Raw genomic sequence first — 67,033 nt, forward strand, 5'->3', positions numbered from 1 at the left:
TGGCAGAGCGGGGGGGGGCTGTGGGGCTCCTGCAGAGCTGGGGGGATGCAGGTCGAGAGTGAGGGGCACTGGCGGGGCTGGGGGAGCAGGGGAGCTGCGGGGCACTGGCAGAGCTGGGGGGGGCTGTGGGGCTCCTGCAGAGCTGGGGGGATGCAGGTAGGGAGTGAGGGGCACTGGCGGGGCTGGGGGAGCTGCGGGGCACTGGCAGAGCTGGGGGGGGGGCTGGGGGGCTCCTGCAGAGCTGGGGGGATGCAGGTAGGGAGTGAGGGGCACTGGCGGGGCTGGGGGAGCAGGGGAGCTGCGGGGCACTGGCAGAGCTGGGGGGGGCTGTGGGGCTCCTGCAGAGCTGGGGAGATGCAGGTCGAGAGTGAGGGGCACTGGCGGGGCTGGGGGAGCAGGGCAGCTGCGGGGCACTGGCAGAGCTGGGGGGGGCTGTGGGGCTCCTGCAGAGCTGGGGGGATGCAGGTAGGGAGTGAGGGGCACTGGCGGGGCTGGGGGAGCAGGGGAGCTGCGGGGCACTGGCAGAGCTGGGGGGGGCTGTGGGGCTCCTGCAGAGCTGGGGGGATGCAGGTAGGGAGTGAGGGGCACTGGCGGGGCTGGGGGAGTCCTGTCCATCTGCCACTTTCGCTTCTCCCTGTGAAGTCCCCTCCCCCCAGCCGCCGCCCCCCGGGCTGCCCCACAGCCCCAGCCCAGCCCCCCGCCTGCTCCGGCCCCTCCCGCTCTCAAGGAGCCATTTGGGGTCTCACTTCAAAGTTCCTCGGGAGGCCCATAAATAGGGGGCTGCGCCCAGGGGAGCAGCCAGAGCAGAGAAGCGCTGCGTCCCCTGGGCCAGGAGAACCCAGGCGTCCGGGCTCCCAGCCCCCCGCCAACCATCAGCCCCTTTCCCTTCCCGGAGCCCGGAGAGAACCCAGGCGTCCGGGCTCCCAGCCCCCCGCCAACCATCAGCCCCTTTCCCTTCCCGGAGCCCGGAGAGAACCCAGGCGTCCGGGCTCCCAGCCCGTCGGCATGTACCACCCGTCCGAGCTGTTCCCGCAGTTCGGGGGGTCCTACCCGCTGCGCCCCGCTCCCCAGGGGGGGCTGGCGGCCGGCTTCCCCCAGGGGCAGGGGGCCCAGTACGAAGGTTTCCGCTACGCAGGTGAGAGGGACGGGGGGGGGCGCTCGGGGGAGGAGAGCAGAGGGAGCTGGGGGAGGGGACACAAGCGTCCGGGGGGCAGAGGGCGGGGGGGGCCCAGGGGCGGCTGGGGAGCAGGTGGAAATGGGGGGACATGGGATCCGGGGGCTGAGAAGGGATGCGGGGCAGAGGGGCACCAAGGGGCAGCCCTGTGGGGATCCTTGGGGCAGGGGGTGTCTGGAGAGTCCCCTGCCCCCCCCCGGCGGACGGCTGGGCTCTTAGCACCACATAGTGACCAAATGGCCGGGGGGGGGGGGATTGGCAACAAGATGTGACATTCCTGCAGCCTCAGAGAGTCTGACCCCCCCGTGCCCCCTCCGACCCGCAGCCCTGCCCCGCAGTCCGCCGGTGCCCCCCACTCCCGACCCGCAGCCCCTGGCACCCTAGCTCTGGACCCCCCAAGTCCGCCGGTGCCCCCCACTCCCGACCCGCAGCCCCTGGCAACCTAGCTCTGGGCCCCCCCAAGTCCGCCGGTGCCCCCCACTCCCAACCCGCAGCCCCTGGCAACCAGCCCTGCCCCCACCAGCCCTACCGGTGCCCCCCACTCCCAACCCGCAGCCCCTGGCACCCTAGCTCTGGACCCCCCAAGTCCGCCGATGCCCCCCACTCCCGACCCGCAGCCCCTGCCAGCCCAGCCCTGCCCCCCCAGCTCTGCCGGTGCCCCTCACTCCCGACCCGCAGCCCCTGCCAGCCCAGCCCTGCCCCCCCAGCCCTGCCAGTGCCCCTCACTCCCGACCCGCAGCCCCTGCCAGCCCAGCCCTGCCCCCCAGCTCTGCCGGTGCCCCTCACTCCCGACCCGCAGCCCCTGCCAGCCCAGCCCTGCCCCCCCAGCTCTGCCGGTGCCCCTCACTCCCGACCCGCAGCCCCTGCCAGCCCAGCCCTGCCCCCCCAGCTCTGCCGGTGCCCCCCACTCCCGACCCACAGCTCCTGCCAGCCAGCCCTGCCCCCACCAGCCCTACCGGTGCCCCCCACTCCCGACCCACAGCCCCTGCCAGCCAGCCCTGCCCCCACCAGCCCTACCGGTGCCCCCCACTCCCGACCCACAGCCCCTGGCACCCCAGCCATACCCCCACCAGCCCTACCGATGCTCCCCACTCCCGACCCACAGCCCCCCTGCTAGCCAAGCCCTCTCCCCCCCCCCCGCTCTGCTGCTGCTCCTCACTCTCTGCCAGCCCAGCCCAGCCCTACCGGTGCCCCTCATTCCCGACCCGCAGCCCCCGGCACCCTAGCTCTGCCCCCCCCCCAAGTCCGCCGGTGCCCCCCTTCTGACCCGCAGCCCCTGTCAGCCCACCCCCCCCCGGAGCTCTGCCGGTGCGCCTCACTCCCGACCGCAGCCCCTCTCTGACGGTCTCTGCCCCCCCAGATCTGGACGGCGTCTCAGCCCCCAAGTTCGAGCCCTTCTGCCCCGCATTGGACCGGGCTGGGCGGCTCCTAGGCCCCTCCCCCTCGGGGCCCCCGCTGCCCCTGCCTGCCCCACCCCTGCCCTATGGGGGCGGGCAGCAGCTGGCCGCGGCCGAACCCCCGCGGCTGCCCCCCAGCGTGCGGATGAGCCTGGAGAACCGGGAGCTGTGGAAGCGGTTCTGCGCCCTGGGCACCGAGATGATCATCACCAAGTCGGGGCGGTAAGGGGGGGTCGGGGGAGCCTGGGGGAGGGAAGAGTCCGTGAGGGGCCTCTGGGGCAGGGGGTACGGGGGGAGAAGGGTACGTGGGGCGGTCGCTGGGGGGGGTCTCTGGGGTGGGGGGGTCCGTGGAGGGGGGTCTCTTGTGAGGGGGTCCACGGGGGGGGGAGAAGGGTCCGGGGGGGTGTCTCCAGGGTGAGGAGGTCCGGGGGGGGCTGTGGGAGTGGGAAGGGGCCATGGGGGTAGAAGGGTCCGTGGGGGGGTCTCCAGGGTGAGGGGGTCCGGGGGGGGCTGTGGGAGTGGGAAGGGGCCATGGGGGTAGAAGGGTCCGTGGGGGGGTCTCCAGGGTGGAGGGGGTCCGTGGGAGGAACGGTCTGGGGGGGGCTGTGGGAGAGGGAAGGGGCCATGGGGCTAGAAGGGTCCGTGGGGGGGTCTCCAGGGTGGAGGGGGTCCGTGGGAGGAACGGTCCGGGGGGGGGCTGTGGGAGTGGGAAGGGGCCATGGGGGTAGAAAGGTCCGTGGGGGGGTCTCCAGGGTGAGGAGGTCCGTGGGAGGAACGGCCGTGGGGGGGCTGTGGGAGTGGGAAGGGGCCATGGGGGTAGAAAGGTCCGTGGGGGGGTCTCCAAGGTGGAGGGGGTCCGTGGGAGGAACGGCCGTGGGGGGGCTGCGGGGGAGGGAAGGGGCCATGGGGGTAGAAGGGTCCGTGGGGGGGTCTCCAGGGTGGAGGGGGTCCGTGGGGGGGCTGTGGGGGAGCAGAAGTGGGGGGAGCCAGGCTGTATTTTAGGGGTCACAGGAGTCCCTGACCCACCGGACCCCTCCATCCCCTGCGCGGCTCTGGGGCCTCCCCCAACATCTTGCCCCATCACAGTCCTCTGCCCCATGGGGCCTCTCGCTGCCCTAGATCCCTACGCCCAGATAGTCCCACATGGCGCTCGCACCCCTGTATCCCTCCACCCATATATAGTTCTTTCAGCCCATCTCCTGCTCTCTATACCGCCCCATGCCCTCTGCCCCATAGAGTCCCAGCCCCCCTGTATCCCTCCGCCACCTGCAGGCTGCTGCCTAGACAATATCCCTCCACCTAGAGTCCATCTCCCTCCGCGCCCCCATGTTCGTCACCCACCTGTAGGCCTCAGACCTCTGCCCTTATCCCTGCACCCCATAGAGCCCCCACACCCCATATCCCTCTGCCCCATAGAGCCCCCACACCCCGTATCCCTCTGCCCCATAGAGCCCCCACACCCTCCTATCCCTCCACCCCTTAGAGCCCCCACACCCCCATATCCCTCTGCCCCTTAGAGCCCCCACACCCTCATATCTCTGCACCCCATAGAGCCCTCACACCCCGTATCCCTCTGCCCATAGAGCCCCCACACCCCCATATCCCTCTGCCTCATAGAGCCCCCACACCCCCGTATCCCTCTGCCCATAGAGCCCCCACACCCTCCTATCCCTCCACCCCTTAGAGCCCCCACACCCCCATATCCCTCTGCCCCTTAGAGCCCCCACACCCTCATATCTCTGCACCCCATAGAGCCCTCACACCCCGTATCCCTCTGCCCATAGAGCCCCCACACCCCCATATCCCTCTGCCCCATAGAGCCCCCACACCCCCGTATCCCTCTGCCCCATAGAGCCCCCACACCCCCATATCCCTCTGCCCCTTAGAGCCCCCACACCCTCATATCTCTGCACCCCATAGAGCTCCCACATCCCCGTATCCCTCTGCTCCATAGAGCCCCCACACCCTCCTATCCCTCCACCCCTTAGAGCCCCCACACCCTCATATCTCTGCACCCCATAGAGCCCTCACACCCCGTATCCCTCTGCCCATAGAGCCCCCACACCCCCATATCCCTCTGCTCCATAGAGCCCCCACACCCTCATATCCCTCCACCCCATAGAGCCCTCACACCCCGTATCCCTCTGCCCATAGAGCCCCCACACCCCCATATCCCTCTGCTCCATAGAGCCCCCACACCCTCCTATCCCTCCACCCCTTAGAGCCCCCACACCCTCATATCCCTCCACCCCATAGAGCCCTCACACCCCGTATCCCTCTGCCCATAGAGCCCCCACACCCCCATATCCCTCTGCTCCATAGAGCCCCCACACCCTCCTATCCCTCTGCCCCTTAGAGCCCCCACACCCTCATATCTCTGCACCCCATAGAGCCCTCACACCCCGTATCCCTCCACCCCATATAGCCCCCACACCCCCATATCCCTCTGCCTCATAGAGCTCCCACACCCCCCAGTATCCCTCTGCCCCTAGAGCCCCCACACCCTCATATCCCTCCACCCCTTAGAGCCCCCACACCCCCATATCCCTCTGCCCCATCATATCTCTGCACCCCATAGAGCCCTCACACCCCGTATCCCTCTGCCCATAGAGCCCCCACACCCCATATCCCTCTGCCTCATAGAGCCCCCACACCCCCGTATCCCTCTGCCCCATAGAGCCCCCACAACCCCCATATCCCTCTGCCCCTTAGAGCCCCCACACCCTCATATCTCTGCACCCCATAGAGCTCCCACACCCCACATCCCTCTGCCCCCTTAGAGCCCCCCACACCCTCCTATCCCTCCACCCCTTAGAGCCCCCACACCCTCCTTTCCCTGCACGCCATAGAGCTCCCACACCCCGTATCCTTCCGCCCCATAGAGCCCCCACACCCTCCTATCCCTCCACCCCATAGAGCCCCCACACCCCCATATCCCTCCACCCCATAGAGCCCCCACACCCCCGTATCCCTCTGCCCCATAGAGCCCCCACACCCTCCTATCCCTCCACCCCATAGAGCTCCCACACCCCCATATCCCTCTGCCCCATAGAGCCCCCACACCCTCCTATCCCTCCACCCCATAGAGCCCCCACACCCCCATATCCCTCCACCCCATAGAGCCCCCACACCCTCTTATCCCTCCGCCCATAGAGCCCCCACACCCCCACATCCCTCCGCCCCATAGAGCCCCCACACCCCCATATCCCTCTGCCCCATAGAGCCCCCACACCCCCATATCCCTCCACCCCATAGAGCCCCCACACCTTCTTATCCCTCCACCCCTTAGAGCCCCCACACCCTCGCATCCCTCCGCCCCATAGAGCCCCCACACCCCTGCATCCCTCCGCCCCATAGAGCCCCCACACCCTCCTATCCCTCCACCCCTTAGAGCCCTCACACCCTCATATCCCTGCACCCCATAGAGCTCCCACTCCCCATATCCTCCGCCCCATAGAGCCCCCACACCCTCATATCCCTGCACCCCATAGAGCCCCCACACCCTCATATCCCTGCACCCCATAGAGCTCCCTACAGCCCCGTATCCCTCCGCCCCATAGAGTCCCTCACACCACTGTATCCCTCCATCCCATAGAGCCCCCACAGCCCCGTATCCCTCTGCCCCATAGAGCTCCCACACCCCCGTATCTCTCCGCTCCATAGAGCCCCTCACACCACTGTATCCCTCTGCCCCATAGAGCCTCCACACCCTCGTATCCCTCCGCCCCATAGAGCCCCCACACCCTCATATCTCTGCACCCCATAGAGCTCCCACACCCCCCGCATCCCTCTGCCCCATAGAGCCTCCACACCCTCCTATCCCTCCACCCCTTAGAGCCCCCACACCCTCATATCTCTGCACCCCATAGAGCTCCCACACCCCCGCATCCCTCTGCCCCATAGAGCCCCCACACCCTCATATCTCTGCACCCCATAGAGCCCTCACACCCCGTATCCCTCTGCCCATAGAGCCCCCACACCCCCATATCCCTCTGCCCCATAGAGCCCCCACACCCTCCTATCCCTCCACCCCTTATAGCCCCCACACCCTCATATCTCTGCACCCCATAGAGCTCCCACACCCCCATATCCCTCTGCCCCTTAGAGCCCCCACACCCTCATATCTCTGCACCCCATAGAGCCCTCACACCCCGTATCCCTCTGCCCATAGAGCCCCCACACCCCCATATCCCTCTGCCCCATAGAGCCCACACACCCCCATATCCCTCTGCCCCTTAGAGCCCCCACACCCTCATATCTCTGCACCCCATAGAGCTCCCACACCCCCATATCCCTCTGCCCCTTAGAGCCCCCACACCCTCATATCTCTGCACCCCATAGAGCTCCCACACCCCCATATCCCTCTGCCCCTTAGAGCCCCCACACCCTCATATCTCTGCACCCCATAGAGCCCCCACACCCCCGTATCCCTCTGCCCCATAGAGCCCCCACACCCTCCTATCCCTCCACCCCTTAGAGCCCCCACACCCTCATATCTCTGCACCCCATAGAGCTCCCACACCCCCACATCCCTCTGCCCCATAGAGCCCCCACACCCTCCTATCCCTCCACCCCTTAGAGCCCCCACACCCTCCTTTCCCTGCACGCCATAGAGCTCCCACACCCCGTATCCTTCCGCCCCATAGAGCCCCCACACCCTCCTATCCCTCCACCCCATAGAGCCCCCACACCCCTGCATCCCTCCACCCCATAGAGCCCCCACACCCCCGTATCCCTCTGCCCCATAGAGCCCCCACACCCTCCTATCCCTCCACCCCATAGAGCCCCCACACCCCCATATCCCTCTGCCCCATAGAGCCCCCACACCCTCCTATCCCTCCACCCCATAGAGCCCCCACACCCCCATATCCCTCCACCCCATAGAGCCCCCACACCCTCTTATCCCTCCACCCCTTAGAGCCCCCACACCCCCACATCCCTCCGCCCCATAGAGCCCCCACACCCCCATATCCCTCTGCCCCATAGAGCCCCCACACCCTCCTATCCCTCCACCCCATAGAGCCCCCACACCCCCATATCCCTCCACCCCATAGAGCCCCCACACCCTCTTATCCCTCCACCCCTTAGAGCCCCCACACCCTCTTATCCCTCCACCCCTTAGAGCCCCCACACCCTCGCATCCCTCCGCCCCATAGAGCCCCCACATCCTCGCATCCCTCCGCCCCATAGAGCCCCCACACCCCCACATCCCTCCACCCCATAGAGCCCCCACACCCTCCTATCCCTCCACCCCATAGAGCCCCCACACCCCTGCATCCCTCCGCCCCATAGAGCCCCCACACCCCCGCATCCCTCCACCCCATAGAGCCCCCACACCCTCCTATCCCTCCACCCCATAGAGCCCCCACACCCCTGCATCCCTCCGCCCCATAGAGCCCCCCACACCCCTGCATCCCTCCGCCCCATAGAGCCCCCACACCCTCCTATCCCTCCACCCCTTAGAGCCCTCACACCCTCATATCCCTGCACCCCATAGAGCTCCCACCCCCCATATCCCTCCGCCCCATAGAGCCCCCACACCCTCATATCTCTGCACCCCATAGAGCCCCCACACCCCCGTATCCCTCTGCCCCATAGAGCCCCCACACCCTCCTATCCCTCCACCCCTTAGAGCCCCCACACCCTCATATCTCTGCACCCCATAGAGCTCCCACACCCCCACATCCCTCTGCCCCATAGAGCCCCCACACCCTCCTATCCCTCCACCCCTTAGAGCCCCCACACCCTCCTTTCCCTGCACGCCATAGAGCTCCCACACCCCGTATCCTTCCGCCCCATAGAGCCCCCACACCCTCCTATCCCTCCACCCCATAGAGCCCCCACACCCCTGCATCCCTCCGCCCCATAGAGCCCCCACACCCCTGCATCCCTCCGCCCCATAGAGCCCCCACACCCTCCTATCCCTCCACCCCTTAGAGCCCTCACACCCTCATATCCCTGCACCCCATAGAGCTCCCACCCCCCTATCCCTCCGCCCCATAGAGCCCCCACACCCTCATATCCCTGCACCTCATAGAGCCCCCACACCCTCATATCCCTGCACCCCATAGAGCTCCCACACCCCCGTATCCCTCCGTCCCATAGAGTCCCTCACACCACTGTATCCCTCTGCCCCATAGAGCCCCCACACCCTCGTATCCCTCCGCCCATAGAGCCCCCACACCCTCATATCTCTGCATCCCAGAGCCCCCACACCCTCGTATCCCTCTGTCCCACATTGCCCCACACCACTGTATCCCTCCGTCCCATAGAGCCCCCACAGCCCCGTATCCCTCCGCCCCATAGAGCCCCCACACCCTCATATCTCTGCATCCCAGAGCCCCCACACTCCCGTATCCCTCCGCTCCATAGAGCCCCCACACCCTCCTATCCCTCCGTGCCATAGAGCCCCTCTCACACCCATATCCCTCCGCCCCATAGAGCCCCTCACACCCCCATATCCCTCCGTGCCATAGAGCCCCTCACACCCCCGTATCCCTCTGCCCCATAGAGCCGCCATACCCCTGTATCCCTCGGCCCCATAGAGCCCCCCACACCCCCGTATCCCTCTGCTCCCTCACTCCTGCCCCCGTATCCTTCCGTCCCATAGAGCCCCCACGCCCCCATATCCCTCCGCCCCCTCACTCCTGCCCCCCGTATCCCTGCAGGCGGATGTTCCCCCAGCTGAAGGTCGCGGTGACGGGGCTGGACCCTGAGGCCAAGTACCTGCTGCTGGTGGACATGGTGCCGGCAGGGGCCTCGCGCTACAAGTGGCAGGGCCAGCGCTGGGAGGCCAGTGGCAAGGCCGAGCTGCCCCCCCCCGACCGGGTCTACATCCACCCCGACTCCCCGGCCTCCGGCGCCCACTGGATGCGCCAGCCCGTGTCCTTCCACCGCCTCAAGCTGACCAACAACACGCTGGACCCCCACGGCCACGTAAGTGGGCAGGGGCAGGGCAAAGAGAGTGGGGGAGGGGCTTTGGAGTGCAAAGGGGAGGGGCTTAGGATGGTGGGGTGGAGCCTAGGGAGCAGGGGAGGGGCTTATGACAAAAGGGGTGGGGCATGGGGAGCAGAGGGTTGGGGCTTAGAGTGGCCAGGGGTGGGGCAGAATGTGGGGAAGCAGGGGGGTCGTGCGGGGAGGGGGCGAAGGGCGGGGGTGCCCATGTCTAACCCCTGTCTCTTCCCCAGCTGATCCTGCACTCCATGCACCGCTACCAGCCCCGCGTGCACGTGGTGGGAGCAGGAGGGCTGGGGGGACGTGGCGGGGGCTGCGCCTCCTTCACCTTCCCTGAGACGGCCTTCCTCACCGTCACCGCCTACCAGAGCCCCAAGGTGAGCCCACCCCCACTCCTGCCCCCCCCACTGCCCCCCCAGGGCTCTCACTCACCCTCCTCTTCCCTCGTCCCCCCTCCAGATCACCCAGATGAAGATTGAGAGTAACCCCTTCGCCAAAGGCTTCCGGGAGAATGGCATGAACAGCAAGAGGTGCCAGGGTGCACAAGGAAGTGGGGTTGTGGGGTACTAGGATGGGAAACGCGAGCGGGGGGGGGCACCAACTGAGGGAGCCGTAGGGGAATGTGAAGAGGAAGGTGGGCACTGGATGGAGGCCGGATCAGGGGGAGTGGAGCCAGCAGCTCAGTAACCCCCCATCTCTCCCCACCCCAGGGAGCGAGATGCCCGGATCAAGAGGAAGATGAGGGGCAATGTGGCTGAACCTACCAGGAATGAGGCTGGTATGGGACCCCCCAACCCTCCCACTGCACCCCCACCCGTTGTGCCCTCTCCCCCTCCATCCTGCCCCATGCACCACCCCTTCCCTCATCACAGCAGCCTCCCCTCACTGCCCCCTCCCCACTCTTCCAGCCTCCCATCTACCAACATTAACCCTTTGCTTCTTTCTTCCCCCCAGATTGCAAGCGAGGTCCCTGCGACTCCACCCAGGGCCCGCCCCCCGAGCCACCAGCCCCCCCTGACTGCTCCTTCCACCCCATCTCTTCCTCCTACCCTCCCCGTGGAAGCGAGGAGCTGGGGTGCCCCCTAGGGGGGGTGAACCCCAGTGCTGAGGCATACATCCAGCATCCAGCTGCCTTCCACGGCCTGCAGCCTCCCCAGGGGCCCAGCGGCTATGCCAGGTGAGTGCACGGATCATATTGGGCACCAGAGGTTATGGGGGCACGGGAGGGCCTCTTACCTACACCCACAGGGTGGGGGGTCCAGGGGTCAGAGGTCACAGGCAGGTCAGGAATTGTCTGTCAAAAAATGCAATTTTCACAAAAATCAAAATTTCCAGCTGGGAATTTCCAGTTGTTGCCCAAAAATTTTGACTCTCACTCAGGGACAATTGGAAAGGGATCAGGTTTGGTTCAGTATCGCGTCATGAATCAGCCGATTGTGACATCACACTGCATTTCCCTAGCGTGGCACCGTGCCTTCTGGGAGCTGTAGTTGCAAGTGCTTTGGAGGCTAGGATCAAAATTCAAAATGATCTGACTGGAGAAATGCCCTGAAGTAAACAGGATGAAATTCAATCAGGACAAATGCTAAGTGCTGCCCTTAGGAAGGAACAGTCAGTTGCCCACACACAATGGGCAATGACCCCCTAGGAAGGAGAACTGCGGAAAGGGGTCTAGGGGTCAGAGTGGATCACAAGCTAATTATGAATCACCAGTGTGACGCTGCCACAACAAAAGCGAACATCATTCTGGGCTGTATCAGCAGGAGTGCTGTGAGCAGGACACAAGAAGTAATTCTTCCGCTCTGCTCCGGCCTCAGCTGGAGGGTTGTGTCCAGTTCTGGGTGCCACATTGCAGGAAGGATGTGGACAAACTGGAGAGAGTCCAGGGAAGAGCAACACAAATGCTGAAAGGGCTAGAAAAGGTGAGGTGTGAGGGGAGATTGACAGCACTGGGTTTGTGCAGTGTGGAGAAGAGGAGAGCCAGGGGGACATGAGAACAGTTTTCATGTATGTCCAAGCTTGTTACAAGGAGGAGGGAGAAGAATTGTTCTTAGCCCCCGAGGACAGGACAAGGAGCAATGGGCTGAAATTGCAGCCAGGGCGGCTTAGGCTGGACGTTAGGACAAACGTCCGACTGGTCAGGGTGGTTAAGCGCTGGGGTAACTCGCCCAGGGAGGTGCTGGGATCTGGGTCACTGGGGATGTTTAAGAGCCGGTTGGGTGGACAAACCCCTGCTGGGGATGGGCTAGAAAACCCTGTGTCCTGCCCCGGGCGCAGGGGACGGGACTAGACGCCTGGCGAGGCCCCTTCCAGCCCTGTGATCCCCTCCCCTCCCAGGCTGTTCCATTGTCCTACTGCCCTCCCCCGCCTCTGCCGGGCTGTTCCATCACCCTCCCAGAATGGCACCTGACAGGCTGTTCTGGTCCCCTCCCCCTGCCGGGCTGTTCCATCACCCTCCCAGAATGGCACCTGACAGGCTGTTCCCTTCCCCTTCCCCCGTATAGTACCAGACAGGCTGTTCCCTCCCCCTGCTGGGCTGTTCCATCACCCTCCCAGAATGGCACCAGACAGGCTGTTCCCTCCCCCTCCCCCTGCTGGGCTGTTCCATTCCCCTGCCTGCTATGGTACCCAACAGGCTTTTCCATTATCCTCCCTCTGCTGGGCTGTTCCATTAACCTCCCTCTTCTCTCTCTGCAGCTCATCCTGTGCCGCTCCAGAAGCAGCTGCTGCCCCGAAGCCCATGGGGGACCCCAGCTGCCCTTCTGCCAAGCCACCCCCTGACCAATCAAACTGCAGAACCACCAGCGCCCCCCCCCTCACCTACCCCTCCTATGGGCTGGATGTCAGCTGCCTGCTGGGGGCAGGGCTGGACGGCCCCCCCACACCTGACCTTTGCTTCCCCCCCTTCCTGCCCTACCCACCCCCTCGCCTCTATGCCCCACCTGGCCCCCCTGCTGGCTACATCGAGGGGGGCAGCAAGGGCCTCTTCTGAGGGCTGGGCTCCTCCCAGCTGATACCCCACTAGCCATGGGGCTTCCCCTTCACCCAGGGGAGCACCCCCCAACTGCAACTGACTAATTTATTCCAAGGGGGGCCCAGACCCTTCCCTGCAGCTACCGGCTGGGGCAGAGAGATGGGGTGAAATATACACCCCTCAACCTGACCCACAGCCCTCGCCTTCTCATTGTCTGCTTCCCCCAACCCTCCCCGTTATCTGCCCCTTGCACAGCAACCCTGCTATTGCTGCCTCCCTGTTATCTGCTCCCCTACAGCCTTGGTCCCCTCCCCCCAGTGGCTGATTTGAGGGGCGGGGGCATGAGCAAACGGGGAAATTTCCTACCTTTTTAAAAACCAATAGAAACCACGTCACCCAATGAATAAAGCTCGGAAGGCAGCAAAGCGGCATCCTGTGTCCGTCGGGGGAGGGCACGTCTGGGCGGGTCTGGCCTGGGGAAATGTCCAAGGAAGACAGATGATCCTGGCCAGGGATTCATGCAAGGAGGCCCGGAGCCAGGCCAGCCCTTAATCCTCACTGACTTCGGGACCTCGGCTCCATGTTCCTGGCTGCTAGCTCGGAAGCAAAGGAACTCGAAAGTACACGGCTCAGTGTCCTAGCAGCCACAGCACAAGCCGGGGTATTCGTGGGGGTTGGCTACAGCGAGGGATGGGTCAAGCGGCTCCTTCCACACCTCCCTATAATGTGTAGGAGAAAAGCCAGGTGCTCGTGGGGGACTTCGCTCTGCATGACCCCCACTAGTGGGCTCATGCTGCCAGGATCGAAACAGCCTGGGAAGTTGGAGCTGACAATTTCCTAACCTGGGGGAATTCACGTCAGACCTTGTCCTACCCCAGAAAGAGAAACTGAGGCAGAACTAGACGGGCACAGTAGCTTAGGTACAAGTGATCAGATCTTGAGCAATGTATGATGTGTGAGCAGAACAAAGTCCAGAACAACAATAGATATTCTGGTGTTTTAATAGGGCCAATTTCACAAAGCTGACAACGCTTATGAGCCCAATGAGCAGGGAAGTAGAATTTCATCAGGAAAAGGTGAATAAGTGGGAATTATTTAAAAACACCCAAAAAGCCAGTTGAGGGAAAAGACTGTGCTGGTTAAAAGAAACAACTTGACTTATTAGTGGGGAAGTAAAAGCAGCTATAAAAAATATAACAAATGGAAGAAGGGGGACGTTGATAGTAATGAATGTAAATCAGAAGTAAGGAATTGCAGAAAATTGATAAAGGAAGCCAAGGGGCACAAGGAGAAATTGATGGCCGGCAGAGTTAAGGACAATAAGGAGCTTTTAAATATGTTAGGAACAAAAAGGGTCCTGACAATGGTACTGGTCCATGACTAGCTGGAAATGGTGCAGTTATCAATAATGTAGAAAAGGCTGAAGTGTTCATTAAATATTTCTCTTCTGTATGGGGGGGGGAACAAATGCAGTCTCACTCATCCCATCCAATCCCATCCCATCAGTAGCTGTGGTGGATGTTAAGCTGCTAATATTCGATATTTTTAAACCAACAACTCCAGCTAATTTCCATTCAGGACTCTGAAAAGAGCTGGCTGAGATCACTGGACCATTAATGGTGATTTTCAGTAAGTCTTTGAGCCCTGGGGAAGTCCCAGAAGCCTGGAAGACAGCAAACGTTGTGCAAATTTTGAAAAAGGGTAGATGGGATGATGTGGGTAATTACAGGCCTCCGAGTCACCTTGACATTTGTCCCTGGCAAGATAACGGAGCAGCTGCTCTAGGATTCAATGAAGAAAGTATCAACGGCGAGGAATGGACTAAACGCAAGTCACCATGGGCTCGCGGCCAATAGAGCCAGTCAAACTCATTTGATGACCCTTTCTGCTGGGATGGCAAGTTTGATTGACAAAGGTCATAGTGCTGACACAACGTACTTCGACCTCTGCCCCCAGAACAATATGAACTGAACCTGGCCCATGTGAAATGGATGAAAACGTGGCTAACTGGTCTCAAAACGCAACTGCAAACGGGGGATTGTTTGCAGTGGGGGCCGCAGGGACCGGTTCTTGGCACTTAACTGCTTGGCAGGGACTGGAAGAAAACAAAATCACCTCTGGTGAAGTTTGCAGCAGCCCCGGACCTGGGGAGTGAGGGGGGCATGGAGAAGAGGTCACTGGTAGAGCCAGCGGGGTGCTGGGTAAACGGGCACAAACAGACACGGTGTGTTTGAATCCAGCTACACATATATGCCGGTCCCTGGGCGGGACGAGGGCCAGCTGCACTTACTGGCTGGGGGGCTCCGCCCGGGGACGCAGGGACTTTCAGCAAGTTGGGGGGGGGCGGGAATAATCAGTGGAACAGGAGCTCTCCGTGCAGTGCTGGGGCCGAAAGGGCTGTGCACACGGGGGATCTTGCGGAGCAGCAGAGGGGATTTTCCCTCAGGATTCGGCCCTGAGGCGGCCGCGGCTGGGATCCCAGGGCCGGCTCCGGTGCCTGCAGCTCCAGGAGGACGTTGAGCCATTGGAGGGGTCAGAGAAGAGCCCCGGGGAGGAAGAAAGGCTCAGAAACCTGCCCTCGAGCAAGAGACTCCAGGAGCTCCAGCTGGTCGGCTTAACGCAGGGCCGGCTCCGGGAGAGTGGGGCCCGGCTGGGCAGCACCTCCATGGGGAACAGATCATCACCCCGGCTTGTCGCTCCTGCTGAGGAAGGTCTGACACGCCACAGCGGCTGGACAATCCCACCTGGAAAGAGGCTGCAAATATGGCCCAGGCAGAGCTGATGGGGATTCTCCAGCCTGGCAGCTCAGCCCAGCTGGGGGGTTCTCGGGTCGGGGCTCAGCCCAGATGATCCCTGCCCCCCACCCCCCAGAGTCTATGAAACACAGGGGGCCTCAAGGACGGATGAGGCTGCCAGTGCAGGGACTGTGTGCGCCCCCACTGCCGTCTGCCAGGGCTCCCCGGTCTCCTAGCCAGAGCAGGATGGGCCCAGCAGGCCGAGGGGCAGCTCTGCCAGCTCAGTGTGCTACTGCCACTCGCAGGGGCAGCTGGCTCTGTCTCTCATTTCCCCTCACTGCGCCCAGGCACGCTGGCGCTGCTGCGTGGCCGCGTTCAAACACTCCCGTTACACTGAAACGCTGCCGAGTCCCGGAAGAGCTAAAGGAAGGCTAATGGTGGAGCAGCCAGGACTCCTGGGTTTGATCCCTGGCTCTGTGTCTCTCATTTCCCCTCACTGCCCCAGGCACGCTGGCGCTGCTGCGTGGCCGCGTTCAAACACTCCCGTTACACTGAAACGCTGCCGAGTCCCGGAAGAGCTAAAGGAAGGCTAATGGTGGAGCAGCCAGGACTCCTGGGTTCGATCCCTGGCTCTGTCTCTCTCATTTCCCCTCACTGCCCCCAGGCACTGCTGCGTGGCCGCGTTCAAACACTCCCGTTACACTGAAACGCTGCCGAGTCCCGGAAGAGCTAAAGGAAGGCTAATGGTGGAGCAGCCAGGACTCCTGGGTTCGATCCCTGGCTCTGTGCTTCGGTGCCCTGCCCCACCCCGGCACAGACAAGGGAAATGACTCTGCCGGGTGTCCGGGGGGGCGGGGAAGGAATCCCTCCCAAGCTACCCCCAGCCCCAGCAACTTAATTCCACACATTTCCCCTGGGGGGTGCCGGCTCTCACCCAGCCCCAGGGCAGGGACTGGCTAAACACTCACCATGTTTCCACCTTTGTACAAATGTCCTTTTATTTTTTTTTTTCCTTTTTTTCCTATTTTTATTAGAATATTTTTTAATCTAAAATGAACAAAAAAGGCAAAAATTGGAAAAAATAATTAAACCAAAGAAATAAAAATGTCAAGAGGAGACAGATCAGGAGGGGCTCCTCCCCAGAGAGAAATGGGGGTGTAGGAATAGCCCCCCCTCCCCAGAGAGACGGGGTGGGTGGGGAAACTGGTCCCTCAGGAGAGATGAAGTTGTGGGGTGACCCACAGGATACTGGGGTGTCTGACTGGGTTGCGGTCCCCCCAATATTTGGGATCCAGTTTGGGAGGGCAGATACCCTGCTGCAGCCAGGCCGGGGCTGCAGCGGGGAGGGGCCCTGATATTAAATAAGAGGCGGGGGACTGAAGCCTGGAGAAATCAGCTGTTGATTTGGGGGCGCTACGGAGGGGGAGGGGTAACATGGAGCAGGAGGGAGACGGGGGCAGGGAGGTAACAGTCAGTTCAACCCAGAGCAGGGCTGGATTCTGGGTGGCCCCACGTTCAACACCCCAGGCAACAAGTGGGGCCGGGATCAGCTCGCCAAGTGCCCCCAAACCCCCCCCGGCAGGGGAAGCCAGGGGCTGCCTCAGTCCGGGGGGGAGGGGTGTCACAGAAAGTAGTCGGCAACGGGCTTCTTGGAGGGGATCCCCCGGGTCTCCTGGGGGGCAGCTTCAAAGATGATAAATTCCTTCTGCAGGTGCTCATCCAGCTCCAGGATGGCAGCCACGTTCCCACACCTGGGGGGGCGGGGGTAACATATTGCTCAGCTGGTGCCTCTCACTCCCGACCCGCAGCCCCTGCCAGCCCAGCCCTGCCCCCCCCTCAGCTCTGCCGATGCCCCTCACTCCCGACCCGCAGCCCCTGCCAGCCCAGCCCTGCCCCCCCCAGCTCTGCCGATGCCCCTCACTCCCGACCCGCAGCCCCTGCCAGCCCAGCCCTGCCCCCCCCAGCTCTGCCGATGCCCCTCACTCCCGACCCGCAGCCCCTGCTAGCCCAGCCCTGCCGGTGCCCCTCACTCCCGCCCCGCAGCCCCTGCCAGACCAGCGCTGACCCCCCACACCGGTGCCCCTCATTCCCGACCCGCAGCCCCTGCCAGCCCAGCCCAGCCCAGCCCCCCCCCAGCTCTGCAGGTGCCCCTCACTCCCGACCCGCAGCCCCTGCCAGCCCAGCCCAGCCCCCCCCAGCTCTGCAGGTGCCCCTCACTCCCGACCCGCAGCCCCTGCCAGCCCAGCCCAGCCCCCCCCAGCTCTGCAGGTGCCCCTCACTCCCGCCCCGCAGCCCCTGCCAGACCAGCCCTGACCCCCCACACCGGTGCCCCTCACTCCCGCCCCGCAGCCCGCGCCAGCCCAGCCCCCCCCATCCTGCCGGTGCCCCCCAGCCCTGCCCTGCAGTCCCCATGTGCTCACCGGTAGCAATAGTTGGGGGCCGACCAGACTGTGAGCACAGTCTCGTTGAAGTGCCACTTGTACCCCTCCATGACCAGCTGGTGGGCGCGGCAGATCATGTCGATGTCATTGGAGGCGTTGAACTGGGCAACCACGTCGCTGCCGAAGAGGTACCCGGCGCCCCGCGGGCTCACACCCCAGCCCGTTGTGTCTGAGGGGGCGGGGGGCAGCGGGGTGAGAGGCCAGCCCTGCCCCCCGGTGACCTGCCTCCGTCAGCCCCGCCCCCACATCCCCATACAACCACCGGCCCCGCCCCCACCCCTCAGCGCATCCCTGGACCTCCCCGCTCTCCCACCATGCAGCCCCATCCCCTGCCTCCTGCCCCCCATACCTTCGGGGTCAGACCAGAGCAGGTCACACATGGGGCCGTCGTGCGGCACCTCCTGCTTTCGGTCAATCGTGCGGATCTGATCCAGCGTCTGGATGGACGGGGAGAGGCCCCCGTGGACGCAGAAGATCTGCAGAGGTGGGGGGAGAGGTTAGGAACCCAGGAGTCCTGGCCGCAGCCCCCGCCCCTCGGCCCGGCCTGGCCCACCTTGCCGTCGATGATGGCCGACAGGCTGAGGTAGTCGAAGATCTCGGTGCAGTAGCGCCACACAGTGACGGAGCCGTACTTGCGCAGACACTCATCGTAGAAGCCGTACACCTGCGTGATCTGCCGGCTCTCATGGTTGCCCCGGATCAGTGTGATGCGGTCGGGGTAGCGCACCTGGGGCAGGGGAGGGGTTAGCAGGGGCCTAGCGACCTGGCTAGTGGGGGCTGGGCAGTGGCAGGGGGGGTCATGGGGCAGTTGGGGGGGGTCTCACCTTGAGTGCCAGCAGCAGTAGGAAGGTCTCAACGCTGTAGAAGCCCCGATCCACGAAGTCGCCCATAAAGAGGTAATTGGTCTCTGGGACGTCACCCCCAACCTGCGAGTAGAGAGGGGCTAACGGGACAAGAAGGGGGCAGCGCCGGGGGGCAATGAGACAGGAAGGGGGCAGCGTGGGGTGGGGCGGGGCGATGGGACAGCGGAGGTCTCTACTCACCCTGAAGAGCTCCTTGAGGTCATAGAACTGACCGTGGATGTCCCCACACACCTGGGGGGAGGAGAGACGTTAGGGGATGGGCTGAGACACCAGGACCCCAAGATCCCTGCCCCACGGCCACCCGCACCCCGCCCGCCACTCACTGTCACAGGAGAATCCACCCGCTGCACGTTGCTTTCCTCCACCAGGATCTCCCTGCCACACAGGGGGAAACACATCAGGAGAGAGGCCCCAGTGCCAGCCCCCCCGGGGGTCCCCCGGCCCCGCGCCCCCAGCCCCCCCGGGGGTCCCCCCAGCCCCGCGCCCCCAGCCCCCCCGATGGCCCAGCGCCCACCGCCCCCGGGTTTCCCCCCAGCCCCGCCCCCCCCAGCACTCTCTTCCGAGCCCCCAGCCCCCCCGGGGGTCCCCTAGCCCCTCGTCCCACAGCCCCCCCGGGGGTCCCCCCCAGCCCCAGCGCACCCCAGCCTCCCCCGGGGTCCCCCCAGCCCCGCCGCCCCAGCCCCCCCGGGGGGGCCCCCCGCCTGCGGCGGCGCTCACCGGGCCTTGGCGCCAGCGCCTTCACTCGCTCTCCTTGAGAGCTCGCAGCGCCGGCTGCTCGATCTGGCCGTCCAGGTCGCTGATTCTCGGCATGGCTGCCGTTCACGGGGGGGTCAGGAGGGGCGGGTGGGGAAGGGCCAGCGCAGCGAACGCAGCCCCCCCCGGCAGCGCCGGACCCCTCCCCCGCTCACCGCCCCGCTCCCGCCTCCCCCGCCCCCGGCAGCCCGGCCCCCCCGCTCCCCCCCCCGGCAGCCCGGCCCCCCCGCTCCCCCCCCCGGCAGCCCGGCCCCCCCGCTCCCGCCCCCGGCAGCGCCGGCCCCCCCGCTCCCCGCTCCCGCCTCCCCCTGCCCCCGCACCTGGGGCTCCGTCCCCGGCTCCGAGCGCGGCTGGCCCCGCCCCCTGCCGGCGATAGCGTCACTTCCCCACCGGAAAGCGAAAGCCAGAGCCTGGATAGGAAGTGACGTCACAACCAAATGTAACGAGGGGAACCGGAAACTGCGCTAAGTGACGCAAACGGATATGACGGAAGAACAGAACAATATCGGCTGGGGGAGAGGCGGGAAATGACATCACCGAGGGGGGCCGGCAGCGGTAAGGGCAGCCGGAAATTACGTCATACGTCCCGCCCCTTCCGCTGAATCCCCCTGCCAGCGCCCCGGCCCGCCCCTTCCTGCACGATACTGAGCCCCCCGCCCACCCGGGGGGAGCTCGGGGAGGAGGGGCTGCGCGTCCCGCACAGACCGGAACCCCCCGCCCGGCCCCGCCCCTGGCCCCGCCCCGTTCCTAGACTCAGGGCTGGCAGGGCCGGGTGGGGTCATGGAGCCCCGGCCCCGCCCCCCGGCCACCCCCCCCCCCGGTCCTAGACTCAGGGCTGGCAGGGCCCGGCGATGTCTGACCAGCCCGGGGAGACGCGTCAGCAGCGAGCGTGCAGCGCCCGGGCCGCTCATCCAGCGCTGTGGATGTGTGGGAGGGGGCTCAGGGCTGGGGGTGCAGGAGGGGGGTTGGGGTGCAGGCTCCGGGAAGGAGTTTGGGTGTGGGAGGGGGCTCAGGAGGGGGTTTGGGTGTGGGAGGGGGCTCAGAGCTGGGGTGCAAGAGGGGGGTTGGGGTGCAGGCTCCAGGAAGGAGTTCAGGGGCGGGAGGGGGCTCAGGGCTGGGGGTTCAGGAGGGGGTTTGGGGTGCAGGCTCTGGGAAGGATTTTGGGTGCAGGAGGGGGCTCAGGAGGGGGTTTGGGTGTGGGAGGGGGCTCAGGGCTGAGGTGCAGGGGGGTGGGGCACTGAGTCTGGGAAGGAGTTTGGGTGTGGGAGGGGGCTCAGGGCTGGGGGTTCAGGAGGGGGTTTGGGTGTGGGAGGGGGCTGGGGGTTCAGGAGGGGGGTTGGGGTGCTGGCTCTGGGAAGGAGTTTGGATGCGGGAGGGGGCTCAGGGCTGGGGTGCAGGAGGGGGGTTGGGGCGCTGGCTCTGGGAAGGAGTTTGGGTGTGGGAGGGGCTCAGGGCTGGGGTGCAGAAGGGGGGGTGAGGCGCTGGCTCTGGGAAGGAGTTTGGGTGTGGGAGGGGGCTCAGGGCTGGGGGTTCTGGAGGGGCTTTAGGTGTGGGAGGGGGCTCAGAGCTGGGGTGCAAGAGGGGGGTTGGGGTGCAGGCTCCAGGAAGGAGTTCAGGGGCGGGAGGGGGCTCAGGGCTGGGGGTTTAGGAGGGGGTTTGGGGTGCAGGCTCTGGGAAGGAGTTTGGGTGCAGGAGGGGGCTCAGGAGGGGGTTTGGGTGTGGGAGGGGGCTCAGGGCTGAGGTGCAGGGGGGTGGGGCACTGAGTCTGGGAAGGAGTTTGGGTGTGGGAGGGGGCTCAGGGCTGGGGTTCAGGAGGGGGTTTGGGTGTGGGAGGGGGCTCAGCGCTGGGGTGCGGGAGGGAGTTTGGGGTGCAGGTTCCAGCCAGGCAGCCCTTACCTCAGGCAGCCCCCGGTTGGTGGCGCCGTGGGGCTAATCCAGACTCCCTCCCTGCCCTGGCTCTGCACCGCTCCCGGAAACGGCCGCCATATCCGGCCCCTTGACAGATGGGCCAGGGGGTCTCCATGCACTGCCCCTGCCACAGGCACTGGCCCTGCAGCTCCCATTGGTCACAGTTCCCAGCCAATGGGAGCTGTGGAGCCGGCGCTGGGGGTGGGGGCAGCGCATGGAGACCCCCGCCTTCCCCAGGGGCCGTAGGGACATGCCAGGAGCCGTGGGGGCTGGGGTAGGCAAGGAGCCTGGTTTAGCCTGACTGCACAGCGGACTGGACTTTTACCGACCCAGAGCCGCCACGGCCCCTTTTCTGTTCAGCATTTTGGTCAAAAACCGGCCCCCTGGGCTCAGGGTGCCTGTGGGTTCGGCCCGGGGCCCCACCCCAGCACTGTGGGCGGGGGGGGGCCAGGTCCCGGAGTGTGTGGGGCGGGGTGTCAGGGGGCCTGGCCCCAGCTTGGGGGGTGACAGAGTGGGTGGGGGGCAGCCCAGGGCCCAGCCCCAGCTCATTGTGGGGGGTGGAGGGGCAGCCCTAGCTTGGGCTGTATGTGTTGGGGGAGGGGCCCCGGCCCTGGCTTGTGGGGGGCAGCCCAGGGCCCAGCCCCATCTCGGTGGGTGTGGGAGGGCAATGGAGACCCCAACCCCAGGTCCATGTGCAGGGGTGGGGGTGGGTGCAGGACCCACCCACACTTGTCACCTCAGAGCCTCTGTAATTATAAGTTGAGCTGGGGGCGCACCTGCAATTCCCCCCCACCATATCATGGGCTTCCCCCACAGCTATCTCCAGCAGGGGTGCCCCCCCCGCCCCCTGGAAGCTCACAGCCAGGTCTCTGTTTAAATAGTTTCCTCTTTATTGTAGGATTGAGGGTGGTGTCGCCCCTTCCCTCACTCCCAGGAGTGGGGGCCAGCAGCTCAGTTGTGGGGTGCACGCCTGGAGTGTCATCTGTCACCAGAACGGGGAGCGGAAGCGGAGACACACACAGCCATGACAGCAGGGGGAGGGGGGCCCGGACTCCTGGGTTCTTCATGCTTTTCTGCAGGCCGGAAGCCGGCCACACTGGACTCCGCAGGATGGGGGCAGGCAGCGGGGGCGGGAGGGGTGGGACCCACATTTAGTAGGCGTGGTTGGAGACGAAGAGGGACTCGCTGGCAGCGGCTCCGCTCTGGCCACTTGGGGTGTATTTCCCCTGGCAGGCAAGGCTGTTAGCCTGGAGGAACAGGGAAGAGATCAGCACCCCACGCCCTGCCCCTGTGCCAGCCAGCCCCACATTCACTGCCCCCCATGCTGGATCCAGCACCCCTATTTCGAGCCCCCCAACCCCCTGCCCTTGTGCCAGCCAGCCCCCCATTCCCTGCCCCCGTGCTGGATCCAGCATTCCCATTCCAATCCCCCCAACCCCCTGCTGGGCAGTCCCCATTCTCTGCCCCCCTGTGCTGGATCCAGCACCCCGATTTCGAGCCCCCCAACCCCCTGCCCCTGTGCCGGCCAGCCCCCCATTCCCTGCCCCCCGTGCTGGATCCAGCACCCCTATTTCGAGCCCCCCAACCCCCTGCCCTTGTGCCAGCCAGCCCCCCATTCCCTGTCCCCCGTGCTGCATCCAGCGTCCCTCTTCCGATCCCCCAACCCTCTGTGCCGGCTAGCCCCCCACCCCCACATTCCCTGGGTCCCCCGTGCTGGGGCCAGCACCCTCCATTTCAAGCCCCTCAACTCCTATTCCCTAACCCCGCCTCCGTTCCCTGAGCCCCGCACTGGGGCCAGCACCCCAATTCCCCACCTGGGGCTGGATGGGAGCAACGCCCCCCGGGGGTGGGGCACGTACCAGGGCCCGTGTGACGTACTCCTCCTGGGCGGCCTTGGCGTTCTCCCTCTTGCCCGCCCAGGCCCTGAGGGCGGAGGCCTGCAGGGCGCGGCCGTAGGAGAAGGTGAGGGCCCAGGGCTTGTGCAGGGGGCACTTGTTGATGGCGTTGAGGTTGAGCGAAGCCTCCTCCTCGCTCTGCCCGCCAGACAGGAAGGTGATGCCTGGGGGGGAGGGGGGAGTGTCAGAAGGGGGCAGCTGGGCCCCCGCCCCCTGGGACCTCCTGAGCAACCTCTGGGCCGGAGGGGACCCACCGCTCCCCCCCCCCCCGGGACCTCCTGAGCAACCTCTGGGCTGGAGGGGACCCACCGACCCCCCCCCCGCCCCCTGAGACCTCCTGAGCAACCTCTGGGCCGGAGGGAACCCACCGCTCCCCCCCCCCCGGGACCTCCTGAGCGACCTCTGGGCTGGAGGGAACCCACCGACCCCCACCCCACGCCCTGAAACCTCCTGAGAGACCTCTGGGCTGGAGGGGACCCACCGACCCACCCCCTGGGGCCACCGCGTCCCCCCCCCCGGGACCTCCTGAGCGACCTCTGGGCTGGAGGGGACCCACTGCCCCCTGGGACCTCCTGAGCAACCTCTGGCCGAAGGGGACCCACCAACCCCCCCCCTCCGCCCCCTGGGACCTCCAGAGCAACCTCTGGGCCGGAGGGGACCAACCAACCCCCCCTGCCCCCCCGGGACCTCCTGAGCAACCTCTGGGCTGGAGGGGACCCACTGCCCCCTGGGACCTCCTGAGCAACCTCTGGCCGAAGGGGACCCACCAACCCCCCCCCCCCCCCCCCCCCGCCCCCTTGGGACCTCCAGAGCAACCTCTGGGCCGGAGGGGACCAACCAACCCCCCCTGCCCCCCCGGGACCTCCTGAGCAACCTCTGGGCCGGAGGGGACCAACCAACCCCCCCTGCTCCCCCGGGACCTCCTGAGCAACCTCTGGGCTGGAGGGGACCCACTGCCCCCCGGGACCTCCTGAGCGACCTCTGGGCTGGAGGGAACCCAATGACCCCCCCCGCCCCCTGGGACCTCCTGAGCAACCTCTGGCCAAAGGGGACCCACCAACTCCCCCCCCGCCCCCTGGGACCTCCTGAGCGACCTCTGGGCCGGAGGAGACCCACCGACCCCCACCCCACGCCCTGAAACCTCCTGAGAGACCTCTGGGCTGGAGAGGACCCACCGACCCACCCCCAGGGGCCACCGCGTCCCCCCCCCGGGACCTCCAGAGCAACCTCTGGGCCGGAGGGGACCAACCAACCCCCCCTGCCCCCCCGGGACCTCCTGAGCAACCTCTGGGCCGGAGGGGACCAACCAACCCCCCCTGCTCCCCCGGGACCTCCTGAGCAACCTCTGGGCTGGAGGGGACCCACCGCTCCCCCCCCCCGGGACCTCCTGAGCGACCTCTGGGCTGGAGGGAACCCACTGCCCCCTGGGACCTCCTGAGCAACCTCTGGGCTGGAGGGGACCCACCGACCCGCCCCCTGGGGCCACCGCATCCCCCCCCCCCGGGACCTCCTGAGCAACCTCTGGGCCGGAGGGGACCCACCGCTCCCCCCCCCCCCCGGGACCTCCTGAGCGACCTCTGGGCTGGAGGGAACCCACCGACCCCCACCCCACGCCCTGAAACCTCCTGAGCGACCTCTGGGCCGGAGGGGACCCACCGACCCGCCCCCTGGGGCCACCGCGTCCCCCCCCCGGGACCTCCTGAGCAACCTCTGGGCTGGAGGGGACCCACTGCCCCCTGGGACCTCCTGAGCAACCTCTGGCCGAAGGGGACCCACCAACCCCCCCCCCGCCCCCTGGGACCTCCAGAGCAACCTCTGGGCCGGAGGGGACCAACCAACCCCCCCTGCCCCCCCGGGACCTCCTGAGCAACCTCTGGGCTGGAGGGGACCCACTGCCCCCTGGGACCTCCTGAGCAACCTCTGGCCGAAGGGGACCCACCAACCCCACCCCCCCTGCCCCCTGGGACCTCCAGAGCAACCTCTGGGCCGGAGGGGACCAACCAACCCCCCCTGCCCCCCCGGGACCTCCTGAGCAACCTCTGGGCCGGAGGGGACCAACCAACCCCCCCTGCTCCCCCGGGACCTCCTGAGCAACCTCTGGGCTGGAGGGGACCCCCCGACCCCCCCCCCCCCGGCCCTTGGGACCTCCCGAGAGACCTCTGGCTGGAGGGGACCCACTGACCCCCCCCCCGGGACCTCCTGAACAAGCTCTGGGCTGGAGGGGACCCACTGATCCCCCCCCATCCCCTGGTACTTCCTCAGCGACTTCTGGGCTGGAGGGCACCCACTGACACCCCCCCCCAGGACCTCCTGAGCGACCTCTGGCCGGAGGGGACCCACTGATCCCCCCCATCCCCTGGTACCTCCTGAGCAACCTCTGGCCAAAGGGGACCAACCAACCCCCCCGCCCCCTGGGACCTCCTGAGCGACCTCGGGCCGGAGGGGACCCACTGATCCCCCCCCATCCCCTGGTACTTCCTCAGCGACTTCTGGGCTGGAGGGCACCCACTGACCCCCACCCCCAGGACCTCCTGAGCGACCTCTGGCCGGAGGGGACCCACTGATCCCCCCCATCCCCTGGGACCTCCTGAGCGACCTCTGGCCGGAGGGGACCCACTGAGTCCCACCCCAGTCACTCTGGCTGAATTTGACCCCCCCTCCCTGGGCTGGAGGGAGGTGAAACCATCCCCCACACGTCCTTTTCCTTCCCCAGGCCAAGGCTGCGGTGAGTTTGCCAGGGCTCCGGGGGTGGCCGGGGCCCCCAGGGAACGGGCTCACCCGCCAACTGCAGCCCCAGCTGCTAACACCCTCTTCGCCCCCCAGCGGCGCCTGCCAGACCCTGCAGCATGGGGCCGGCCAGCAGCCACGGCAGGGCAGGCGCCCCACGGAGCCCGGGTCTCGGCCGGGGGGGGCACTCACCGGGCACCGCGGGCGGCACGGTGCGGCGCAGGGCGGTGACGGTCGCCATGGCGATCTCCTCGGCGCTGTATTTCTTGGGGCAGGCGTGGCCGGGCGTCACCATGTTGGGTTTCAGCAGCGTCCCCTCCAGGTAGACGTGGTGGTCGCTCAGCGCCTTGTACACCGCCGCCAGCACCTGGGGGCGGGGCCAGAGATGGGGTGGGGCCAGCCATGGGAGGCTCCGCCCCTCCAACACCACCCCCCGCCCCCCCAGATTCTACCCCCACCAAACCCCCCAGCCTCACCCCCTGCCCAGTCCCGGAGCCCCTCTCACCTTCTCGGTGACGTACTGGCAGCGCTTCAGGTCATGGTCCCCATCGGGCAGGATTTCCGGCTCCACAATGGGCACGATCCCGTTCTGGGGGGGCAGACACAGGAGGTGGGGTCAGAGACCCCCAGACACAGCAGCTCAGCACCCCCCTCTGGTGGCCAAATGGGGAACTGCAGCTGCATGTGCTCAGTGTCCCCCCCAGTGGGGAGACGGGGACCTGCAGCACCCGCCCCGGGGCGCCCACCTGCTGGCAGATGCTGGCGTAGCGCACCAGGACGTTGGCGTTCTCCAGGATGGCCAGGTGGGAGGGAGTGTGCTCGGAGATCTTCAGCACGCAGCGCCACTTGGCGAAGTCAGCCCCATCCTTCTTGTACTGGGCACAGCGCTCAGACAGGCCGTCCAGCCCTGGGGGAGGGACAGGCGTGAGCCCGGGGGCTAGTGTCCGGGCCCGGGCCCGGGCCCCACGGGGGCTGGCTGCCATTGGACACAGCCCATGTCACTCACCCTGGGTGGTGGTCTCTCCGTTTGTCCCAGCCAGGGGCACGACACCTTTGTCCACCTGCAGGGCAGAGGGGTGGGTCCATTCAGTCACCGGCTCCCTCCGAGAGGCCCCCCAATCCCTCCGAACAACCCCCTTCCAGACCATCGGCCCAGACATTCCGGTGGGGGCCTCTGGGCTTTGGGGGTAACAAGATTGGTCCAAGAACCCCCCCGCCCCATCAGCCCAGATACCTCCAACCCATCCCCCTCCCTCCCCAGCAGCATCAGACACCACCTCCCATTCTCCCAGCCTCCTCCCTGGCCAGCCCCCATGTCCTCCCTCCGTCCCATACAATCATCCCAACCGACTCTGCCCCACACCTCCCTGTCACTCAGCCTCTCCCCTGCAGTCCCATCTGCCCTGTCCCCGAGACTCCTCGGCCAACACACCATGGCAACCCCCCCCACCTCACCAGCCCCCTCCCTGCCCGCTCTCACCTTGATGCCCACCACACCGCCCTTGTCCTTGATGACCTTGGTGAAGGGGTGGCCGTCGTCGGCCTTCTGGTACATGGTCTCATGGAAGAGGATGACGCCCCCAATGCAGGGATTGACCCGCTGGTCGGCCGTGAACAGCAGCTGGCGATAGAAGCGCCGGTTCTCCTCCGTGTTCTCCGCACCGATGGAGCTCAGCCGCTTGGCGATGCTGCCTGGGGGCCGGGGGGGTGTCAGCTGGGGCCCGTCCATCCTGAGCTCTAACTCCCTTCTGCCAGCTCTGCTGGTGCCCCCCACTCCCAACCCACAGCCCCTCTTAGCCCAGCCCTGCCGATGCCCCCACTCCTGACCCACAGCCCCTCTTAGCCCAGCCCTGCCGATGCCCCCCACTCCCAACCCACAGCCCCTCTTAGCCCAGCCCTGCCGATGCCCCCACTCCTGACCCACAGCCCCTCTTAGCCCAGCCCTGCCGATGCCCCCCACTCCTGACCCGCAGCCCCTCTTAGCCCAGCCCTGCCGATGCCCCCCACTCCTGACCCGCAGCCCCTCTTAGCCCAGCCCTGCCGATGCCCCCACTCCTGACCCAGCAGCCCCTCTTAGCCCAGCCCTGCCGATGCCCCCCACTCCTGACCCGCAGCCCCTCTTAGCCCAGCCCTGCCGATGCCCCCCACTCCTGACCCGCAGCCCCTCTTAGCCCAGCCCTGCCGATGCCCCCCACTCCTGACCCGCAGCCCCTCTTAGCCCAGCCCTGCCGATGCCCCCCACTCCTGACCCGCAGCCCCTCTTAGCCCAGCCCTGCCGATGCCCCCCAGTCCTGACCCGCAGCCCCTCTTAGCCCAGCCCTGCCGGTGCCCCCCACTCCTGACCCGCAGCCCCTCTTAGCCCAGCCCTGCCGATGCCCCCCACTCCTGACCCGCAGCCCCCTTACCGGTGGACTCATCGGCGGCGAGGATGCCCTTGCCAGGGGCCACGATGCGGTGGGCAATGTCCGACAGCTCTTTCTTCTGCTCGGGGCTGAGGGCCGGGTACTGGTGAGGCATCGTGAGTGACTGCGGGGAGACGGGCCGCGGAGGGTTAACCCCGCCCAGACAGACGGACGTGCCTGCCCGGGGCTCCGGCATGGCAGCCCTGCCACGCTGGGGGAGAAATGGGAGCCAGGCGTCCGAATAGGGCTCCCCTCATGCTCCCAAGCCCTGGGGGAGGGACCCAGGCCCTGCAGAGTTCACAGCCTCCAGGGAGCAGTGGGACCCGGGCGCCCCGGGAAGGGTCCCCCCCCCAGCCTGGGGGGGGCCCGGGTCAGCAGCCCGAGGCACTGCTGGCTCCTAGGGGGCGCCCCCGCGCGCATTCCAGAGATGCCGCAAATAACCTTGCGGCTCTGACCTTGGGGGGGGGGCCTCGCCCAGGCCCCAGAACCCTGCAGCGGGGGAGGGGGGGAGCAGGGAGAACGATGGGGAACCTCGCGGGGTGCGGGGGATCCAGGCCCCCCCTTTCCGGCTCACCCAGAGGCAGCAGCATGGAAATGAAGGGGGTGCAGCTGGCTCTGGGGGGAGGCACTTCAGGCCCCAGGGCGAGGGTTGTTCCGCTCGTGAGACCCAGGGTCCCCTTCTTCACCCACGGGGGTCAGCCCCCCCACGGGGAATCCCATCCCCGATACCTGCCCCCCCCCCGGCGGCTCCCAGCCCCGCTCACCTCTCGCGGCGCGGGCAGGGTGTGACTGGGGGGGCTTCGAACTCTCCCAGTCTCCGAGTTCCGAACTGGAACGTCACAGACCTGCGGGCGGAAACAGGGAAGGGGCGGGGCCAAGCGCTTAAAGGGCCACAGCTTCCTAAATAGGGGGTGCGGGGGTCAGGAGACACCCTCGGCTCCCCTAAACTGCCCCCTTCCCCCTGCCCCTTCCCCTGCTCCCGCACCCCATGTCCCCTCCCCATCTCCACCCTGCCCCAGCTCCCCTTCCCCAAGCATCCTCTCTGCCCCCCCCTTCTGAAATCCCCATTGACTCACCCCGGGCGGGGTGTGTGTGTGTCTGGGGAAATTTCCCCCAGGGAAAAATGCTGATTCACCCCCCACCCATCCTGCCCCGCCCGGGGAAAGGGGGGACACCGAGGGGAGGGGCAGGGTGGAAGGATGCAGTGCATTCTGGGAGGGAGGCAGGGCCTATAGGGGAACAGTGCATTTGTGGGGGCCTGGAGGGGCTAAAGGGGTCCGGGGGACTGAGGCAGATTTGGGGCTGTGGAAGCCAAAGCACAGTCCCTGCAGCGGCTGGAACCAGCCCCCCCAATCCCTACTACCAAGGCCCCCAATTCCCTCCTTCCCACAGACACCCCCAGCCATTCCTCCAAATCCCCCCTCAAAATCTCTGCCCCAGCTGGGGTGTGGGGTTTTCGGCACGCCCATCCGGTCTGGGGGTTACACAGGAGGCTCTGAGAGGGGGATCACTGGGTACCCTCCTCCCTGCCATGCATGCTCCTCCTCTGCATCTACCCCCACCATTTCTGCTTCCAGCTCTGACCTTTCTCCAGACACCAGATCCCCTCCTGCCCCCCCTCCGTCGCTCACATGTCCCCTCTGAAGGGCAAGGAGCTATTTTTGGGTCTCTCGATGGGGGGGGGGGGAGTTAACCCTTCTGGTGCCAGGATGCTGCCTGGTTGTGGGGTCAGTAGTATAAGCTGGGACCTGCCTAAGGCTTGAAACCCGAGGGCCAGGGAGGCTCCCCATGCCCAGCTGGGCAGTGCCAGGTCTGGGCAAAATCTGGAGGCTTGTGCACGGAGCGGCTGGTGTCAATCTCCGCGGGCAAAGCAGCAGCCCCCTCGTGCCAAGCTCACCCTGGGTGCGGGGAGCCCCAGCGGGGGAGGACCCCTGGGCAGCTCTCCCAGGCCAGGAACCCACAACTGCAGCTGCAGGCCGGGGGGAGAGGGAAGACAGGCCCTGATGTCTGGGGCACAAAGGAGCCAGTGGGGTAAGGAGAGCACAGGAATGTGTGTGTGGCGGGGGGGACAGCCCAGGCCTGGGGGTGGGGGCTCCTTGGCCAAGGCTGGGGCTCTGGGCGGGTATCAGGTGGCATCTGAGGAGGGGAGAGCGAGGCTGCAGAAATGACAGATGATCTGACCTCACTCCCGACCCGCAGCCCCTGCCAGCCCAGCCCTGCCCCCCCAGCTCTGCCGGTGCCCCTCACTCCCGACCCGCAGCCCCTGCCAGCCCAGCCCTGCCCCCCCAGCTCTGCCGGTGCCCCTCACTCCCGACCCGCAGCCCCTGCTAGCCCAGCCTTGACTCACCCCCTCTCTGCTGGTGCCCCTCACTCCCAACCCGGAGCCCCTGCTAGCCCAGCCTCAGCCCCAGATCTGCCGGTGCCCCTCACTCCCGACCCGCAGCCCCTGCCAGCCAAGCCAGGCCTGGGGGAGGGGATTTCTCAGCTTCTGGTGATTATAGTGGAACTGCTCAGTCATCATGGGGGGTGGACGGAGCGGGGGCTCTTGTGCTGCTCAGCACGTACCAGTGGGGAAAGGGGGCTGGGTGCCCAATCTGGGCCTCCCAAATCCTTTCCCCATCACCATGGTGAGCCCCCTCCCCGCACAGTTCAGGGTGGCAGCCTGCAGCTGGGGGCTGCACGGGGACCTGATGCCTGGGAGAGCCCCCCCCACCTGATTCCCCTGAGAGTTCCCCCCCCGCACATTCCACCCAGGGCGCAGCTGCAGCCTTAGAAATGTCATTCCCCCCACGTGACCGCCCCCTCCATCCAGAGTCCCTCCCCCTCCCACTATTACCCTCCTGTGCTGCTCTGCCCCATGTCCCTTACCCCATCCCCCCACCCCCAGCCTCCCTACTGCATCCCCCTCCCCCAGACACCCCCCAGTGCCCAATCACCCCCAGCCCATCCCAGATACCCCCCAGTGCCCAATCACCCCCCAGACATCCCCCAGTGCCCAATCACCCCCAGCCCACCCCAGACACCCCCCAGTGCCCAATCACCCCCCAGTCACCTCCCAGTGCCCAATCACCCCCAGCACATCCCAGATACCCCCCAGTGCCCAGTCACCCCCAGCTCACCCGACACCCTCCAGTGCCCAATCACCCCCAGCCCATCCAAGTCCCTAATAACCCCCCTGACACCCCCCAGTGCCCAATCACTCCCCAGACACCCCCCAGTGCCCAAACCCCCCCAGCCTACCTCAGACTCCCCCCAGCTTCCAATCACCCCCCAATACCCTCCAGTGCCCAATCACCCCCGGCCCATCCCTGACACCCCCAAGTGCCCAATCACTCCCCAGACACCCCCCAGTGCCCAAACCCTCCCAGCCTACCTCAGACTCCCCCCCAGCTTCCAATCACCCCCCAATACCCTCCAGTGCCCAATCACCCCCGGCCCATCCCTGACACCCCCAAGTGCCCAATCACTCCCTGACACCCCCCAGTGCCCAATCACCCCCGGCACATCCCAGATACCCCCCAGTGCTCAGTCACCCCCAGCTCACCCGACACCCTCCAGTGCCCAATCACCCCCAGCCCATCCAAGTCCCTAATAACCCCCCTGACGCCCCCCAGTGCCCAATCACCCCCGGCCCATCCCCGACACCCCCCAGTGCCCAATAATCCCCCAGTCTCCCAACCAGCTCCCTCCCCCAGTCCCCCATAAACTCCCCTCCCTACCCAGACCAGTCCCCCCCCAGACACCCCCTTGCTCCCCATCGCTCTCACCGAAAGCAGGAGTCTGGCAGGTGTCTCTGGTGGCACACGGCAGCTCCGGGCGGTGCTGGGTGACTGGGGTGCCAAGGGACCGTGGGGCGATAACAGGCTGGGGGGCGGGGTAACCTTTTCCCTGACCCCTGGCCTTTTGCTGAGGTGGCTAAAAATAGAAATACCCCAGCCTGGGAATGTGAAATGCCCAGGCACTCGTAGCTGAGTCATGGGGGGGGATCCAGCAGCCAGCACCCCCACCTCTTGCAGCCCCCCAGACACCCCACTTCCCCTGCCAACACTGATCCCCCCAACCCTGAACCCCTCAAAGCCCCCACAGCCCCCCAATGTCTGAGTCCTCTGCACCCATCATAAACAGATGGTTAAGGGTTAATGTCTCTTTGACCTGTAAAGGGTTAAGAAGCTCAGGAAACCTGGCTGACACCTGACCAGGGGACCAATAGGGGGACAAGATACTTTCAAATCTTGGTGGGGGGAAGTCTTTGTTTGTGCTCTTTGTTTGCGGGTTGTTCGCTCTTGGGACTAAGAGGGACCAGACATCAATCCAGGCTCTCCAAATCTTTCTGAACCAGTCTCTCATGTTTCAAACTTGCAAGTAACAGCCAGGCAAGGTGTGTTAGTCTGATTTTTGTTTTCTCATCTTATAAATGTTCCTTTTTGCTGAGAGGATTTTACCTCTGTTTGCTATAACTTTGAACCTAAGGCTAGAGGGGGTTCCTCTGGGCTGTATGAATCTGAGTACCCTGTAAAGTATTTTCCATCCTGATTTTACAGAGATGATTTTTACTTTGCTTTCTTTTTAAGAACCTTATTGATTTTTCCTTGTTTTAAGATCCAAGGGGATTGGATCTGGACTCACCAGGGACTGGTGGGGGGGAAGGAGGGAGGATGGTTAATTTCTCCTTGTTTTAAGATCCGAGGGATTTGTATCTGTGTTCACCAGGGAATTGGTGAAGTCCCTCAAGGCAACCCAGGGAGGGGAAAGTTTTTGGGGGACAGAAAGTGTTCCAGACACTGGAATTCTAGATGGTGGCAGCGTTACCAGATCTAAGCTAGTAATTAAGCTTAGAAGTGTCCATGCAGGTCCCCACATCTGTACCCTAAAGTTCAGAGTGGCAAAGGAACCTTGACATGGTAGCAGAGATGGGATTTTTTAGGAACCAAAAGCCAGTAGGATTTTTCCCCCCTCCTTTCTAGCTGCCTGGAAAGCAGCCTGAGGGCAGAGGTGTTAAGTTTTTTAACAAGGGTCTTTGTTAAGAGGAGGCTTCAAGCTGTGAGCAAGCAGCCAGCAAAAGGAATTCACAAGCTGAATTGTTTTCTTTCTTTCTCCCGCTCGGGTATAGCTACTTAGAAAATCTCTGTTAACCAAGCAGCTCTGAGCGGAGTGCCTCCCAGGTTTCAGTGCGCTGCAGAGGGGTGTGGCCAGCACAAGAAAGTAGGAAAATGAGAATCAGTGGAGCAACTAACAAACTAGAGCTGGCCAGGCTGGAAGCAACAGAGAAAGACAATGAACATAAGAGACGGATGGAACGAAAACAATTAGAAATAGCCAGAGAAGAGGCTGCCCACAAAAGAGCTATGGAAGTGAAACAAAAAGAGATGGAGGAGAGAGAAAAAGAGATGGAAATAAAACAAAAAGAGATGGAGATCCAGAGGGAGGCCCATAAGCAGGCGCTGGAATTAGCAAGGGCTAAGCCAGATGTACCAGCCAACCCTAACAACCCTTCTCCAGGTACTGTTTCCCATCCCAGAAAATTCCCCACCTACAAGGCAGGTGATGATACTGAGGCCTTCTTAGAAAATTTTGAAAGGGCCTGCCATGGGTACAGCATCTCTACAGACCAGTACATGATAGAGCTGAGGCCACAGCTCAGCGGACCCTTAGCAGAGGTGACGGCTGAAATGCCTAAGGAACACATGAACAACTATAAACTTTTTCAAACCAAGGCCAGAATCAGAATGGGGCTAACACCTGAGCATGCCCGTCGGCGGTTCAGAGCTCCAAGGTAGAAAGCAGATGTGTCACTTACCCGACACGCCTACCACATTGGAAAGAATTGGGAGGCCTGGATATCAGGAGCAAGTGCTAACTCTCTGGAAGAGCTGTCCCTCCTAATGCAAATGGAGCAGTTCTTAGAGGGTGTTCCTGAGGAAACAGAAAGGTACATCCTAGATGGGACGCCCAAAACTGTAACCGAGGCGGGGGAGATTGGAGCCAGATGGGTGGGAGTGGCAGAAAAGAAAAAAGCTACTAGCAAGGGGAGTGAATATCACAGGGGGCAAATAGAAAATAAACCCTATCACTGGGGGCAACCCAAGACCCCACCTACAACCCAAGGAAAGCGCGAGACATCCTATTGTCCCACCTCACCAGTCTCCAGCAACCCACCTCGGCCCAGTGACCAGTCAGCTGGGCGATGCTTTAAATGTAATGAACTGGGACATATAAAGGCCAACTGCCCCAAGAACCCCAACCGAGTGCAGTTCATTACACCACCATCACACCAAAGATCCCCAGGCCCAGATGCCTCTCAGATACCCCCAGAGCGAAGGGAAAACTTGAGAATGGGCGGAAAGAAGGTTATCGCGTGGAGAGACACGGGGGCACAAGTGTCAGCTATCCACCAATCCTTAGTGGACCCCAAATTCATCAACCCAGAGGCCCAAGTGACAATTTACCTCTTCATGTCCAAATCTGTAGACTTGCCTACAGCTGAACTGCCTGTCCAGTACAAGGGCTGGTCAGGAATGTGGACATTTGCAGTCTATGACAATTATCCCATCCCCATGCTGCTGGGGGAAGACTTGGCCAACCATGTGAAGCTGGCCGAGAGGGTGGGAATGGTCACACGCAGCCAAGCCAGGCAAGCTTCCACACCCATCCCTGTTCCTGAGCTGTTCACAAGGGCCCCGTCTGTGTTACCAGAGACCCAGACAGAGGTAGTGGACCAGGATCCCTTGCCAACGACTGAAACAGCCACAGTACCTCCAGTCCCAGACCCGGACCTGGAAAAGCAACCAGCACCAGAACCGTTGCCAGGACTGACGCCAGCACTTGCAAACCCATCTTCAACCCCAATGCCAGAGGGCACCAGCGAGCCTGAACTGGCAGAAGCAGCAGACAACCACACCCAAGAGGCTCAGCCAGAGCCTGAAATACCCTCAGGTGCACCAGCGGAGAGCGGTTCACCAGCCACGAAAACAACCCCAGCACCTACATCGCTTCCAGAGGGACCAAGCCCAAGTCCACAGTCTAAGGAGGAACTGGTGTCGCCATCCTCAAGGGAACAGTCCCAGACTGAGCAGGAAGCAGATGACAGCCTGCAGAAAGCTTGGGTGGTGGCACGGAGCACCCCACTGCCCTTCACCTCTTCTAACCGATCCCGGTTTGTTGTAGAACAAGGACTTTTATACAAGGAGACTCTTTCTGGTGGACACCAGGAAGACTGGCATCCTCAAAGACAGTTGTTGGTTCCAACTAAGTACTGGGTAAAGCTCTTAAGCTTATCCCATGATCATCCCAGTGGCCATTCTGGGGTGAACAGAACCAAGGACCGGTTGGGGAAGTCTTTCCACTGGGAGGGGATGGGCAAGGACGTTGCTAATTATGTCTGGTCTTGTGAGGTGTGCCAACGACTGGGAAAGCCCCAAGACCAGGTCAAAGCCCCTCTCCAGCCACTCTCCGTAACTGAGGTCCCATTTCAGTGAGTAGCTGTGGATGTTCTGGGCCCTTTCCCAAGAAAGATGCCCAGAGGAATGCAGTACGTACTGACTTTCATGGATTTTGTTACCCGATGGCCGGAAGCAGTAGCTCTAAGCAACACCAGGGCTAAAACTATGTGCCAGGCCTTAACAGACATTTTTGCCAGGGTAGGTTGGCCCTCCGACATCCTTACTGATTCGGGAACTTATTTCCTGGCAGGGACCATGAAAAATCTGTGGGAAGCTCATGGGGTGAATCACTTGGTTGCCACCCCGTACCACCATCAAAGCAATGGCCTGGTGGAAAGGTTTAATGGAACTTTGGGGGCCATGATACGTAAATTCGTAAATGAACACTCCAATGACTGGGACCTAGTGTTGCAGCAGTTGCTGTTTGCCTACAGGGCTGTACCACATCCCAGTTTAGGGTTTTCACCGTTTGAACTTGTGTATGGCCACGAGGTTAAGGGGCCATTACAGTTGGTGAAGCAGCAATGGGAGGGGTTTACGCCTTCTCCAGGAACTAACATTCTAGGACTTTGTAAGCAACCTACAAAGCACCCTCCGACACTCTTTAGCCCTTGCTAAGAGAAAGCCTAAAGAATGCTCAGGAAGAGCAAAAGGCCTGGTATGACAGACATATCAGAGAACGTTCCTTCAAGGTAGGAGACCAGGTTATGGTCTTGAAGGCACAACAGGCCCATAAGATGGAAGCATCATGGGAAGGGCCCTTCATGGTCCAAGAGCGCCTAGGAGCTGTTAACTATCTCATAGCATTTCCCAATTCCTCACTAAAACCTAGAGTTTACCATGTTAATTCTCTCAAGCCCTTTTATTCCAGAGACTTAAAGGTTTGTCAGTTTATAGCCCAGGGAGGAGATGATGCTGAGTGGCCTGAAAGTGTCTCTACGATGGAAAAAGTGACAGTGGCGTGGAAGAAGTGAACCTCTCCACAACCTTGGAACGTCTGCAGCGGCGACAAATCAAGGAGCTGTGCACTAGCTTCGCCCCATTGTTCTCAGCCACCCCAGGACGGACTGAACGGGCATACCACTCCATTGACACAGGTAATGTTCACCCCATTAGAACACCACCCTACCGGGTGTCTCCTCATGCCCAAGCTGCTATAGAATGGGAGATCCAGAACATGCTACAGATGGGTATAATCCCCTCATCTACCAGTGCATGGGCATCTCCAGTGGTTCTGGTACCCAAACCAGATGGGGAAATACGCTTTTGCGTGGACTACCGTAAGCTAAATGCGGTAACTCGTCTAGACAACTATCCAATGCCACACACCGATGAGCTATTGGAAAAGTTGGGACGTGCCCAGTTCATCTCTACATTAGACTTAACCAAGGGGTACTGGCAAGTACCGCTAGATGAACCCACCAAAGAAAGGTCAGCCTTCATCACCCATGTGGGGGTGTATGAATTTAATGTGCTTCTTTTCGGGCTGCGAAATGCACCCGCCACCTTCCAAAGACTTGTAGATGGTCTCCTAGCAGGATTGGGAGAATCTGCAGTTGCCTACCTCGATGATGTGGCCATTTTTTCTGATTAAAGGGCAGAACACCTAGAGTACCTGGAAAAGGTCTTTGAGCGCATCAGGCAGGCAGGACTAACTGTTAAGGCTAAAAAGTGTCAAACAGGCCAAAACAGAGTGACTTACCTGGGACACCAGGTGGGTCAAGGAACCATAAACCCCCAACAGGCCAAGGTGGATGCTATCCAAAAGTGGCCTGTCCCAAAGTCCAAGAAATAGGTCCAATCAGGAGCAGCGCCAGGGTTTCTGACTCCCTAGGCGAACAGCCATTTCGCCACCCCCCGCAGGTCCAGTGGACCTATCGCAGTGATGCCATTATGCGGTCCGGTGGACCTGCCGTAGGCATGAGTGTGGTAGGTCCGCCGGAGCCTTTAGACCAGCTCACCGTCCACCAGCATGACTGCGGCAGCTCCACCTGAGCCTTTCCAGCAGCGGACCGTCCGCCGGCATGACTGCGGTAGGTCCACTGGACCCGCATGCCGCCCCCCCCGGCAAAATAGCGCCCCCCCAAAATTCTGGCACCCTAGGCCATTGCCTAGGTCACCTATATGGTAGCGCTGGCCCTGGGTCCAATCCTTCTTAGGCTTGGCCAGATATTACAGGCAATTTGTACCACACTACAGCCAAATCACTGCCCCACTAACAGACCTGACCAAAAAAACACAGCCAAATGCAGTTAAGTGGACTGATGAGTGTCAGAAGGCCTTTAACCAGCTTAAGGCAACACTCATGTCTGACCCTGTGCTAAGGGCCTCCGACTGTGACAAACCATTCCTAGTAACCACAGATGCATCTGAGTGTGGTGTAGGAGCAGTTTTAATGCAGGAAGGAACGGATCAAGAATTTCATCCTGTCGTGTTTCTCAGCAAGAAACTGTCTGAGAGGGAAAGCCACTGGTCAATCAGTGAAAAAGAATGCTACGCCATTGTGTATGCCCTGGAAAAGCTACGCCCATATGTTTGGGGATGGCATTTCCAGCTACAAACTGACCATTCTGCGATAAAGTGGCTTCATACTGCCAAGGGAAACAACAAAAAACTACTTTCCATCAAAGCATCAGAGGGGTAGCCGTGTTAGTCTGGATCTGTAAAAGCAGCAAAGAATCCTGTGGCACCTTATAGACTGACAGACGTTTTTGGAGCATGAGCTTTCGTGGGTGAATACCCACTTCGTCAGATGCATGTCATGCATCTGATGAAGTGGGTATTCACCCACAAAAGCTCATGCTCCAAAAACGTCTGTTAGTCTATAAGGTGCCACAGGATTCTTTGCTGCTTTGATGGAGTTTAGCTCTCCAAGATTTTAATTTTGAAATTCAACACATTTCAGGAGCTTCTAACAAAGTAGCTGATGCACTCTCCCGTGAAAGTTTCCTGGAGTTAACTAGTTAAATTGTCCTCGGAATGTAAAAAATCTTGTAGTTTTACATGATTAGTAGTATATGTAAAGGTGCATGTGTTTTATTAATCTGTTTATTCTAAAGTTCTAGAAAGAAATCACCGCCAGTGTGGTTCCACACTGTCTGAGATTTGGGGTGTGTGTCATAAACAGACGGTTAAGGGTTAATGTCTCTTTTACCTGTAAAGGGTTAAGAAGCTCAGTGAACCTGGCTGACACCTGACCAGAGGACCAATAGGGGGACAAGATACTTTCAAATCTTGGTGGGGGGGAAGTCTTTGTTTGTGCTCTTTGTTTGCGGGTTGTTCGCTCTTGGGACTAAGAGGGACCAGACATCAGTCCAGGCTCTCCAAATCTTTCTGATTCAGTCTCTCATGTTTCAAACTTGCAAGTAACAGCCAGGCAAGGCGTGTTAGTCTGATTTTTGTTTTCTCAACTTGTAAATGTTCCTTTTTTGCTGAGAGGATTTTACCTCTGTTTGCTATAACTTTGAACCTAAGGCTAGAGGGGGTTCCTCTGGGCTATATGAATCTGAGTACCCTGTAAAGTATTTTCCATCCTGATTTTACAGAGATGATTTTTACTTTTCTTTCTTTAAGTAAAAGTTTTCTTTTTAAGAACCTTATTGATTTTTCCTTGTTTTAAGATCCAAGGGGATTGGGTCTGGACTCACCAGGGATTGGTGGGGGGAGAGGAGGGGGATGGCTAATTTCTCCTTGTTTTAAGATCCAAGGGATTTGTATCTGTGTTCACCAGGGAATTGGTGAAGTCCCTCCAGGCCACCCAGGGAGGGGAGAGTTTTGGGGGGACAGAGAGTGCTCCAGACACTGGAATTTCTGGCTGGTGGCAGTGTACCAGATCTAAGCTAGTAATTAAGCTTAGAAGTGTCCATGCAGGTCCCCACATCTGTCTGTACCCTAAAGTTCAGAGTGGGGAAGGAACCTTGACAACCCCCCAAAGCCCAGGCCCCCCTGATTCCCCTTTCCCAAGGTTTATTTCCCTCCTTTGGGGAGGCAACTGGACCTTGTCTTTGCCCCCCGAATCCACAACTCCTGGTGCCCCCTGCTGGCCCCAGGGCTGGTCCCTCCCCCAGTACTGACTCCTGGGAAACAGATGGGTGGTTGAGGTCCCCCCCCCCCAATAAAGGCAGGAGCCCCTGGTGATGTGGGTCCAATGATGGGGGTATCAAAAGGGGGAGGGGGAGCCAGTGGGGCTGGGAGTGTAACCCCCTCTCCATGTCCCTCCAACCCTCACTCAGGCCCCTGCTTCCTTCCCTCCTATTGACCCCGTCCCCTTCCCATGGTTGGGGGGCAGAACTTGGGGTCACCCCGAGAACAAATGAGCCCCAGGGCAGGCCCCAGTTGGGTCTCCATGTGAAACCTTCTAGACCCCAGCTGTCCTCTTCCGCTGGGATCCAAGTTACTCTGGTGATGCTCTAGACCCCAGCTGCCCCCCCCTGCAGGCTGGGATCCAAGTTACCCTGGTGATGCTCTAGACCCCAGCTGCCCCCCCCCCTGCAGGCTGGGATCCAAGTTACCCTGGTGATGCTCTAGACCCCAGCTGCCCCCCCCCTGCAGGCTGGGATCCAAGTTACCCTGGTGATGCTCTAGACCCCAGCTGCCCCCCCCCCTGCAGGCTGGGATCCAAGTTACCGTGGTGATGCTCTAGACCAGTGGTTCTTAACCGTTACTGCAGCCTGCACCCCTTTGGTTCTCAAACTAGATTCTCACGCCCCGTATCAAAAATCGTTGAAGTAGGTCAGTCCTTTAAACCTACCTGGACCCTAACTATATAATGAATGAGAGAGAACGAAATATTTATTTTAATGTTGCAGTTAAAATTTAACGCAGGAATCATTAAAAATGTATCATGTTAATAAATACAGAGGTTTTGATGAAACTAAGTAGGTGTACTTATGTGCCTGTGCTTCATTTGTTTTCGATGACTCACCTTCTAACAAAATCTGGCCTGTCTCACACCGCCAGGGGGTGCCTGCACCCAGGTTAAGAACCACTGCTCTAGACCCCAGCTGGCCCCCCCGGCTGGGATCCAGGTTACCCTGGTGACGCTCTAGATCCCAGCTAGCCCTCCCCCTCCCCAGCTGGGATCCAGGTTACCCTGGTGACACTCTAGACCCCAGCTGGCCCCTGTCATAAACAGATAAGAAAAGTTAATAGCACAGAAGTACTTTATATCTCTGACTGTAAAGGGTTAACAAGAACAGTGAGCCTGGCTGTCACCTGACCAGAGGAGCAATCAGGGGACAGGAGACTTTCAAATCTTGAGGGAGGGAAGTTTCTGTGTGTGCTGTTAGTTTTGGTGGTGGTTCACTCTGGGGGCTCAGAGGGATCAGACGTGCACCCAGGTTTCTCTCCAATCTCTCTGATACAGGCTCTTGTAAATTCGGAATAGTGAGTACTAGGTAGATAAGGCGAGTTAGGCTTATGGTTGTTTTCTTATTTTGCAAACGTGTATTTAGCTGGAAGGAGTTCAAATTGGTATTTTGCTGAAAAGATTTTAATTTGTACTTGTATCCTTAGGCTGGGAGGGTATTCCCAGTGTCTATAGCTGAAAGACCCTGTACCTATTCCATTTTAAATTTACAAAGATAATTTTTACTGTTTTTCTCTCTTTAATTAAAAGTTTCTTGTTTAAGAACCTGATTGGTTTTTTATTCTAGTGAGACCCCAGGGGACTGGGTCTGGATTCACCAGGGAATTGGTGGGGAGAAAGGAGGGAAGAGGGAGAGAGAGGCTGATTTCTCTCTGCCCACGTCCACACTACAGGGTAAAATCGATGTTATTAAAATCGATTTTATAAAGCAGGCTTTATAAAATCGATTTTGCGCGTCCACACTAGGGCTACTTACATCGATGTTGAGCGTCCATGTTCCCTGGCGTCCATCTTTTCCCTGAGCGTTGCACTCTGGGTACCTATCCCACAGTTCCTGCATGGGTCCCTGGCCTTTGGAATTATGGGTTACTACCCCAGTGCATGATGGGGCCAAAATCCCCGTCGTGGGTGGTTCTGGGTACAGCCTCACCCCCTCCCTTCCTGTCAGCGGAACACAGTCACTTCGCGCGGTTTTTACTGGCTGCAGTGAGAAAACGCCATTTTGCAGCAAGCATGGATCCAGGAGTGCTCTTATCCTTGATCGCGAATGCTGTAAATAGTTCACGCATTCTCATGCTATCCATGCTGAACCATGAGTCAGAAATGCAAGAGAGAATGCTTGACTGCGGGGACGACAGTGATGAGGACTTGGAGAACGAGATTTCCGACACCCCGGGCCCCTGAACTTTGGAGCTCCTGACGGTTTTGGGGGAGGTTCTACCCGTTCCACGCCGCTTTTGGGCATGGGAAACAAGCACTGACTGGTGGGACCGCATAGTCCTGCAGGTGTGGGACGATTCGCAGTGGCTGCGGAACTTTCGCATGCGTAAGAGCACTTTCTTTGAACTTTGTGACTCGCTTTCTCCTGTCCTGAAACGGCATAATACCAGGATGAGACCAGCCCTCACAGTGGAAAAGCGAGTGGCAATAGCCATCTGGAAGCTTGCAACGCCAGACAGCTACCGGTCAGTCGGTAATCAATTTGGAGTGGGAAAATCTACTGTGGGGGCTGCTGTGCTGGAAGTATCCAAAGCAATCATTAAGCTGCTGCTTCGAAAGGTTGTGACTCTGGGAAACGTGCAGGCCATTGTGGATGGCTTTGCTGCAATGGGATTCCCTAACTGTGGGGGGGCCATAGATGGAACCCATATCCCTATCTTGGCACCGGAGCACCAGGGCGCCCAGTACATAAACCGCAAGGGGTACTTTTCAATGGTGCTGCAAGCCCTGGTGGATCACAAGGGACGTTTCACCAACATCCACGTGGGATGGCCAGGAAGGGTTCATGACGCACGTGTCTTCAGAAGCACTACACTGTTTAAACGGCTGCAGCAAGGGACCTACTTCCCTGACCAGAGAATAACAGTTGGAGATGTTGAAATGCCTATAGTTATCCTTGGGGACCCAGCCTACCCCTTGATGCCCTGGCTAATGAAGCCATACACAGGCAGCCTTGACAGTGCTCAGGAGTTGTTTAATTACAGGCTGAGCAAGTGCAGAATGGTGGTAGAATGTGCATTTGGCAGATTGAAGGGAAGATGGCGAACGCTTCTTACTCGCTCAGATCTTAGCCAAACCAATATCCCCTTTGTCATTGCTGCTTGTTGTGTGCTCCACAATCTCTGTGAGAGTAAGGGGGAGACCTTTATAGCGGGGTGGGAGGCTGAGGCAAACCACCTGGCCGCTGATTATGCGCAGCCAGACACCAGGGCAATTAGAAGATCACACCAGGATGCTGTGCGCATCAGAGAAGCCCTGAAAAGTAGCTTCCTCATGGGCCAGGGTACAGTTTGAATGCTGAGTTTCTTTTCCATTGATTACCACCCTCCCCATGTATTCAGTCCTGCTGCTGCAAGCTGCATTCCCTGCACCCTTCCACAACTGCTTGCTTACGGTAATTAAAATAGCCGTCTGTGTCTGTGGAAAACATTGAATTCTTTATTAAAAGACAGTCACTGTAAGCAGCGCACCCTCCCTCTTGCATTTAGAAGCCTGCGAATAGAATTACAGTAATAGGGTTTTTTTGGGAGAAGAATAGTAAATGGCTAGGGTTAGGGAGGGATGTAGGAAGGAAAGACAAAGTCAGTTAAGGAAGCCCAGAAGTGGCTTCATGGACCAGGGAACGGTGTGATTGGTATGTTTATTTCCCTGTTATTACCTACCTCCCCATGTCTTGACTCTGGCTGCTGCAAACGAGCTTCCCTGCACCCTTCCTTAACTGCTTGCTTATTGACAATAAAGTTACTGGTATTTGTTAAAGAAATTGAGTTCTTTATTAAAAATCAGACCCTTTCAGCAATCAATCATCATGCTTGCTGTTACAATCCTGTGCATGACATTTCATAACTCCGGGGAAGGGAGTGAGGGAGGTTTGGAGGAAGGGGGAGGGAGGTTGGTAAGAAGAAGGCGCATCAGAGAAGACATAACAAGATTTATCATGGACCATGGTACGGTATGACTGCTTTGTTTATTTTCCCTGTATTACCCACCTTCCCATGTGTTTACTCCTGATGCTGCAAACTAGCTTCCCTGAAGCTTTGCAAAGCTGCATGCTTTATTTCTTTAACAACCCACCCTCACACTGCCTTTGCATAGCATGTCCTGAGAGTAAAGTAAGTAAATGGTGCCAAGGGAGAGGTTTGGGAGGAGTACAGGAGGGAAGAAACATAACATTAAGGGGTTTTCAATGTAATCACAGCCTTCTGGTTGGACTGTCCACAGGGGTGTAGTTGGCTGGTGCAGATAGCCTTCCCCCACGCGTTCTTACACGCCTGGTTCTGGAAGGTGTGGGACAGGGTGAGTACTGAGGGAGGTTATACATGGGCTGCAGAGGCAACCTGAGACCACGCAGCTCTTCCAGCATATCGCGGAGTATGTCGGTCTGATCACAAAGAAGATCCAGCGTTGCTGCCCGCCAGCGCTGATCTTCCTGCCACCTGAAATCATTTTTAGCATCCCTCCTGTCTTCGCGTTGACTGGCAGCCTCCCTGTACTTTGCGACCAATTGTTTCCAGTCCCCCTGCTGAGCTCTCTCAGTACGGGTTACTGCCATAATTTCTGTGAACATCTCCTCACGCGTCCTCTTTTTTCTTAGCCTTCTTATGTGACCTCCCCGTCGGACAGGAGAAGGGAGAGGGAGGCTGGAGAAATGTGCAGCTGTGGGGGGGGGGTGGGGGTGGAAAGAGTGATAGAAGAATCATAAGAGACATTTCATAGAACAATGGATACAGTCTTTCTCAGTGAACTGCGCTATTCACCGTACCTTGAGCATGTAACTTTACCACAAGGTCGCCTTAGGATTCTTTTAATACTTATTGCTTGTGGCTGAAGACTGAGATTTCAGCTCAGCCGCAGGTCAGGGGAGCACACAGACCGTGTCTGGAGACAATGGTAAGTTATTTGGTAGTGAACCGTGCAGTGGCTTGTAGTACCCTGCACCCCCTGCTATTATCAGGTAGCATGAACAGTAGTGAGGCAAAGCGCTTTAAGGAAAAACACTGGTTTCTTTTCTTAAGCCATGGAAAAGGTGCAGCACAGGGAAATACAAGTTCCCTCCCACAATCATCTGTGCTGCACTTTGGAGTTAGCTTTAATGCCATCTACCTAACCCCATCCCCCCTCTGCCATGGCAGTTAATAGGGATGATTCATGCTGGCCAAGTGCTAGGGGACACCACCCCGTAGGAATGAACAGCTTTCTAACAACCACCACTTGGGTCATTGTTTTAGGAAAGGTTTTTCATTTACTGGCTCAGCACAGAAGAAAGGAATGAATGGTCATCTCTGTTCCCAGACATGTTAACAGACTGTTCCAGTAACTCTAATTCCAGCTACTGCATGCAAGCACTCATGGCAAATCACTCAGTAAAAAAGGCTTGCATTCATTCAGCCTACGCTTTTAATAAAAAAAGTGCACTCACCAGAGGACAATTCCACAGCATCATTTTCTGTGCTACTGGCTTGAGAGGGCTGGCAGGGTACTTCTGTAAGGGTTAGGAAAAGATCCTGGCTGTTAGGGGGAATTGAATGCTCTGTGCTCTCTGCTGTTTCGTCCTCCTCTTGGTCCTCATCGTGATCTTCGCTGTCCTCTAAATCTTCGGCAGTGGCAGAGATCACTACCCCCACCTCTGAATCCACAGACAAGGGGGGGGTTGTCGTTGCACAGTTCCCCAATATTGCGTTCAGCTCCTTGTAGAAGCGGCATGTTTTGGGGCCAGATCCTGACCTGCCCTTTGCTGCTTTGGTCTTCTGATACGCCTGTCTGAGCTCCTTCACTTTCACCCTGCACTGCAACGAGTCTCTGCTGTGTCCTCTCTGTCTCCTGGCATTAGAAATCTTTTCAAAGGTTTTCTCATTTCTTCTGCTGGACCTCAGTTCTGAAAGCACTGACTCTTCTCCCCATACTGCTATCAGATCCTGTAACTCCTGTGTGTTCCATGCTGGAGCTCTTTTCCTATTCTCAGGAGATTGCATTGTTATCTCTGCTGCTGAGAGCTCCACGCTGGGCAAACAGGAACTGAAATTTCAAAATTCCCGGGGCTTTTCCTGTTTACCTGGCCAGCAGTAGAGTTCCTTTCCCTGTGCAGAGCGGCCACTGGTGCACTATGGGATACCTCCCGGAGGCCATTAACTTCTGTTTCCGTCCACACTAGCATAAAATCGATTTTATAAAATCGATTTTAGGGTTACTCCGCTCGTTTAGGTGGAGTACAGAAATCGATTTTAGGGACCCTTAAAATCGATTTACTGTACTCTGTAGTGTGGACGGTTACAGCTTTAAATCGATTTAAAGCTGTTTAAATCGATTTAAAGCTCTAGTCTGGACCTGCCCTCTGTGTCAGGATTACTCTCTCTCTCAGGAAGAGTCTGGGAGGGGGAAAGGTGAATTTTCCTCTCTGTGTTAAGATTCAAGGAGTTTGGATCACAGTGATCTTCCAGGGTAACCCAGGGAGAGGAAGCCTGGGAGAGGCAACGGTGGGGGAAAGGGTTTACTTTCCTTGTGTTGAGATCCAGAGGGTCTGGGTCTTGGGGGTCCCCGGGCAAGGTTTTGAGGGGACCAGAGTGTACCAGGCACTGGAATTCCTGGTTGGTGGCAGCGCTATGGGTTCTAAGCTGGTAATTAAGCTTAGAGGAATTCATGCTGGTACCCCATCTTTTTGGACGCTAAGGTTCAGAGTGGGGATTATACCATGACAGCCCCCCACCCCAGGCTGGGATCCAAGTTACCCTGGTGACGCTCTAGATCCCAGCTGGCTCCCTACCCCAGGCTGGGATCCAGGTTACCCTGGTGATGCTCTAGATCCAAGCTGGCCCCCCTGGCTGGGATCCAGGTTACCTTGGTGATGCTGTAGACCCCAGCTGGCCCCCCAGACTGGGATCCAAGTTACCCTGGTGATGCTCTAGACCCCAGCTGCCCCCCCCCCCCCCGGCTGCGATCCAGGTTACCCTGGTGACACTCTAGACCCCAGCGGCCCCCCCATCCCAGGCTGGGATCCAGGTTACCCTGGTGATGCTCCTGACCCCAGCTGGCCCATGGCCAAGATCTGGGATACCATGGTGATGCTCTAGCCCCCATCCCCCGCCCCACAAGGAGCTGAGTTCAGGCAAAGTCCTCACCAGGAGCTTTAATGTAGCAGGAACACAGGGCGCATCACACACATGGGGGTGTTCAGACCTCAGAGATGGGGAAGGGCCATTTGGACCCGGATCCAGACCTCGGTCCTCCAGTCAGAACCAGGATCCCACCCCCCACATTAATTGACGTGCAAACAGCATCTGCATGAAATACACCATGGGTGCGTATCGGGGGTCATGACGCAGAAGTAATAGTGGTTAAAGTCAAGGTGTCAAAGAGCCAGAGGAGGCCCAAGGGCCAACAACCTGGGGCTGAAAGGTCAGAGGCTACGAGTTCAAAGGTCATATATTGATTGTAGTGAGATTAAAAGGTGAATGACACACAAGTCTGCTTCAAGTGGCCAAGGGTCAAAGGTTAATCAGCCAAAGGCTGAAGTACACAGGCAAGGGGCCAAGGGTCAAAGTTCAATACTCTGTAACTAAGTGGCCAACCCACAACAAATCAAAAGGTCAAAGTTCAGGTAGCCAATGAAGTGTCAAAGTTCATAAACAGAAGGGCCAAATTGCAACTGTCCAAGGTTCAGGGGACCAGGAGGTCACAGCTGGCCAACCTGGGGTCAGATTTCTGGGGTCATGGGGCTTAGTCAGCCTTCCTGGGTCTGAGTTCAGAGGTCACAGGGCTCAGCCAGCCACCCCAGGTCAGAGTTCAGGGGTTGCGGGGTCAGCTGGCTGGCCTGGGGTCACAGTTCAAGGGTCGCAGGGCTCAGCTGGCTTCCTTGGGGCTCTGGGGTTCGAGGATCTGGACGTGGGTGAAGGGGAAGTGCCCGCTGCGCCCGTTCAGCTGCCCCTCCCACTGCCCGTTGATGTTCATCTTCGTCACTGTGATGATGTCACCCACCTGGGGGTCAGAGGGCAAAGGTCACTGAGTCCAACTTCTCTCCGGAGCAGCCCTAGTCACCCCTACTGCCCCTATCTCCCGACACCTGGGTCCCCAGAATCAAGGACCAATTTCCCTCCTGCCCCCAATGCTCCCAGACACCTGGGTCCCCTAGGGTGCAAGATCAATTCCCCCTCCCTTGCCTTGATCCCCCCAAATCAGACGGGACTAATTCTGTCCGTCTCCAGCTGGACGCAGGGTCCCTGGGATCCATTCCCCCAGAATACCCGGATCCCGAGGGCTGATTCCCTCATATACTTGGGTCCCCTGGAATCCAGGTCCTGCCACCCCCAGACTCCTGGGTCCCCTGTGCACTCACCTCAAAAGCCAGCGCCGTCTTGTCGTAGGCATTGGGTACCCGCCGCTGTACTGCTCTAGCCACCACCGGGCCATTGCGGGGGCTGGGCAGGGGCACCGGGGGGCCACCTACACTTGGGTGGGCATAGGGCCCCAGCAGGATGCCGGCCTGGGGGCGCCAGGGCTGGACATAGGGCACCGGGATCATGCCCACCCGCCCATCGACCCGCTGGGCCGTCCACCACTGCTCCTCCGGCTTGCCCAGCACCCGGAGGGGATCCCCCTTGCGGAAGGGCAGGTCCTCCTGATCATTGCCGCCAAAGTCGTAGAGAGCCTGCACCCACTCGCAGGCCTGGGCGGGGCCAGCAGCCAGTGCCACTGGGTCCCCTGCCCCCTCGGCGGGGGGCGGTGGGGCCGGGCCGGGCAACGCAGGGCCCCGGCACACAGGCACCACAAGTGTGGTGGTGTCCAGATAATGCACCCGGTAGAAATCCAGCAGTGCTGGGAGTCCCTCGAACTCCTGATCCCCGATCTTCAGACGGCCCGGCAGGCTGTTAATGATGTAGTGAGACACCTGGGGGGGTTGGGGGGCCAGGGAGAGAAGGGGGTGGAGATAGGGACAGACAGACAGGGTTACACATTGGACATTCACCAGCCCCCCTGCCCCCATTATCACCCCCCCAGACTTCTGGGTTCTTCCTGGATCTAGGGTTTTTTCCTCCCCCAAAACCCATGGGCTCCCCCGGTAATGCTCCTCCTGCCCCCTACATTGTCCCTTCCTCTCCTGCCATTCCCAGATGCCTTCCCCTCACTGGCTTCGCGGCCGGTTCCCCCTCCCTCCCCAGCCCCCCTCACCTTGGCGTTCTCGCTGACCGAGAGGACGTAGTCCCCAGGGCAGGTGGAGCTGTCTCTCACCAGGAAGGTGCCAGGCCGGTGACCCTGGAGACAGGCTGCAGCCTGCTGGCGGCTCAGCGACCCCATGTACCACTCGTTGGAGTCCCCGAAAGAAGACATGGCTCTGGGAGGGTAGCGGGGACTCCTCCTTCACGGGCACCCCCCAATTCCGATGCAGCCCCCTCAAATCCACAGGTGAGCCCTCATATTTAAGGGGAACCCCCCAGCCCCTCAAATCTCCAGGGCATATAGCTCCCAAATTAAGAGCCCCCTGAATTCCCCTGCAAGGAAACAGCCCCTCAAATTACCACTCACCCCCCTTCTCCCTCCCAAACCCTCTCACTTTGTTGGCAAGCAGCACCCCTCAAACTATTCTGGTGCCCCCTAGAGCCCTTCCCCCAAATGCAGCCACCAGAGAAGCACTCCTAAATTCTGTCCCACCCCAATGCAGACCCCCCCACATAATGCCAACCCTGGGGCATCCCTAAATTCTGCCCCAGGAGCCCCTGTCCTCCAATGAACTGCTCCTGTGCGTCCCTAAAATCCCTCCCCAGCACTCTAAAATTCCTGAGCACCTTCTAAACCCTCCCCAGGCACCCGCTGCCCCTCTGCAGTCCCCCCAAGTCCTGTGTACCCCAAATCCCTCTCCAGTGCAGCCCACCAGTGCCGAGCACCCCCAAACCCTATCCCCTCCCCAAATGCAGCCCCTCCCGTGTGTGCACCCCAAACCCTGCTCCCTCCCCGAATGCAGCCCCTCCCGCGTGTGCACCCCAAACCCTGCTCCCTCCCCGAATGCAGCCCCTCCCGCCTGTACACCCCCAAACCCTGCTCCCTCCCCAAATGCAGCCCCTCCCGCCTGTGCACCCCAAATCCTGCTCCCTCCCCGAATGCAGCCCCTCCCGCCTGTGCACCCCAAATCCTGCTCTCTCCCCAAATGCAGCCCCTCCCGCCTGTGCACCCCAAATCCTGCTCCCTCCCCGAATGCAGCCCCTCCCGTGTGTGCACCCCAAACCCTGCTCCCTCCCCAAATGCAGCCCCTCCCGCCTGTGCACCCCAAATCCTGCTCCCTCCCCAAATGCAGCCCCTCCCGCCTGTGCACCCCAAATCCTGCTCCCTCCCCGAATGCAGCCCCTCCCGCCTGTGCGCCCCAAATCTTGCTCCCTCCCCGATGCAGCCCCTCCCGCCTGTGCACCCCAAACCCTGCTCCCTCCCCGAATGCAGCCCCTCCCGCCTGTGCGCCCCAAATCTTGCTCCCTCCCCGATGCAGCCCCTCCCGCCTGTGCACCCCCAAACCCTGCTCCCTCCCCGAATGCAGCCCCTCCCGCCTGTGCACCCCAAACCCTGCTCCCTCCCCGAATGCAGCCCCTCCCGCCTGTGCGCCCCAAATCTTGCTCCCTCCCCGATGCAGCCCCTCCCGCCTGTGCACCCCAAACCCTGCTCCCTCCCCGATGCAGCCCCTCCCGCCTGTGCACCCCCAAACCCTGCTCCCTCCCCGATGCAGCCCCTCCCGCCTGTAAACCCCAAACCCTGGCCCCTCCCCCAGCGCACCGCCCTCCGCCGGGGCTTGGCCCCGCTGGCACCGGCCGCTGCCCCTCCCCCAATCCGCCTCCTCCAGCCCCAGCCCGGTCACCGCGGCAACATGGCGAGCGGAAGTGACGCGCAGGCCCCGGTGGCCGCCATGGCGGGGGCTGGCAGGAGGGGCTGGCGGCCATCTTGGGGGTGGGCAGGACGCCTGGGTTCTCTCCGGGGGGCGGTCTCGGAGCCAGGACTCCTGGGTTCTCTGCCCGGCTAGGGGAGGGGGGCTGGGAGCCAGGACTCCTGGGTTCTCTCCCAGCTCTGGGAGCGGAGTGGGGGCTGGTGGGTTAGAGCAGGGGGGGCTGGGAGCCAGGACTCCTGGGTTCTCTCCCGGCTCTGGGAGGGGAGGGGGGGGCTGGGAGCCAGGACTCCTGGGTTCTCTGCCCAGCTCTGGGAGGGGAGTGAGGGCTGGTGGTTAGAGCAGGGGGGCTGGGAGCCAGGACTCCTGGGTTCTCTCCCGGCTCTGGGAGGGGAGTGGGGGCTGGTGGTTAGAGCAGGGGGGCTGGGAGCCAGGACTCCTGGGTTCTCTGCCCGGCTCTGGGAGGGGAGTGGGGGCTGGTGGGTCAGAGCAGGGGGGCTGGGAGCCAGGACTCCTGGGTTCTCTGCCCGGCTCTGGGAGGGGAGTGGGGGCTGGTGGGTTAGAGCGGGGGGGCTGGGAGCCAGGACTCCTGGGTTCTCTCCCGGCTCTGGGAGGGCAGTGGGGGCTGGTGGTTAGAGCAGGGGGGCTGGGAGCCAGGACTCCTGGGTTCTCTCCAGGCCCTGTGAGGGGCGTGAGGGCTGGTGGTTAGAGCAGGGGGGCTGGGAGCCAGAACTCCTGGGTTCTGTCCGGGGTGGGAGGTCTCAGAACCCGGACTCCTAGATTCTCTATGGGCCCTGCGAGGGGAGGGGCAGGGTCTGTCCAGTTCCTGCCTGAGCCCAGACTGGATGACGATGTAATAATAGTTGGTTTTTATGCCTAGGTTTAGGTTCAGCTCGGTTGGGATGAACAATGCCAATAGCCCCCAGTGGATTAGCCACAGCTCAATACCCGATAGTCCTTTACTGATCAATCCGTCCTGGCCGGGTCTGCGCCTGCCATTGGGAGCCCAGCAGTGACCCGCTGCTCCGAGCTCAACTGTCACCGCACACTCACTGCTTCTCAAAAGGGGAGTAGGAGTGAAATGACGCGTCTGTAACAACTCTGAGAATACATCTCGCCAGCCTCGGGAGCCCTACATTTAGCACTTGGCTGGATAATACTGATGGTCATTTGTAAGCATTTTTTTCAATTTTTATCAATTTAAAGTTTCAGTTGCAGGAAATTATGTGAGGTTGAGCCGATTCTTTAATGACTCTAGCTTCTGACATTGAAAAAGTTACAGCTTTATAACTATTAAAACTTGTCCCCATCATGTGTGAACATGTACAAAGTCAGGAGCCCTAAATCAGATGCTGGTATATTTTCAAGCAACTTTTATTAATGGAAATGTTCTGTCCCCTGTGTGTATATAGGGTGAAATCAACGTTTACCCATCAAATATCTAACCCTTCCAAGCCTCACTGTAAAATAACAACATGTAATATAAAGCTAAACGTACATACAGAAACAACACAATTCATACATCAATATAAGCATACATATAATCTATAAATATAAAGTTTATACATAAAATAGTTATAACGAATAGTATAGTAACACAAAAACAACACATACATAAATATAGCAAGCTAAAATACTTACAGATGAGCTCTATAAAACAATATCAAAATATAAGCCTAAAATCTAAACCGATACACTCATAAATAGAAATACAGGTGACAATTACATAACAGCAATACATATATATTATAAAGTAAATCTATACATGTCTCCAAAGATTTTCAAAAGTGACTTGAGTTTGGATTCTTCTGTTTCTGCATTTTGAACTTAAACCGTCAGAGGTCAGCAGCTCACTGCCCCTTCCTTGGAACTTAGACCAAAGAACTCTCAGTAATGCAAACGGATACATTAGGAACAAGATCATGTAGGTCCGATAAAAAGAAATTGATAACAGCAAAAAATAATCAACATTTGGTGTAAAGCACAAAAGACTGATTCAAATGAACCCCCAGCTAATAACATCAGACGCACAATAGAGCAATAAAATAAACTTCTGCTTGAGCTACGTAAAATGGGCACCTCCGAAGCTATAATAAAGCAAAAGGAAATTGGCAATGACACAATAAATCCTCAGTACTAATAAATAATGAATTGGCTACAGACTAAGACACTGCAATATCCATCAGTAATGATCAAAATAAAACAAATTCCAAATAAACCAACTGTTATAAATGCAAAGGGAATGAAATAATAACCCCCGACCACTACAGAGAAAATCAATCCGCAGTGATTAGTAATAGTCACACTAGGAATAAACCAGTGACACATACGCTGCAGCTTTGATAAACACGGGACTCTTGAGCAGGAACAGAGAGGTGAGTTTTCCCTTGCGCTGTGGCCCTGGTGCGGCTGCTGCTGGAATCCTGTGTCCAGCTACAAGAAGGACTGTTGGAGAGGGCTCAGAGAAGAGCCATGAGAATGATTAAAGGATCAGAGCACCTGCTTACAGTTAGTGTTGAGGAGCGCCAGCTGTTTAGCTTAAAAAGGAGAAGGAGAAGGGGTGACTTGATCCCAGTCTATAAGCACCTACATGGGGAGCAGATATTGAAGAACAGGCTCTTCAGTCCAGCAGGGAGAGGCCTAGCACGAGCGAGTGGGTGGCAGCTGAAGTTTGTTACAAAGTCATTCCAGTCTGAATTTGTCTGTGAGGAGACTTAACCACTGGAACAATTCCCCAAGAGTCGTGGTGGATTCTCCATCCCTGGCAATTTTTTAAAGCAAGATGGGGTGTTTTTCTAAATGATCTGCTGTTAATGGAGGTCAGCAGTAGAGTTCAGAGTTAACAAGATAGGAGTGACTGTTTCAGGACATTTCTGCCCTGCAGTGGGGACTCATCCCCCTCATCTCCTATCATTTTCTCCCACAAACAGGCTGCCTCAGCCTGGAGCTGTACAGTGCCATCAGTAAGGTTCAGCGTTAACAGCAATGTGAGGTTTCATTTCAGCTGCCTTATCCATACTGGGAATGCTTCCCTTGCTTCTCAGCTGAGCACTGCTGGCATAGACACCCCAAAACAGGGATAGTGGAGTTGTGGAGCTGGTGGGCAGGGTGTGACAGTGCCACCCATAAGGCTTTATAGAAATATGCTTATGGGTGTATGTAAATATACATAACATAACTAGACTGTGTTTTAGGCTACACAGGCCATGTAACAGCTCTCTGTAAAGGTTCTGATCTACTGAATCTATTAATCCTATTTGTAGTCATGTGCCATTGTTGTATTCGAAGTTAGGATATTGGCTGCATACTTGTTTGATTCTAAGTAGGCTGTAGTGAAGCCGTTGGTTGGGTTCCTGAGAAAAGACTATTCTCAGTAAGTGCCCCATTGGAAACGCTTAGGCCAACAATGAACTTGGAGACACCAATCCACATCTGGGCTTTCCCAGGACTGTGGCGTGGCTGGTAGGAACTCAGTCATGCATGGACATGTGACTTGCCCAGGAGACTCCAAAACTCCATTTGGTAGCTGAACTTTGTACAGGAGAGAGGAGGGGGTCTCCACCCACAGGAGAAAGTCTATTTAAGCCCGTGAGAGACCCCTCCATTTTGTCTTCAGCTGGCTAAAGAGGGAGCCTCGCCACCCCCAAAGATACCTGAAAGCAACTGGAACAAAGGACAGTAACTACCGGGGGTGTGAGTGATTGCTGGACCCAGGCTAAAAGGAGACTAATCTGTAAAAGGGAGCATCTGGAACTGGTGGGATTATCTGTATTCAGTTTGATTAGACAGAGATTTGTGTTTTTTATTTTATTTTGCTTGGTGACTGACTTTGTTCTGTCTGTTACTAATTGGAACCACTTAAACCCTACTTTCTGTATTTAATAAAATCACTTTTGACTTATTAATTAACCTGGAGTATGTGTTAATACTCTGGGGGGGAAACAGCTGTGCATCTCTCTCTGTCAGTGTTATAGAGGGGGAACAATTTATGAGTTTACCCAGCATAAGCTTTATACAGGGTAAAACGGATTCATTTGGGTTTAGACCCCATTGGGAGTTGGGCATCTGAGTGCTAAAGACAAGAACACTTCTGTGAGCTGCTTTCAGGTAAACCTGCAGCTGTCAGGGGACGTGGTTCACAGCTGGGTCTGGGTTTGCAGTAGGCTAGAGGGTCTGGCTCAAACCAGGCAGGGTGCTGGAGCCCTAAGCTGCCAGGGCAGGAAAGCAGGGGCAGAAGTGGTCTTGGCACATCGAGTGGCAGCTCCCAAGGGGGGGGGGGTCTGTGATCCAAACCGTCACAGAGGGGTTCCAGGGCTACTTGAGGGGGAGCGGTTACTGGACCAAGCATAGCCATGATGGCTTATATCTCCCGGATTTGGCCTGAGTGCAGTAGACAGTCTGGAAAATCTGATGGCCAGAATGTTTTCATGGATGTTCTGATCCACCAACACCCAAAAGCAGACAGACACGGCGAGGTATCTCAAAGCTGCTTTATTATAAAAGTGGAAGTTACAAATATTGGGGGTTGTGTAACAAAATCAGGAAGGGATCACCCCACTTGGGGAGCAGGGGATCCCCACAATCCAGCAGTAGTGAATACATGCCAGTCAGAGTCTCTAATGGGGAAGTACCCTGATTTTCCTGGCGGGGCTCCCCTCAGAGCAGTTTGACCTCAAAGCAGATGCAATTGATGCTCTGGCAGTCGGGGGGCTGGTAGGCACAGGCACAGTCGCAGAGGGGGCAGCAGCGAGGGAAAGGGGGGCAGGTGCTGAGCTCCCAGCCCTGCAGAAAGAGAGAAAAATGGGGCTGTTAACCTGCAGGTTGACTCGCTCCATGATATTAAAGAGTGGCTGTTATGTGGCAGGTAGCTGCAGGGTGATGGTAAGCAGTGGCTGATAGCCCACAGGACTACCCGCCACAAGATATTTAATGGGCATGTTAATCTGCAGGACTACGCTCCCAGGTTACTTACTAGAGAGTTGTAAACCCTCACTACCCACCACAGGGACATTTATCTACAGGACTACCTGCCCCAGAATATGTAATGGGGCCAGTACCCCAAAGGGTTTGGGGGTCACTCACCTGGCGTCGGGGACAGCAGGTGTCCAGGCAGCGGGTGAGGGAGGGAGGGGCACAGTTGCATGCCTCAGCACAGGCCAGGCAGCAGTGGGAGGGCCCCCCCAGCATCCCCTTCTCACACCAGCAACAGTCAGTGCAGAGTCCACGGGCCTGGGGGGAGGGAGGGTGAGAGATAGAAGGGCCAACTTGCCCCCTCCCCACAGCTGACCTGCCCAGTCCTGCTCTGACCCCCTAGGCCCACCTCACCTGTGACCCCCTGAATATCCCCCCCATATCCACCCTGCCTCCCCCTCCACCATATCCCTCCCCACTACAGACCCCTGCCCCCCATCTGTGCCCCCTTACCAGCAGGCAGTGGCGCAGCGCAAGGATGAGGAGCAGGAGGAGCAGGTAGGCGGCCACAGAGATGAAGACAATGGCTGGGAGGGGCAGGAGGAGGAAGCTGGAGGGGCTCGGTGTGGGGGTCTACAACAGGGAGAGAGCAGGTCAGAGAGCCTGGGGGGAGACACAGGGAGGGGGAGGCAGCGGGGGAGGGGAGACTTACAGCCATTCCTGGATTGAGGGAACCACCAGAGAGGCTGGGGTCTCTGCTCGCTCCTAGGGTGCCACATGGATGCCAGATCCCACATCTGAGACAGAAAGATAGACAGATCAGAGCCACCCCAGCAAGGACTCACTCCCCTAAGCTGCCCCACTGGACCTCACCCCCATCCCCAACCTACTGCCCCCACCAATCCACCCCAACCCCAACCCCAACCCCTGGGCAGGTCCCAGAGCAGCAGGTTGCTGCCCCCACCTACATGGTTCACTCTGAAACCTACTGACCACGGTTCAACCCAGAGCCGGCCCTCGGGGGCGGGGCTTCAGCGCCTGCGAGTGAAGCCCTGCTGGAGGCTGGGCCTCACCCTCATTAACATGCAAACTCTTGTACTGCAGGACAATGCAGTCATCTGCTTAATTGATATTAATGACCCTCAGGCCCATCCCATGATTGGTAGAGACCAGCTCCTCATGAATATTCATTGCCTGGGGCCCCACCGCCTTCATTAATAGTAACTAATGTGCATATTAGACTGTTTGCCCCGCCCTAATTGACATTCCAAATTATGCAAATTATTCAAAACACCCGCCCCTTATTAGTGAAGTCTCATGCATATTAGTTAGGCCACGATCGACTCCGTTAATATCATGAATATTGATTAGCACCAAACCAGCTCATGAATATTGATGAGTCCCCCGAACACGCCGCTCACCCGCTCGTCGCGGCTGCCCCGACACCCCGCCCTCCTCGCGCGCGTCCCTCTGTTGCCATAAGCGACGGCGCAGGCGGCCTGGCCTCGCCCCGCCCCGGCGGCGCTACGGGGCCACACGAGGAACTAAAGGGCCCTGAGGCGGGGGCTTCCGGAAGTGACGACACGAGGAGCCGCCTTTGCACCGGAAGTAAGTCCTGTAAATGGGAACCGGACATAGCCTCAGCCCGCCAGAGGCGAGCACGTGGGAAGGCCTCAGGCCATTGCAAGTGGCCGCAGAGACCCGTCACCCCCTTGGGCCTAGGCACGACAGCTCACTGGCTGGCTACTGGTAACCATAGAGACCATGGGGCGTGGCAATCACCCGCATGTCATGACTGGCCTGACTACGTGACACCTCCTTTGCTCTGATTGGCCAGTGGCTCCCAGCCCGAGGCATGAGGAGACAACGTGTAGTCCTTATTCGCCAATTGGCTGACCGCCCAGCCAATCAGGGATTGCGCATTCGGCCCTGAGATGAATCTTCTGATCTCCAAATGGATAAGAGCCCTCAGCCAATCAGGAACCAAGAGAGCCGGGGGTGGGGCGGCGGGGGTCTATTCCTTGGAGCGAGGGGTCGAGCCCAAAACATCCAGCCAATCAGAGACGGGGGGGGTACATTGACTACTCTCGGATTGGTCAATAGGGCCAACCAATCACAGTGCAGAATTTTCTCCCCCCACTCTCCAGGCCTATCCGGCTTTCCTCCACGCATGGCCCCGCCCTCGTTGGCCGGGCCCCGCCCCAGTACATGGCCCCCCGTTAATTACATCCCTGTGACTTGGAAATGTCGGCCATTCCTCCACGCCTCCAGTGCCCTTCGCCCACAGCCAACCAGAATCTCCCTTTCACCCCGTCTTCCTTCCACGCTGCCCAGCAACACGGCCGTTCCGCGGATCTCCATTGGCTCGCCGCCGCAGCCAATCAGAAGGCCCGGCGCGAACGCGGGCTCACTGGAATGCTCAGAACAGAACGACCGTTAACTGCTCCGCACCCCCGCGCCGGGCCCTTTGCAGCCCGCGCCAAAGGCACATGCACATTGGAGCTCCGGGCGCGCGCCCTTGCCGCCCGGCGGAGGAGCGCATGCGCACTGCAGGCGGCGGCGCGGGCAGGTGTCCCTTCAGACGGGAGAGTCACCCGGAGTCGCCTCATTGATTATTCATTAGGGGCGGGCTAATTACACGCACAATTATTCAGCCGAAAGACCCTTAATAGCTGGAAGTGGGCGGTGCCTCCTACGTGTAATTAGTATGCAGGAATTGATAATATGCAAATTAGGTCATTAGTAGCTTCGGCGCGTATGCAAATACGCTAATTAGCTAGTGTCCCAAATCTACGATGGAGACACATGCAAATTAGGCAGGGCAGGAGCGTGAGGTAATGAGATGCAGATTTCTGCACCAATTGCCCGCGACCTGTGTCGTGTATGCAAATACCTGCACATGGGGAGGGGCAGCGGGGGGCAAAGTCAGGAGCCAATGAGGGGCTGGGTGTTTAACGTATGCAAATATATGCAAATAGGATGGCGAGCAGGGGATAGAGGAGGGGCAGGGGTAGATCTGGGGGAGGAGGAGCATGGGGGGTAGCTGTGGGGGGCAGGGAGAGTTGGGGGGAGGAGGAGCATGGGAGGGGTAGTTGTGGGGGGCAGGGAGAGTTGTGGGGGAGGAGGAGCATGGGAGGGGTAGTTGTGGGGGCAGGGAGAGTTGTGGGGGAGGAGGAGCATGGGAGGGGTAGTTGGGGGCAGGGAGAGTTGTGGGGGGAGGAGGAGCATGGGAGGGGTAGTTGTGGGGGGCAGGGAGAGTTGTGGGGGAGGAGCAGCATGGGAGGGGTAGTTGGGGGCAGGGAGAGTTGTGGGGGGAGGAGGAGCATGGGAGGGGTAGTTGTGGGGGGCAGGGAGAGTTGTGGGGGAGGAGGAGCATGGGAGGGGTAGTTGTGGGGGGTAGGGAGAGTTGGGGGAGGAGGAGCATGGTAGAGGTAGTTGTGGGGGGCAGGGAGAGTTGGGGGAGGAGGAGCATGGTAGAGGTAGTTGTGGGGGGCAGGGAGAGTTGGGGGGGAGGAGGAGCATGGGAGGTTGTTGTGGGGGGCAGGGAGAGTTGGGGGAGGAGGAGCATGGGGGGTAGTTGTGGGGGGCAGGAGGAGGGGTAGCTGTGAGGCCAATGACAGACGTCCCTGCGCTCTGGGGGACCCCTGATATTTGGGAGGTCTCAGGGTGCGGAGGGGGGCTGGGAAGGGGGAATCCCCCAGCTGGGGTGCTAGAGCGTCCCCAGCGCCCCCTGTCTGACGGCTCTCAAATTCCTTCTCCTCCCAGATGGCCCTGATCTTCCTCTTCAGCTGCTGCTTCTTCCCCCTCTTCTTCCTCGCCCTGCGCTGGGCGCTGCGCCGCACCTGGGGCCCGGGCACGGACCAGCTGCAAGCCGTCTACGTGGCTGCCAAGTACGGACTCCTGGGCTCTCTCGGCGGCACTGGGAGGAGAGGGGGGCTGGGAGCCAGGACTCCTGGGTTCTCTCCCCGGCTCGTGCTGGAGAGGGGGCTCTCCCTCAGCCACAAGATGGTGCTGCTGGCTCAGAAGTCTCCGCTATACCCCAGAGGTGACTCCAGGGTCACTGGCTCAGCCGGCTTAGCACACGGGGAGAGGGGGGACACTCTGCCATCTGGGGGGGATTAGCCCTGAGCTGATTGCCCTGGTGCCCCAGGGAGAGGAAGGGGTTTAAATACTCACCCCCTCAAGCTGGGCCTTGACCTTGATCCCCACCTGCCTCTGCCTGTGCCAGCGGGATTATAGGATTAGACCAAAGTGGGGTGTGTGTGTGTTCATTCCCCTTCCCTGGCCCCCGACACCCCTGCCCCAGCCTGGCTATGACCGGGGGCCTGATCCCCCCAGCACCCCCTTTTAAAATCCTGGTTTCCGTTCAGTCCAGAGCAAGGCAGTTGAAACCAGTCTGGGCACAGCTGCACCAAGCTGATGCAGGATATTAGTTAGGGAAAGGACCAGTTCCCTAGCCGATGTAAATTAGTGTCACTCCAGGGGCATTTACCCCAGGATTCTCGAAAATTTAGTATGTGAGCCCCTGCTATCCCTGCCCTGGGCTCCCCTACCCCACATCTCAGCCAGTGCCCCCCAATCCTGACCCACAGCCCCCTGCTGTCCAAGCCCTGGACTCCCTCACCCACAGCTCTGCTGATGCCCCTCACATCCACCCCCTGCTGGCTGCACTCCCACTCCCTTTCCAGTCTCTCATTTTCCATTGGCATCCATCCTTTGCACCCCCTTTCCCATTCCCAATGCCCCTCTGACGGATCGCTGTGACCCCCCTTCCTGCCGCCCTCCATCCTCTGGCACAGGACACTCCGCTGCTGTCCCTTTAAGTCCCTCCACCCAGCGCCTGACAGCTGCTCCCCCCTCTCCTCCCATCCCCTCCTCTCCCTCCCCTCTCCCCCCCTTTCTCTCTGTCACAGCCGACCTCAGAGCTGCTGCCTGGATCCAAGCAGCCGCTGCCTGCCCCCCCCATCACCCCCACTACCATGTGCAGCCCCCAGGCCTGTCCCCCATCCAGCTACAGCAAGGTTGGATCCCAGCCCCACTGATTCCCCCCCAATTCCCCACCCCGGTCTGTGTGAGTCCTCCCCTTCCGCACCACACCAGAGATGTTTCACGCCTTGGTGGCTGGGGGCATCGTCTTCCCAGGGCTCTTCCTGCTGGCCAAGAACAGCCTCAAGCGGCTGCCCTGGCTGCAATGGGATGAGGCCGACGCTGTCATCATCTCAGCCAGGTACCCCAGGATGCAGTGAAGGAGTCAGGGACCGGGGGAGGGATGGAGGGAAGCAGTCAGGGACTGGAGGGGGGATACAGGATGGAGGGAAACAGGGACCGGAGGAGGGATACAGGATGGAGGGAAGCAGTCAGGGACCGGAGGAGGGATACAGGATGGAGGGAAGCAGTCAGGGACCGGAGGGGGATGCAGGATGGAGGGAAGCAGTCAGGGACCGGAGGGGGATGCAGGATGGAGGGAAGCAGTCAGGGACCGGAGGGGGATGCAGGATGGAGGGAAGCAGTCAGGGACCGGAGGGGGGATGCAGGATGGAGGGAAGCAGTCAGGGACTGGAGGGGGGATACAGGATGGAGGGAAACAGGGACCGGAGGAGGGATACAGGATGGAGGGAAGCAGTCAGGGACCGGAGGAGGGATACAGGATGGAGGGAAGCAGTCAGGGACCAGGGGAGGGATGCAGGGATGGAGGGAAGCAGTCAGGGACCGGAGGGGGGATGCAGGATGGAGGGAAGCAGTCAGGGACCGGAGGGGGGATGCAGGATGGAGGGAAGCAGTCAGGGACCGGAGGGGGATGCAGGATGGAGGGAAGCAGTCAGGGACCAGAGGGGGGATGCAGGATGGAGGGAATCAGTCAGGGACCGGAGGGGGGATGCAGGATGGAGGGAAGCAGTCAGGGATCGGGGGAGGGATGCAGGGAAGGAGTCAGGGATGGAGGAAGGAGATAGAGATAGAAGAGTGATAAAGGGAAAGAGGCACTGGCATGGCAGGGATGAGTGAAAGGCAGCAGAGAGATGGAGGGAAGGAGGCAGTGGCAGCAGAGGGATGGAGGGAAGGAGGCAGTGGCAGCGGAGGGATGGAAGAAGTGGAGTGATGGAGGGAAGGAAGCAGCAGGGGGATAGAAGGAAGGAGGCAGTGGCAGCGGAGGGATGGAAGGAAGGAGGGAGAGGAGGGATTGAGGGAATGAGGCAGTGGCAGCGGAGGGATGGAGGGAGGGAGGCAGCGGAGGGATGGAGGCAGTGGAGGGATGGAGGGATGGAAGCAGTGGAGGGAAGGAGGCAGTGGCAGCGGAGGGATGGAGAGATGAAAGCGGCAGAGGGATGGAGGGAAGGAGGCAGTGGCAGCGGAGGGATGGAAGCAGAGGAGGGATGGAGGGAAGGAGGAAGTGGCAGCGGAGGGATGGAAGTGCAGGAGGGATGGAGGGAAGGAGGCAGTGGCAGCGGAGGGATGGAGGGCAGAAGGCAGTGGCAGCGGAGGGATGGAGGGATGGATGCGGCGGAGGGATGGAGGGATGGAGGCAGTGGAAACGGAGGGATGGAGGGATGGAAGCGGCGCAGGGATGGAGGGAAGGAGGCAGTGGCAGCGGAGGGATGGAGGGAAGGAGGCAGCGGAGGGATGGAGGGAGGGAGGCAGTGGCAGCAAAGGGATGGAGGGAAGGAGGCAGTGGAGGGAGGGAGTGAAGGAGGCAGTGGCAGTGGAGGGAGGGAGGGCTGGAAGCGGCGGAGGGATGGAGGGAAGGAGGCAGTGGGAGTGGAGGGATGGAAGTAGTGGAGTGATGGAGGGAAGGAAGCAGCAGAGGGATAGAAGGAAGGAGGCAGTGGCAGCGGAGGGATGGAAGCGGTGAAGGGATAGAGGGAAGGAGGCAGAGGAGGGATGGAAGGATTGAGGCAGTGGCAGAGGAGGGATGGAGGAATGGAAGTGCGGAGGGATGGAGGGAAGGAGGCAGCGGAGGGATGGAGGGAAGGAGGCAGTGGCAGCGGAGGGATAGAGGGAAGGAGGCAGACAGAGGAGGGATGGAGGGAAGGAGGCAGTGGCAACGGAGGGATGGAGGGAAGGAGGCAGCGGAGGGATGGAGGGAAGGAGGCAGTGGCAGCGGAGGGATGGAAGTGGCGGAGGGATGGAGGGAAGGAGGCAGTGGCAGCGGAGGGATAGAGGGAAGGAGGCAGCGGAGGGATGGAGGGATGGAGGCAGTGGCAGCGGAAGGATGGAAGCGGCAGAGGGATGGAGGGAGGGAGGCAGTGGCAGTGTAGGGATAGAAGGGGTGGAGGGATGGTGGGATGGAGGCAGTGGCAGCGGAGGGATAGAGGGAAGGAGGCAGTGGCAGCAGAGGGATGGAAGTGGTGAAGGGATGGAGGGAAGGAGGCAAAGAAGGGATGGAAGGATTGAGGAAGTGGCAGAGGAGGGATGGAGGAATGGAAGCACGGAGGGATGGAGGGAAGGAGGCAGCGGAGGGATGGAGGGAAGGAGGCAGCGGAGGGATGGAGGGAAGGAGGTGGAAGCAGCGGAGGGATGGAGGGAAGGAGGCAGTGGCAGCGGAGGGAAGGAGGCAACGGAGGGATAGAGGGAAGGAGGCAGTGGCAGCGGAGGGATGGAAGCGGTGAAGGGATGGAGGGAAGGAGGCAGAGGAGGGATGAAAGGATTGAGGCAGTGGCAGAGGAGGGATGGAGGGATGGAAGCGCGGAGGGATGGAGGGAAGGAGGCAGCGGACGGATGGAGGGAAGGAGGCAGTGGCAGCGGGGGGATGGAAGGAAGGAGGCAGCGGAGGGATGGAGGGAAGGAGGCGGAAGCAGCGGAGGGAAGGAGGCAGTGGCAGCGGAGGAATGGAGGGAAGGAGGCAGCGGAGGGATGGAGGGAAGGAGGCAGTGGCAGCGGAGGGATGGAGGGAAGGAGGCAGCGGAGGGATGGAGGGAAGGAGGCAGTGGCAGCGGAGGGATGGAGGAAAGGAGGCAGCAGAGGGATGGAGGGAAGGAGGCAGTGGCAGCGGAGGGATAGAGGGAAGGAGGCAGACAGAGGAGGGATGGAGGAAAGGAGGCAGTGGCAACGGAGGGATGGAAGGAAGGAGGGAGAGGAGGGATTGAGGGACTGAGGCAGTGGAAGGATGGAGGGAAGGAGGCAGTGGCAGCGGAGGGATGGAGGGAAGGAGGCAGTGGAAGGATGGAGGGAAGGAGGCAGTGGCAGCGGAGGGATGAAGGGAAGGAGGCAGCAGAGGGATGGAGGGAACGAGGCAGTGGCAACGGAGGGATGGAGGGAAGGAGGCAGTGGAGGGAAGGAGGCAGTGGCAGCGGAGGGATAAAGGGAAGGAGGCAGTGGAGGGGTGGAGGGAACGAGGCAGTGGCAGCGGAGGGATGGAGGGAGGGAGGTAGCGGAGGGATGGAGGGAAGGAGGTAGCAGAGGGATGGAGGGAAGGAGGCAGTGGCAGTGGAGGGATGGAGAGAAGGAGGCAGTGGAGGGATGGAGGCAGCGGCGGAGGGATGGAGGGAGGGAGGCAGCGGAGGGATGGAGGCAGCGGAAGTGTGGAGGGAAGGAGGCAGCAGAAGGATGGAGGGTAGGAGGCAGTGGCAGCGGAGGGATGAGGGGAAGGAGGCAGCGGAGGGATGGAGGGAAGGAGGCGGAGGGATGGAGGGAAGGAGGGAGTGGCAGCGGAGGGATGGAGGGATTGAGGGAAGGAGGCAGTGGCAGCGGAGGGATGGAGGGATGGAAGAAAGGAGGCAGTGGAGGGATGGAGGGAAGGAAGCAGTGGCAGCGGGGGGATGGAGGGAAGGAGGCAGCGGAGGGATGGAGGGAAGGAGGCGGAAGCAGCGGAGGGATGGAGGGAAGGAGGCAGTGGCAGCAGAGGGATGGAGGGAAGGAGGCAGCGGAGGGATGGAGGGAAGGAGGCAGTGGCAGCGGAGGGATGAAGGGAAGGAGGCAGCGGAGGGATGGAGGAAAGGAGGCGGAGGCAGTGGAGGGAAGGAGGCAAGGAGGCAGCGGAGGGATGGAGGGAAGGAGGCAGTGGGAGCGGAGGGATGGAGGGAAGGAGGCAGTGGAGGGGTGGAGGGAACGAGGCAGTGGCAGCGGAGGGATGGAGGGAGGGAGGTAGCAGAGGGATGGAGGGAAGGAGGTAGCAGAGGGATGGAGGGAAGGAGGCAGTGGCAGTGGAGGGATGGAGAGAAGGAGGCAGTGGAGGGATGGAGGCAGCGGCGGAGGGATGGAGGGAGGGAGGCAGCGGAGGGATGGAGGCAGCGGAAGGATGGAGGGTAGGAGGCAGTGGCAGCGGAGGGATGAGGGGAAGGAGGCAGCGGAGGGATGGAGGGAACGAGGCAGCGGCAGCGGAGGGATGGAGGGAAGGAGGCAGCGGAGGGATGGAGGGAAGGAGGGAGTGGCAGCGGAGGGATGGAGGGATTGAGGGAAGGAGGCAGTGGCAGCGGAGGGATGGAGGGATGGAAGAAAGGAGGCAGTGGAGGGATGGAGGGAAGGAAGCAGTGGCAGCGGGGGGATGGAGGGAAGGAGGCAGCGGAGGGATGGAGGGAAGGAGGCGGAAGCAGCGGAGGGATGGAGGGAAGGAGGCAGTGGCAGCGGAGGGATGGAGGGAAGGAGGCAGCGGAGGGATGGAGGGAAGGAGGCAGTGGCAGCGGAGGGATGGAGGGAAGGAGGCAGCGGAGGGATGGAGGGAAGGAGGCAGTGGCAGCGGAGGGATAGAGGGAAGGAGGCAGACGGAGGAGGGATGGCGGGAAGGAGGCAGTGGCAGCGGAGGGATAGAGGGAAGTGGGCAGTGGCAGCGGAGGGATGGAAGGAAGGAGGGGGAGGAGGGATTGAGGGAATGAGGCATTGCCGTTGAGGGATGGAGGGAAGGAGGCAGCGGAGGGATGGAAGGATGGAGGCAGTGGCAGCGGAGTGATAGAGGGAAGGAGGCATTGGCAGCGGAAGCATGGAGGGAAGGAGGCAGCGGAAGGATGGAGGGATGGAGGCAGTGGCAGCAGAGGGATGGAGAGATGGAAGCGGCAGAGGGATGGAGGGAAGGAGGCAGTGGCAGCGGAGGGATGGCACCAGAGGAGGGATGGAGTGAAGGAGGAAGTGGCAGCGGAGGGATGGAAGTGCAGGAGGGATGGAGGGAAGGAGGCAGTGGTAGCTGAGGGATGGAGGGAAGGAGGCAGAGGAGGAATGGAGGGAAGGAGGCAGTGGACGGAGGGAGTGAAGGAGGCAGTGGCAGTGGAGGGATGGAAGTAGTGGAGTGATGGAGGGAAGGAACCAGCAGAGGGATAGAAGGAAGGAGGCAGTGGCAGCGGAGGGATGGAGGGAAGGAGGCAGTGGAGGGATGGAGGGAGGGAGGCAGCGGAGGGATGGAGGGAAGGAGGCAGTGGCAGCGGAGGGATGGAAGTAGCGGAGGGATGGAGGCAGTGGCAGTGGAGGGATGGAGGGATGGAAGCAGCAGAGGGATAGAAGGAAGGAGGCAGTGGCAGCGGAGGGATAGAGGGAAGGAGGGAGAGGAGGGATTGAGGGAGTGAGGCAGTGGCGGCGGAGGGATGGAGGGAAGGAGGCAGCGGAAGGATGGAGGGAAGGAGGCAGTGGCAGCGGAGGGATGAAGGGAAGGATGCAGCGGAGGGATGGAGGGAACGAGGCAGTGGCAGCAGAGGGATGGAGGGAAGGAGGGAGCGGCAGCGGAGGGATGGAGGGAAGGGGGCAGCAGAGGGATGGAGGGAAGGAGGCAGAGGAGGGATGGAGGGAAGGAGGAAGTGGCAGCGGAGGGATGGAGGGAAGGAGGCAGAGGAGGGATGGATGGAAGGAGGCAGTGGCAGCGCAGTGATGGAGGGATGGAAGTGGCAGGGGGATGAAGGGATGGAGGCAGTGGCAGCGGAGGGATGGAGGGATGGAGAGAAGGAGGCAGTGGTAGCGGAGGGACAGAGGGAAGGAGGCAGCGGAGGGAAGGAGGCAGGGGAGGGATGGAAGCAGTGGAGGGATGGAGGGAAGGAGGCAGCAGAGCGATGGAGGGAAGGAGGCAGTGGCAGCGGAGGGATGGAGGGAAGGAGGCAGCGGAGGGATGGAGGGAAGGAGGCAGTGGCAGTGGAGGGATGGAGGGAAGGAGGCAGCGGAGGGGTGGAGGGAAGGAGGCAGTGGCCGCAGAGGGATGGGGGGATGGAGGCAGTGGCCCCGGAGGGATGGAGGGAGGGAGGCAGCGGAGGGGTGGAGGGAAGGAGGCAGTGGCAGCAGAGGGATAGAAGGAAGGAGGCAGTGGCAGCAGAGGGATGGAGGGAAGGAGGCAGCGGAGGGATGCAGGGATGGAGGCAGTGGCGGCGGACGGATGGAGGGAAGGAGGCAGTGGCAGTGGAGGGATGGAAGTGGTGGAAGGATGGAGAGAGGGAGACAGTGGCAGCGGAGTGATGGAGGGAAGGAGGCAGCGGAGGGATGGAGGGAAGGAGGCAGTGGCAGTGGAGGGATGGAGGGAAGGAGGCAGCGGAGGGGTGGAGGGAAGGAGGCAGTGGCCGCAGAGGGATGGGGGGATGGAGGCAGTGGCCCCGGAGGGATGGAGGGAGGGAGG

General features: G+C 60.5%; 5 protein-coding genes across 7 annotated transcripts in view; 1 reads left to right on the forward strand and 4 right to left on the reverse strand.

Annotated features, from left to right (window-relative positions):
* Positions 1 to 953: 953 nt before the first annotated feature.
* On the forward strand, positions 954 to 12,924 carry TBX6 (T-box transcription factor 6). Its single transcript, XM_030542846.1, has 8 exons — positions 954 to 1,201; positions 2,448 to 2,793; positions 9,240 to 9,507; positions 9,759 to 9,902; positions 9,985 to 10,055; positions 10,236 to 10,303; positions 10,480 to 10,702; positions 12,223 to 12,924. Exons 1-8 carry the CDS (start codon positions 1,006 to 1,008, stop codon positions 12,515 to 12,517), a joined length of 1,611 nt encoding a protein of 536 aa, XP_030398706.1. The 5' UTR covers positions 954 to 1,005; the 3' UTR covers positions 12,518 to 12,924.
* Positions 12,925 to 16,616: 3,692 nt separating this feature from the next.
* PPP4C (protein phosphatase 4 catalytic subunit) lies at positions 16,617 to 19,348 on the reverse strand. The gene is given in 9 exon segments (XM_030542851.1): positions 16,617 to 16,985; positions 17,655 to 17,844; positions 18,025 to 18,151; positions 18,229 to 18,402; positions 18,500 to 18,601; positions 18,719 to 18,769; positions 18,862 to 18,913; positions 19,256 to 19,309; positions 19,311 to 19,348. Coding segments are annotated over 9 exon segments (918 nt in total). The 3' UTR covers positions 16,617 to 16,855.
* A 2,719-nt stretch (positions 19,349 to 22,067) lies between these two features.
* Positions 22,068 to 32,092, reverse strand: ALDOA (aldolase, fructose-bisphosphate A). Of its 2 annotated transcripts, none has more exons than XM_030542847.1 (10): positions 31,991 to 32,092; positions 28,988 to 29,068; positions 28,227 to 28,347; positions 27,302 to 27,513; positions 26,828 to 26,882; positions 26,568 to 26,728; positions 26,327 to 26,410; positions 26,014 to 26,188; positions 23,059 to 23,258; positions 22,068 to 22,446 (listed from the first exon to the last, which is right to left on the reverse strand). In XM_030542847.1, exons 3-10 carry the CDS (start codon positions 28,336 to 28,338, stop codon positions 22,351 to 22,353), a joined length of 1,095 nt encoding a protein of 364 aa, XP_030398707.1. In that variant the 5' UTR covers positions 28,339 to 28,347; positions 28,988 to 29,068; positions 31,991 to 32,092; the 3' UTR covers positions 22,068 to 22,350. The 2 variants fall into 2 exon arrangements, with proteins under 2 accessions (XP_030398707.1, XP_030398708.1); XM_030542848.1 differs by lacking the exon at positions 31,991 to 32,092 and adding an exon at positions 29,300 to 29,393.
* Positions 32,093 to 46,853: 14,761 nt separating this feature from the next.
* LOC115639929 (crk-like protein) lies at positions 46,854 to 49,722 on the reverse strand. Its single transcript, XM_030542849.1, has 3 exons — positions 48,912 to 49,722; positions 48,079 to 48,630; positions 46,854 to 47,720 (listed from the first exon to the last, which is right to left on the reverse strand). Exons 1-3 carry the CDS (start codon positions 49,068 to 49,070, stop codon positions 47,586 to 47,588), a joined length of 846 nt encoding a protein of 281 aa, XP_030398709.1. The 5' UTR covers positions 49,071 to 49,722; the 3' UTR covers positions 46,854 to 47,585.
* Positions 49,723 to 55,079: 5,357 nt separating this feature from the next.
* LOC115639931 (uncharaterized LOC112694756 homolog) overlaps positions 55,080 to 67,033 on the reverse strand; it is a 20,140-nt gene continuing 8,186 nt past the window's right edge. The window contains exons 1-6 of one of the 2 annotated variants that reach the window (XM_030542852.1): positions 57,747 to 57,797; positions 56,937 to 57,130; positions 56,228 to 56,312; positions 56,029 to 56,148; positions 55,687 to 55,833; positions 55,080 to 55,386 (exon numbers count right to left, since the gene is read on the reverse strand). In XM_030542852.1, coding sequence (XP_030398712.1) covers positions 55,261 to 55,386; positions 55,687 to 55,833; positions 56,029 to 56,148; positions 56,228 to 56,312; positions 56,937 to 57,130; positions 57,747 to 57,770 — 696 coding nt within the window. In that variant the 5' untranslated portion in view covers positions 57,771 to 57,797 and the 3' untranslated portion in view covers positions 55,080 to 55,260. Of the gene's footprint in view, positions 55,387 to 55,686; positions 55,834 to 56,028; positions 56,149 to 56,227; positions 56,313 to 56,936; positions 57,131 to 57,746; positions 57,798 to 67,033 lie in introns of those variants that run through there. The other variant, XM_030542853.1, reaches the window with a different exon arrangement.

This window comes from Gopherus evgoodei, unplaced genomic scaffold (assembly GCF_007399415.2).
Source record: "Gopherus evgoodei ecotype Sinaloan lineage unplaced genomic scaffold, rGopEvg1_v1.p scaffold_153_arrow_ctg1, whole genome shotgun sequence".
Classification (NCBI taxonomy): Eukaryota; Metazoa; Chordata; order Testudines; family Testudinidae; genus Gopherus; species Gopherus evgoodei.

Excerpts from the sequence above, each read along its gene's own strand:
- TBX6 (XM_030542846.1), top strand. The coding sequence starts at position 1,006 with ATGTACCACCCGTCCGAGCTGTTCCCGCAGTTCGGGGGGTCCTACCCG. Across the intron at positions 2,794-9,239 it reads ATCATCACCAAGTCGGGGCG|GCGGATGTTCCCCCAGCTGA; the intron begins GTAAGGGGGGGT and ends GTATCCCTGCAG. Across the intron at positions 10,304-10,479 it reads ACCTACCAGGAATGAGGCTG|ATTGCAAGCGAGGTCCCTGC; the intron begins GTATGGGACCCC and ends TCTTCCCCCCAG.
- ALDOA (XM_030542847.1), bottom strand. The coding sequence starts at position 28,338 with ATGCCTCACCAGTACCCGGCCCTCAGCCCCGAGCAGAAGAAAGAGCTG. Across the intron at positions 27,514-28,226 it reads CGCCGCCGATGAGTCCACCG|GCAGCATCGCCAAGCGGCTG; the intron begins GTAAGGGGGCTG and ends CCCGGCCCCCAG. Across the intron at positions 26,189-26,326 it reads GCCAGTACGTCACCGAGAAG|GTGCTGGCGGCGGTGTACAA; the intron begins GTGAGAGGGGCT and ends CCCCGCCCCCAG.
- LOC115639929 (XM_030542849.1), bottom strand. The coding sequence starts at position 49,070 with ATGTCTTCTTTCGGGGACTCCAACGAGTGGTACATGGGGTCGCTGAGC. Across the intron at positions 48,631-48,911 it reads CGGTCAGCGAGAACGCCAAG|GTGTCTCACTACATCATTAA; the intron begins GTGAGGGGGGCT and ends CAACCCCCCCAG. Across the intron at positions 47,721-48,078 it reads AGACGGCGCTGGCTTTTGAG|GTGGGTGACATCATCACAGT; the intron begins GTGAGTGCACAG and ends TCTGACCCCCAG.